The 71,480-nt window shown below is 46.5% G+C and overlaps 2 protein-coding genes across 2 annotated transcripts; one reads left to right on the top strand and one right to left on the bottom strand.

Moving 5' to 3' along the window:
* The first annotated feature begins 34,118 nt into the window (after nt 1-34,118).
* Oxtr (oxytocin receptor) lies at nt 34,119-46,743 on the top strand. The gene is made up of 2 exons (XM_051203645.1): nt 34,119-35,049; nt 46,375-46,743. The coding sequence occupies exons 1-2, from the start codon at nt 34,125-34,127 to the stop codon at nt 46,620-46,622; spliced, it is 1,173 nt and encodes a 390-aa protein (XP_051059602.1). The 5' UTR covers nt 34,119-34,124; the 3' UTR covers nt 46,623-46,743.
* Nucleotides 46,744-50,679: 3,936 nt separating this feature from the next.
* On the bottom strand, nt 50,680-65,312 carry Cav3 (caveolin 3). The gene is made up of 2 exons (XM_051203733.1): nt 64,776-65,312; nt 50,680-51,424 (listed from the first exon to the last, which is right to left on the bottom strand). Exons 1-2 carry the CDS (start codon nt 64,887-64,889, stop codon nt 51,083-51,085), a joined length of 456 nt encoding a protein of 151 aa, XP_051059690.1. The 5' UTR covers nt 64,890-65,312; the 3' UTR covers nt 50,680-51,082.
* Between the last annotated feature and the right edge of the window lie 6,168 nt (nt 65,313-71,480).

Raw genomic sequence — 71,480 nt, 5'->3', positions numbered from 1 at the left:
AACTTGTATCAGACAGTATGGAGCATAGTAACAGTGTGTGCTGTGTCAGACAGTGTAGAGCATAGTAATAGGATTTTTTAATATCAGATAGTATAGCATGGAGTAACAGGATGTGTTCTATCAGAAAGTATAGAGCTTAGTAACAGGATATATTATATCAGATAGTATAAAACGTAGCAACAGGGTTGTTGTGTCAGACAGGATAGAGCATAGCAATAGGACTTTTATATCAGATAGTATAGTGTGATATAGTAATGGTAACAGGATGTACTGAATCAGACTGTATAGAGCACAGAAACAGGATATATTGTATCAGATGGTATGGAGCATACTAACGGGACGTGTTGTGTCTGACAGTATAGGGCATAGCAGCAGGATGCTGCTACCGAACTTGATCTTGTTCAGTCCATTAGTACCACTTGTTCTTCCCTTCACTGCTGCAGCCTCTACAAGTGCTTTCCATATTCATTGTCTGGCACATAAAGAGAGGAAGCATCAAATGCTTGTACTTCAGTAGCAGAGAACAGTCTGGAGAGCTCTGGCTTTCCATGATAAAAAACCAAGCATTTGAGGCATAATTGGGGTTAAATCTTTTTAAGTCTAAAGGTTTCCCTTTTTAAGTATCAAGAACTAGGAAGACTCAGAAGATAGCATCACACTTCAAGCTTGTGGTTTTTCCTAACGTAAATGAGGAATTGGCCAGCCAGCTGGAAAGGAAGGATGGAGATTGGAAGATTTCTGCCTTCTGCCTCCCTGCAAATTGTAGACTGAATGGTTTTGAAAGCATTGATAGTCATTTTTCATCATTGTGACGAATATCTGAGAAAAATTATTTACAAGAGAAAATGCTCATTCTGACTCACAGCTTTAAGAGGTTTCTGTGCACTATTGGCTGGCTGTTTTATTTCTGGACTTTGGTGAGACAGAATGTCATGGAGGACAGAGTGTGTCAGAGCAGGGCTACTTACCCTAAGGTGGCAGAGGGCAGAGAGGAAAAACAAGAAGGCCCCAGGGGGAAGGCATATTTCCCCACTCCCCCTGACTAGGTTCCAGCACACAGTACCAGCACATTGAGGACTCATGGAGGGATTAATCCACTCACTGGGTCAAAGCCCCTAGGACCCCATCACTCACAAAGGCCCGTCAGCTGGCAGCCAGGCCCCAGCATGCACCTTTGGAGGATGTCAGATTCCAGTCTTAGCACGTTTACATGTTTTCTTGGTGTCTAGGGATTTAAGAACTTATTTCTGGTACTGAGGAGACAGCTCAGCTAGCAAAGTGAGCCACAAAGACCTTAGTTTGATCTACAGAACCCATATACAAAGTTGGGTGTGAAGGCACACACTTGTAATCACAAAGCCAGGGACACTGAGGCAGGCGGATCACTAAGACTCGCTGGACAAGCCTAGTCCTATCAGTGACTTCAAGCCAGTGAGAAGCACTGCCTCAAAACATAAGGTAAATGTCTCCCAAGGAATGAGACCCGAAGTTGACCTCTAGCCTGTACATGCACACATAAGCATGCATATCCTCTCCACATGTGTAAACACACACCAAGAAGTGTGTACAGGAATGGTAATCATATAGTTTATCAACTTAGTTATTGGCAATGGTTAATTCTTGATGCTTAATAGCACACACCACTGTGACAATAAATCTTAAGCTAAAAGCAGAACAGTAGACAACGAGAGACAGAAAGCAGAAAACTGGGGGCAAATGAAGCATTAGCTTCTGAACCAAAACCTCCATCGTTACAACGCCTTACATGGGCTAGCACTGCCCATTTCTCCAGCTCTTTCCTCTGCTGCCCCGCCCTGTCCTTCCTTATGCTTTCTGCTCCACTTACCCTGGCTTTCCGTCCTCTGGCTCACCAGCACCCTCATTTCCCTCTCTATTGCTGCATCATAAGCCCCCAGACATCAATCCTGTGTGTTGGCTGTCCTCAGCTGGGCGGCCCTTTTATCCTGCGTGATGTTTGTAGGATCGTAGCCATGCGAACGTTGCCCACATGGCTAGCAGCAAATAGCACAACTGAGGTAGGCTATCAGAGGATAAATTAGCCAGGGTTCTCCAGAGAAACAGAACCAAGAGGCTAGGTATAGAAAATATTTATAGTGAAGAATTGGCTCACAGGACTGTGAAGGCAGACAAGCCCCAAGATCAACAAAATACACTGGCGAGCTGAGACCCAGTAGATATTACTCGTTTAATGTGAGAACCTGAGAAAACAGGGGAGTTGAGGTAGTAGTTACCTCTAAAGGCTAGAAGACTCAAGAGCTAGGAAAAAAGAGACAATGTTTCAGGTGAATCTGAAGGTGGGGGCATAAAATCCATGTCCCTATCTCAATGTAGTGAGGGAGTAAGAGCTCTCTCTTACCCAGGAGAGAGTCAACTGTGTTAGATCTTTCAGGTTTTTGGCTGATTGAATAAGACCTACTCTCATTGAGGTGGGGGGGATTTTTCCCAACCCTTCTAATTTAAGAGTTAGTCCCATCCTAAAATACTCTTACAGACCCACCTAGAATTTTGTTGGATTAAATAGCTGGGCCTGTGACATAGTCAAGTTGGCTCATAAAAACGGGCTGTAATGGAGTACTCATCTTCTCTACTGGGTGACCGCCTCTCCTGGTTGAACTTCTCATAGCAAGTGCCTGGATGCTTAGAGGACTCTCCAAGCCTGTCAAAGCAGAAGCTTTGGCTCTGTTAATACTCCACCTTGGCAGTCACAAGACACCACTTCTACCATGTTTGTTGATCAAAGCAAGTGACAAGGCCAGCCTAGATTGGAGGAAGACAAATAGGCTTTACGTCTCCATGAGGAGGGTTGGCAAAGATTCAATGGCTATTCCTCAAGCCCTTTCATGTCTTGAGGCTTTTCTGCATACCATCTTCAGGGAAGCATTCCTGGCCCAATCTAGCTCATCTCCTAGGTCTTAGCTTCCCTCTTTCCTTCTGGATAGCCTTTCCTGAAGCCTGATTGTAAACATTAGGAAGAGGGGAGGTTACCAAGTTCTCTGCCCACTCGCATTGCTGTCATCACACTGTGTCACAACTGTTGGTTATTTTTGCAGAAATGTACTTCACCAATGCATCTAGTATACTGTGTTTATTGGCATTGGTGGTTAGGGTGGGGAGGTGCATTAGAAAGAGATCCTTAAAGGGGAAGGCCTATGCATAGGTTTTAGTTCTGCTTCTTATAATCCATGACACTCTGGACAGGTTGTAACTGTTCCCTGGGCTATGGAATCAGAAGAATAATAAAGTCCCTTTCCTGCCAGAATGAGTGGACCAGATTTGTTGATACAGTGCATGTAAGATGGTATTCCATCCCCCTTTCTCAACAGCAGAAAGCCAACAATACGTGCCTTCAAATTCCAGTACCTGTGGGACACATCAGTCTTAACTGTGATTCCTTTGTTGTGGAGATATAGCTTGGGGAGGGAGAGAGAGAGAGAGAGAGAGAGAGAGAGAGAGAGAGAGAGAGAGAGAGAGAGAGAGAGAGAGAGAGTCCCATGCACTTGCAGTCAGGGTGTAATATCTACAGATGTGTAGGTTCAGCTAACCACCTTCTGTGCCGATACGATGGGAAGCAGAGACCAGATGAGACTCCCAACTTGAGACTATCATGCTCCACTCTAGAGTCCTGTGGGGTTTCCCTTGGAAACAGTCACAGGGCCAGAGAGCACCAAGGAGAATGTGGGAGGATGTGGAGAAAATATGTTGGCTTCTAATCTGCTTAACCAAGGCTGACCTGTAGAATTGAAAATGTGTGTCCTAAAATGCCAAGTTTCATTACCTACCCTGAGAGGAATCAGACAAGGATGATGTCACCCCTGTCTTCAGACTATAGTCCAAATATAAACTCAGAAGATTTGGAAAAACAAAATATCTAAACAAAAATCTACAGGCAATATGACCAATTTCATATGAGCAGATGGAGGCTGGTTTAGAAAACCTTGTCATTTTAGATTAGCAGGCAAGCCATCAAAGAGCATTAAGGTTATAGCAGAAGGACCATAGCCTATTTGAACAGTCCAACTATGTGTTCAGCTGAGGTTAACAATGTGCTAAAGGCCAAAAGTTCACAATGAAACATAAAAGAAGAAAACAATTTATTCCCTTGAAAACTAGTCAGTAGAGTTGGGTGTCATGGCATATACCTATAATTCCAGCATTTGGAAGGCTGAGGCAGGATGATCATGGAATGATCCAGGCCATTCTGGGATAGTAGGACTCTGTCTCAGGTAGACCACCAATAACAAAAACAAAAACAAATTAACAACAAAAATTAAAAAAAATCTAAATTAAAGGGCAGAATCAGCATTTTAAATAAAAGAAAGGAACTAAGCATTTATCTTTTTTTTTTAATTTTCATAAGAACACTAGTTCTAGGTAACTAAAGAGTAGGTAAGAATAAGTTGCTGTTTGCAGAAGCATAATAACTAATAAATTAAGCAGGCAGGCTGAGTAAGAGTGTCACCATTTGACAACCCCTAATGGCTTAATGGATCTCCATTCTAAGCAGTAATAGCTGCTAACATTGCAAAAAAAAAAAAAAAAAAAAAAAAAAAAAAAAAAAAAAAAAGAAAAAAATAGAAGATAGCCAGTCATTACTCATTCTCCATGATGAAAGTCCATAAATGTCACCTGTGACGTAAGTTCAGGGGGTGATTAAAGCTGAATTTAATGAAGTGTTCAGATCAGTAATCAAAATGAATTTCTTCCACAAAAGCACTTAATAGCAGTACCTGGGTTATTGTGGATCACAAGTTCTATGGTATGAACACTTGGCTCTGTTACCATAGCTTGGAAGCAGCTACAGGCAACATGCAAATAAATAGGTGTGGTTGTGTCCCAGTAAAACTTTCTAAATAATAATATTAATAATAATAACAACAACAACACCTTTCTAAATAAAAACAGGCCATGGGTCAGATTTGACCTGGATCTGTCAGTCATGCTAATGTATAAGGGAAATGACAGGAGACAGAAGAAATAATAATAATAAATCTAGGATGTAGGAAGATATTTAAGAGAAGATCCAGTTTCACTAACAAATAAACTGTGAGAAAGGGGAAGGAGACAGAGACACAGAGAGACAGACCAGCTTTGAAATTGTAGGCTGGCCCCTTTACCAGGCAAATGTCAAAGAGGACTGTTGTGGAGAGCTAGGCCATCACAGGATCAAGGGACGCAGAAGCATTTTGTTGTTGTTATCTTGTTTTTGTTTTCTTGTAATTCTTGCTGATTTAAAGAGGACCTTTCCTGGTTGGCTCCAGAGAGAAAGAGAACAGCTTCCCTGGGAGCCAAGGAGGAAGACAACCCAGAGACCACCAAGACTAGGGCATGTTAGCAGGGAAAACTGAACACCAAATCACTATCGGAAGTTCACCTGAAATCATCCGAGTCGAAGCAAACCAACTAAAAGGTGCGCAAGGGGAGGCATGAGCTTTGCACCTCCAGTTTCTCATGAGAGCACAGTGGGTGGGAGCAGTCAGAGAAGTGAGAAAGAGATGCCTGGAGCCTTGCTTCCCAGTGAGCTATCTGTGTTCAGCCAGGAGTCCTTGTAACTCTGTGTTTCTGTGCTTAAGTTATGCATAGCCGTGCTGAGCTCCATCCCAGCTGAAGTCTGAATTTGTGTTAGGCGTATCCTAAGCCTTCCTTTCCTGTGATGTTACTATATTGCTTCACAGTAACTTTTACATCTGCATAATATTATTATATCATCTTAAATCTGCCATTGTTCATATAAGCATTTCCTTGCTTTCAGGTTTTCAGGCTGCTTCTAGTCTTACGTTGTTATGAAAATACTGCTATGACTATTTTCCCTCTTTTAGGCTATTGCCTCAGTTATTAATATTTGTTATTGTCACATAAAAGTAAATTTGCTGAAGCAAAGACATTAATATTTTTAAGGCTATTAAAACAGTGAAAATTTGCTTTTCATGAGAAAATTCCTGTTACCCGGCTCTAGCACAAATGCTGTGGTTTTTGCCCCTGCCTCTTCTACCTGTGTCCTGGGGCGGGCGGGGGGGGGGCGGTGTTGGGTTCCTTGCATCGTCAGACATTGGGCCTCCCCTGCATCTCTCTAGATTTGCTTGGTGTCTTCTCTTGGTGAACTCAGGGTCAGGAAACAGTCACTTCTCAAATTTAATCATTTTTGATGACTTTTCTGCTGTCTTTTCCTTTACAGCATTTGATGGATTTTCTGGGATTCAGTGTTGTGAGTGTAAATTATCTTTATTTTGTTGTGGAATTCTTCACCCCAGCCAAGCTCAGCATCAGAATTGTTTTTAAAAGTTTTGATAGCATTCAGTCAGTCAGTCAGTCATTGTGTGTAGTGGGGCACATGAGTGGAGGTCAGAAGACAACTTGCCATAGTCAGTCCTGTCCTTGCAGCCTGCTCTCTACCCTCAGCAGGCATGTCTCTGTGAGATGGAGCAACTTGTTCTTTTAACAGATACACACAGTGATGCTGACCACACAGTAACCACCCAGCCCCTCTACCCTCTTGTAACTCAGGACCCACGGTGACTCCAGCTTTTCTAATGTAGTCATATAGTGTAGTGTTGGTTACCTTTCTTTGGGTTTGTAGATTTACAAAAGAAGTTGAGCTAAGGTACTGAGGTGATAGGTGTGTGGCACCATGCCTGACCTGTGTTCTTAGATTTTAAATGTTGACCATCAAGTCCTCACTGTGAACCGGTTCTTCTCTGCTGTTAACAACAGAGAATAACACACTGGCTCCTGTGTGGAGAGTGTTTTCTGTGGACCAGGAACTTTGGGAAGGATGTTTTGTTTTCATGAGAATTCTGTGGAGCACTGCTGCTGTTGCTACCATCATCTCTCCTCTCGCTGTTGGGAAGACGGAGAAATAGAGGTCAGATGTGGAGAGTAATTTTGCCGAGAGCATAAGTGCACTCAGAACTTGAACCGGAGTTTTGACTTGAAACTAGACATTTTCATCTTGGTTCTATGTTTCGATGCACTCGGTTGAACAGGAAGCTCAGAGGAAAGACTTATCAGTCCCAGCCTGAGGCCAACCGCAGTGGGAGCATCTCCCAGGGGCAAAGGCAAGGCTCAGTGAAGATGAGTCCAGGGCACAGAGACCGGTGTCAAGCCCAGAAGGCAAGGACATTGATCTGGCATACTCTCTTGGGGCTATGAGGAGAGCAGCCTACGGGGAGGGGAGGTGAAGGACAGTCCCTATGAGACCAGAAGTCCAGGCAATGTGTCCTTTGGGGCTAGTGTCATTGTCTCCACTTTGCCTTCCCTGAGTTGTTATGAGGAACAGATGAGCCAGCGATATGACCAGAATATAACTCAACCATTTTACTTGTTGGCACTTATTATACAAAGTCTGGAAACTCTACACATCGGGCTATTTGATTTCCTACCACGTCAGCTTCTTTGCATCTCTATCTTCTGCTAGTACTCAAATCTCCCTCAAACGTTCCTTCTGCCTGGCCACTGGTCACTAGATGACCTCATCCAGTTCACCAAGGCAATGGGCAGCTGCTCACTTTCCTCCCTTGCCCCTATGCTCTATACAACCCACCTGTCCCTGCTCCCATCAGAGGCCAGTGTCAAGGTCCTGTCCTACTCAAAGCCTTCTCTCCTGCAGTCACCTCTCTCCATGTGGGAGTGTTTCATAGTCAAGTGTGCTATTCCGGAAAACTGCATCCTTGGAGAACCCCAAGTGATACCCTCCACTGACTGCCCTGCCTGTCCTCTTTTACAGAAACTGCCTCTAATGGACACTGCTGTTGCTGCCCCTCCTGCTGACTTCCTTTTTCTTTTGCTGGCACTGACAGTTTCTGTGCATCTTTTGGGGGATCTATCTCTGCGATTTGGTACAGCTAAGTGGTAAGGCTCAAAGACTCTGGGGCCTTCATCATTCACCTGCCTGCCTCCTTCTTCCTTCCCAGTAATTTACACAACCCCCTTTTTGATGACATCTCAGGTCCACACCTTCCTCCTGAGCTATAGAACCATTTTCCCGACTGACATCTCATCTCGCAGGGGATGTTACTCTTAAAATGCATGTCGAACCAGAACCCTCTTTTATTTATTTATTTTTGCCTCCCCTCATTGAACTTGTTTTCCATACCAGCTGCCCTGCAAAGTTTGGGTAGAAGGAGAGTGAGAAGAAGCCAAGTGCAGGAGAAGGGAGGTATCACTGATATTCTGTAAAATAGAAAAGAGCTGTCCCATTGGGTCCTGGTTATATCCTGACCTTCAGATGTCTAAAACAGCCCAGTGGGTGCTGTTTTAAGCCACCGGGAGAGATGTAAACCAGGCCCCAATTCTCCTGTGACTTCCCTCATTATGACTTCCTGTAGTTAGGATAAAATCTGAGTTACTCACTATGGCGTATAACCTGTCTTTATCCTTTGTTTCTGCTTTCCTTCCACATACGATGCTGAAGCCACGTACTCCTGTGTTCCTCAGACCTGTGACATACATGCTGCCCTCAGGGGCTTTGCAATGGCTGTTCTCTAGGCCTTTGCTATAGTTCGTGTGTGTGTGTGTGTGTGAGAGAGAGAGAGAGAGGGGGGGGGGAGAGGGAGAGAGAGAGAGACAGAGAGAGAGAGGGGGAGAGGGAGAAGGAGAGAGAGAGAGACAGAGAGAGGGGGGGAGAGGGAGAAGGAGAGAGAGAGAGAGAAAGAGAGAGAGAGACTATGTTCTTTCTATTCTTCAAGAACCATAACTGGCATCTCTCAGGGGGACTTTTTCATGACCACTTTTGTCACTCTAATATTCTAATATGCTACCATGTCTGTTTTTGGCTCAGTATCGCCCTATCTTATCTATAGAAATTTGGTCCTTGGTTGAATATAAATTCTATGAAAGCAGGATTTGGTTATGTTACAGCCATATTTGGGGAGCTTTGCATGCTTTTGTATCATAAAGCCTAAAAGGATTTTTAGTTTTAAAAAGTGGTTGGGCTAGGATGTAGCTCACTTGGTACAGTGCTTGCCTGCTATGCCTGAGGCCGTGGGTTCAATCCCCAGAACCATATAAGCAGAGTATGATGGTGCCCATCTCAGCATCCCAGCTACTCATGAAATAGAGACATGAGGATCAAAAGTTCAGGACCATCCTTAGTTGCAATAGAGGTCAAAGCCAATCTGTCTAAAAATAAGGTAATAGGTGTTCTTTGGAGACAGCTTTAATTCACAAAGGCGAGTGACTACATATCAATGCTTCTTAGCTTTAGTAAACATGCAGAGCACTGGAATCCTGGAAAAATGAGATTCTGGTTCTGTGCTCCTCAGAATACTGAGATGGACTGGGATTCTGCACGAGTGCCAGGTACCCTGGTGATACTGAGCAGCTGATACGGAGGCATATCAAACAGAAGTGTACACTTACAGCACCACTTAAGAACCACACAAGTCTTGTTTGTTTTGGTAGGAAAATGCCCAGAGGTAATCTTTATCCTTTACTCAAGTGCCTTTCCTTGTATGATAGTTGTATTGTATATAAGCCATTTTTTGGGTCTCTTATTCTTCAAGTGTGTATTTAGTCAAGACTAGTTCTCAAAATTCAGTCAACAATGGATTTCCACACCTCAAAACTGTAGCAGCTTCCACTTGTATACTTTGGTTTGCTATGACCCAGGGAATGGGTCCACCCGGGACATCTGATGTCCAAGAGTAACATTGGCCTGGAGAGGGGGGGAAGATCCTATTGCTGATTGCCTATAATCGTGTTCACAATTAGCTAATGTCTCTGAGACTTTGAGTCACCAGCTTCTGGTGAATCATAGACTATTGTGTCCATTGAGACTCCTCGGGAAGCTTTGCTCTCTGGCCTGTGTCTGGAGTCCTGCTCTGTCCCTTGTGCCAGCATCACCCATGTCTTTCACTTACGCAAAAGAAGCCATGCCCTGTATAGTCAGGGCATTAGCCTAAGATATGCCATCAGGCTCAATGGCTTTGACTGGAGAGGCTTCTTGTCTCCAAACCTTAACCGGAGGAATGTTCTGGAGCGCTTTGTCTCCCCAGTACAGCCCCCATCCCCAGCCCTTAGGTGCTGCTCCCATACATTCTCTCCATAGAAATTTGACATCCCTGTTAACAAAGCCTTTAAAACACTCAAAGAAATTGCAAGAAAGGAAGGGTGGGGGGAGTCCATAAGGTCTATAGGACAGTTGTCCCAGACCACAGCACAGCCCAAACCTGCTGTCAACTGCTGTTTTGTGATGAGTGCAGACCAGAGAGTCCTCTGGGAAAGAAGGTCTGATGAAGCCAGGCTGCTCAGGGTCTGGAGGGGGTATGGAGAGAATGGACAGCTACATGAGAGAGGAGGATTCTCTGGCATCATTCTGAGGGTGTGACTGGCTCCCTAGGCCAGCATGACTTCTCAGGACTGTCTGTGGCCAGCTTCTCCACAATTATCTGATGAGGCAGCCTTCTACTCTTGACCTTGTCCCCAGATCCACTCCAAAGCTCTTTTCTGTGGGCAGCAGTTTCTGTACCTGTCAGTCTCACTCACCTGAAGCATAGATGTGAATTTGACAGCATCCTGGTTGAACTGACCATCCCAATCTTGGAGCAGGCAACATTGGTCACTGTGGAGGATGGAAGGTGTAGGAAAAGGGCCATCATTCCTGATTGTCCATCCTTGAATATGAAGCCCAGTGTGGGGCAAGTGAGGAGGGAAGTTCACAGAAAGCAGCTGGAGGTTCACATCTGGGCAGGGGCCTAGCCCTTGCTTCACACTGAAACGGGAGATAATAGAATACAGTGGAGTCCTCTTGGCCTGCCTGGCACTGTGCTAAGAACCCCTCATCTCATCCACTCCTCACAGTGGAACAATGTTCAGGCTCAGGGAGGCTGGTGGATTTGGTGCCACTCCTAATGTCAGAGTGGGGCTTATGCTTGTTCAGAGCTTTGCTGCCTCCACCAGAAGGAAGCCAAGGAAGGGGGGGGCTCCAGTGAGGTGGGTGAGGACTCAAGCAGCCAATCCAGGCCACTGGAGATAAAGCTAGACCTTCACTGGACCTGGAACTCATGCTTTGCTGAGTACCCTCCCCACTCCCTCCCTCCTTTCCTGCTTCCCTCCTCTTTTCCATTCACTCATTCATGTAACCTAATGCCCATGTGCTTATCAGTTTAGACAGTGCTGAAATGTTTAAAACAGAACTGCAATCCCCTACCTAACACCAGTCTAGCCTTCATGCAACACCAGCCACTGCTAACAATTTGGTATCTTTTCTATGATCATTTCCATCAAACAAAATTTCCATTTCATTCTTCAACCTGCTTTTCTCTCTTCAGAGCATATGCAGTTGTTTTCAGAGAGCCCTCTGGTGTTGTAAGGGTAGACTCAGAAAAGCCTGGGTGGAACTGTACTATTGAAAGGTAGATCCCAGGAAAAGGCAAGGAAAGCAACAAGGAAGGAATGTTGGGTTGCCCAAGACTAGCTTTTATCCACCCAGCACAATGCCAGTGGCCTTGCCAGGTCAGTGTTGGTGGACAGTCACCCTGTGAGTTCCTCTGCTTGGGTTACCATGTCCAGTTTCCTTTTTAGAGATCACAGCAGACAGACAACCACAGACAGTCTGAGCCTCTCAGGTTCAGCCATTGAGTTATATACCAGTCACTGTGAATGTTAGAGGGTGGAGTTGAGGGAGGTGTTGCTTAGCAACAGCATCCATAGCAAGCTTGAGAGTTCGGTTGAAGTGAGTCCACACTCACTTCTATGGAAGCCAATTTGTTCTCCAGCCACATTAATGGAGGCATGGCATTTAGGGTAAAGGAGAGGACTGTCTACTAAGCTCTTGGCCTGTCAGATGTCATCAGTAGTAATGGATTCATCTGAAATATGTGATTTCTGAAGGGCCTAGCACTCAGGAGTATGGGCAGAGCAGAATGACCTTAGAAGAGAAGAAGGCTATCTGAAGGAACTATGTTACAGAGCCCAAATGGAGTGCCATTTGCAAAACCAGTAAAGTCACTGTGCCTAGTTCCAGTGGCCCTAGAGTCCGGAGAACTTACTGCTTATAACAATATAGTGTCAGACAAGTTATTCAACCACTGGGAGTCGCATTTCCTTTAGTTTTAAGTGTGGTTTCATGTGTGGTTTCTGAGGCCTCCCCTTGTGGGGGGGTGGAGAGGCTAACTTTCATCTACTCTTTCTTAACTCATTAACTAATTCAGATAAGAAACTGTGAACATAGCTTGACTCAGGGGAGCACTGTCTAATCTGCTCCCCCTTTAAAAAAGATTTGTTTTTATGTATATGAGCGTTTGCATTTGTGTATATATGTATACTACATGTATGTCTGTTGCCATCAGAGTCCAGGAGAAGGCATCAGATCCCCTGGAACTGGAGTTACAGATGATGTTAAGTCAACATATGGATGCTGGGAGGGAAACACAGGTCCTCCGCAAAGGCAGCAAGTGCTCCTAGCTGCTGGCCATCTCTCTCTCCTTTGGCTTTCTTTTTTATTGTGGTCTTCAAGTTGGGGAGAAGTCATGAGAAAGGGGTTGGAGACTGCACTGCCCTGAGGAGAGAGCCTTGGTTTCTGACACATTCAGAGGAGATATCTCTCAGCACTAAGATGAAATCTTTTTCTTTTCGATTACTGTGCTTTGTTAACTAGGAGAAATTTTAATATTTATTTTCATAGAATTTATGATTTTTTAAAGTAATTTAAAAATTTTTTGATAATATAATATAGTATCACATCACTTATCCCGTCCATGTACATACCTCCTTGCCTCCTTTCAAATTCATGGTCTCTTTTTCTTTAATTGTTGTTGCATAAATATATAAATATAACCTGCTTAGTCTGTATGTTACTTGCACTCCTAAGTTGCCTGTAGATTTTTGTGTAGGACTGACCTCTCCTGAGCCATCTAGGATAGTGTGCCTATTGGTGTCACCCTTGTTCCAAGGGAACAAGGCTGCTGTGTTGGTGAGACTTCAGTGTGCAGCTTCCAGCATTGAGACATAATCTCACAGAAAACTCCCTGGCAATCTTTCTGCCCTCTCTTCTTCAATGATGCCTGTGCCTTAGGTGCAGGTGTTGAGTTATAGATTAGATGTATCAGCCGGGCCTGGGCTCCACAACTCTGCATTTTGACGGGTTGTACTTTTTTTTTTTTTTTTTTTTTTTTTTTAGCAGTCTCCATCTGTTCCAAAAAGAGTGAGAACTATACTCTTCTGTGGGTATAATGCCAAATATTAGGGTGTAGTTAGGGATTATGCTGGTTTAGTGACACAGGGGTTGCGGTTTCTCCTCCAAGATCTATGACTTCATTAGCACTAGGTAGTTGTCTAGGGTTCCAGTGCCAATCATGATTCCCCTGTTGTTGAGTGGGTTTTAAATCTAATTAGAGAGCTGTTGGTGACTGCCAAGGTGTGTATGCCCCTGCTGCACACAGGGTTATTGTGCCGCTTGTTGCTGTAGTTCGTAATTCTCATAACTGGGTAGGACTATTGGTTGTTTCCATCAAAAGGACATTGCATGGTGCTTTTCTGGTTGAGCTGATACACGTAATGTACAGATTAGTCAGCCAGAACTATTACTATTAGTGCTTAGTAAATAATCAGAGCTTTATGAGTCTTTGATATAAGTAATCCTGGGAATTTTTGATAGAAAATAATCCTGAGAAGAATTATTATTGTGACCCTCACTCTGCAGAAGGAAACAACTAAGGCAAAGGGGTTAAGAAATCGCCTGAGATCACCTGGCCACCTTTGATGTGTTCTTCCTGCAGGTTGACCACTTCATAGAGAATCAAATTCACTCAATCCTTCTGAGAGAATATCTAAACTTAGTCCTTCTAAACGCCCCTCTCTCACCACTATCCATCCTCTCCCCTGCAACTCCCACCAAAGAGCAGCAGCAGAAGAGTGGCCTTTGGGAAGTGCCAGCAACTCTTTCCAAAATATAGAAGCACTTTGCACACTGAGCAAAATGATTAAAGTCCCTTTCTTTAAATGGCTTCGTCAGTTTAAGGGTCAAGGCACAGAGGTGAGTTCTAGCTCTTATTCCTTCAGCATTTTAAAGAATAGTGTTAACATGACTGGGTGCTGAGTTGTAAATCTCAGATCCTTTTAGAAAAATGACAGAATGCAAGTAATGAATTACTGGTGTGTGTTTTATGTTCTAGCCTCTGCTCTTATTTATTAGAAGTCTATAATATTCTTTATCTGCACTTTAGAGACAGAGAGCTTCATAGATCAGTGTTTATTAGGGGCCTAGCTTTGAGTAATTACCCAATTACAACTTCATTTTACAGCTAAGCAAATGGGCTTCAGGGGGAAGAATTGCTTTATCCAGTTCTTACTCAGATCCCAATTGCTTTTGCTCCTAACCATTGCCCTAACCATCTTCCTCTCTAGCTAGCTCTGGAACTTTGTGGGCTAATTTTGTTTTTGCTTTTGTTTTTGTTTTTGTTTTTGTTGTTGTTGTTGATGTTTGGTTGGTTTTTGTTTGTTTGTTTGTATGGCACAAGGTCTTTCTACGTAGCCTTGGCTGTCTGGAACTTGCTATGTAGACCAGGCTGGTCTGGACCCCACCTGCCTTGGTCTCCTACTATGCCTGGCTAAAAAGTATGGAACACTTCATGGATTTGTGTGTCATTCTTGCTCAAGGCCCATGTACCCTCTGGATTGTTGAATTTTGGTGTATGTGCTGCCGATGGGATCACTCCTGGCTAATTTTCTGTAACTTGACACAGTCTAGAGTTATCTGGGGAAAGGGACTGCAATTGAGAAGATGCCTGCATCAGACTGGCCTATAGAGAGGTCTGTGGGTGCTTTTCTTGATGGGTGATTTATGTGGGTGGTGCCACCCCTGGGCAGGTGACCCTGAGTTGTATAAGAAGCAGTGGGGAACAAGGCAGCAGGAGGCTTCCCCTACAGTCTCTGCTTTCTCTGCTCCAGTTCCTGCCTGCAGGTTCCTGCCCCACCTTCCTGGATGATAGACTACAAGCTGTAAGATGTAATAGACCCTTCCTCCCCAAGCTGCTCTTGGCCATGGTGTTTTAATCACAGCTAAAGAAAAATGTTATATAGCTGGTGAGTATTTTTCAATAGGAAGAAATGGAACCCAGTACATACTATGGCATAGGTGAGATCAAATAATATGCTAAGTTAAAAAACAAAAGCTCCCCCCCAAATAAATAAAAATAAACAAAAACCAACCCAACCAAACAAAAGCCCAGTTAAGCATTGAATCCAGTTTCAGAGAGGGAGGAGTGATGAATAAAAGAGTCAAGACCACACTGGGAAAACCCACAGCCACAGCTGACCTGAGCAAGTGGGAACTCATGGACCCCAGTCTGACAGCTGGGGAACCAGCACAGGACCAAACCAGGCCGCCTGAATGTGGGTGTCAGCTAGGAGGACTGGGCAGTCTATGGGGCCTCTGGCAGTGGAACCAAGATGTATCTCTAGTGCATGAATGGACTTCAGGAGCCCATTCCCCATGGAGGGATACTCCCTTAGCTTAGAGACACAAGGGAGGGCTAGGCCCTACCCCAAATGGCTTGACAGATTTTGATGATCACTCATGGAAGGCCTCACCCTCCCTGGGGAGTGGATGGGTGATGGGATGAGTGGGCAGTGGGGGATGTGGGAGGATGGGAGGGAGAGGGAAGTGGGATTGATATCTAAAATAAGATTGTTTCTAATTTAAATAAATAAAAAAAGAGGCCAGACACAAAAAGTCCACAGATTATGTGATCCCCTTTATAGATAGTATCTCTAACAGTAAACTCATAGGCAGAACGGGATTGGTTGCTCATGCCTGGGAGCTTTGGAGATGATGTATGGCTGACAACAGGATGAGGTTCACCATGGAATGATGCCAATGTTCTAAGGCTGTGCTGATAGTTGATATGTTGGTTTCATAAGGCTGATACAGTTAAGTACCACACGCTTGTCTATGGTTCTGGAGGTTGGGAATTAGCAATGGCTTCAGCAAGGCTGTTCTGGCTGCTTCTTCCTGTAGACTTCCTGCAGGTACGGGGCTCCCTGAATATTTTAACTTGACTCCTCCATCTTCAAAGCCAGCAGGGTGCTGTCTTCACCTGTCTGTGACATAGACAATGACTCGACATACTGTATCTTTCAATTTAAGGAGTCTTGTGCGGGACCAACCTCCCAATAATCTAGGGAAGTCTCTATCAGATGATCAGCCACATCCCCGGAACATGTCACCTAGAAGAGCATCCTCCTCCTCTTTCCCTGCTCCTGTGGCTGTGGAGTGGGAACCTCTGAGATGAACTGTTTCTGGGTGCTCTCAGTCATCTTGGCCCTTTGCATAACCACATGTGCAAAGACAGACCATGGAGCTTTGGAAAGTCCAGACAAGTAATCTCACTCTCCCCACACTCTTAACTTTTGAGCTGTGGCATGAAGACAGTAATAGACTTGCTTCCTGAAATGTAATTGAGATAATCCAAGTGAAGCTTGTTGCACACGGAAAACACTCAATAATGGCTTATCCTGTGCCTGACGATGGTTCCATCCTGAGTCACAGTTTCTTCTTCTGAGGAATGGTGCAACCACTCCTGCTTGTAGTCTCATGGGGTTATTTTTGACGTTCTAACAAGCTAATAGCCTGGAATGTGTTTTGAGTGGGAGCAAAAGTTGGGTAAGTGCAGGAGGTGATGGTGATTCTTTTCAAGGGATGTTTAGCTCCCTGCAGACTACAAATTATGCAGGCTCAGAGGAGCCAGCATTGCTACTGAGGACCAGCTCTCATTTAGCTGCCCCTCCCCTCTCTGGACACACTGGGCAGCTATTGGATAACTTAATGCCCTGTTGCCTCCAGACCAGACAACACTGCAAATCAAGCCCCATAGGGCAAGCTGAGTTAGACTAGATGCCAGAAACTCCAGTGCTTGTACTTCCGGTTCCTGGGGGGTGAGTTGGTGGGTGGGGGATAGTCTGGCATGGAGTGACAACTCTCCTATTGTTTAAAATGACTATGGCACTTAGTAATCTTTTGCACAAAGTCTCAGTGTGAAGCTTTTTAATGTCAAGAAAGATGAACAAAGCTTGAGGGGGCTGTGCAATGGACTGCGGTGTTTACCCAACTTCCATCAAAAGTTAGTCAAGGCAGATTAAAGTTAGAATACAGACTAAGTGTTATGAGAGGCTGAAGTTAATTCGTTTAAGTCAAGCATTTCCCCCAAAAGGCACACCAGTGTAGAAGAAGGCTTGAGTTTAATTGCAACTGGCTTTATATCACCTCTGCCTTCATCTACACATTCTTCCTGGCCGAGGAGGAGAAACATAGTCAGCCTAATATGACCTAGAAACAAATTAGCCTGAAGTTTCTCCTAAGAAGCCTTGATATCTACAGTATACAAGTTGTTTCTGGGGGCTATGGCATCCTAGCCCTTTGCATAACTACAAGCAACAAGGGCCCCCTTGGTATCACTCTGCTGCCATCATCATAGACTGTGTCCTCAAATTTAATAGCCTCTCCTGCACCAGGCTCTCTTCCAATGCACAGTCTTGTTTACTTCACACAGCCTGTTTTCAAAGCAGCTACTCTCATCCTCCTGTTATGGATGAGGGAACTCCTCTGTTTCTGCTGGATATGTTGTTAGTTCTGGGACTGGCTCATTGGTTAATTCACTCCAGATATATATTCCTATGTAAGGCACTAAGACACACATGAATAAAGTTGATCTGGCTCTTGGTGGTAGGCATTAATCAAAACCCCACAAAAGTATGCCAAACTACACCTTTGGAAGAACTAATGTTAGATGTAAGTTCCAGGTTGAATGAAAGAGACCACTCCAATAGACTTTGCTCTTGACCAATGGGCTGTGCTTGGACGATCCTGCACACAGAGGCAGGAAGTGCACTTGGTTTTTATTCTAACTCAGGTGATGACCATGCCATTTCCATTTGGCTGGGGTTTGACCTCACAGTCTATTTGGTTGGCTAGTCTTAAAAGAATTGGCACACAGGAAATGAACGAAGAAGGAAAAAGGGGTCACTGCACCAGGCTATCTATATTAGAACACAGCAGGGGGCCTTTATGTAAACAAAGGGTTTTACCCTCCCCCTGTGTGTGTGTGTGTGTGTGTGCGTGTGTAACATTTACTACACAAAGCACAGTGTCTGCATGTTCAGCCACCACTACTGCAGGTGGCAGGGTTTCCGAAGCTGGCTAGTATGTTTGTGTAGCACACTTGCTTTCTGTTACTGTGAACATGGGAGTGCAGGTCTCTCTCAGAGACGCTTGGAATGCATACTGGAGGTAGGATTGCTGGGTCATATGTTCTATTTTTAAATCTTTAAGGACCCTCCATATTGTTTCCATAATCAGTACTGTGCTGGCTAGATTTATGTCAACTTGACACAAGCTAGACTGAGAGAAGGGAGTCTTAATTGAGAAAATGCCTCCTTAAGACCGGGCTGCAGGCAAGTCTGTAGGGCATTTTTTAATTGGTCATTGATGGGGGTGGAGGCAGCCCACTGTGGATGGGGCTTCCTCTGGGCTGCTGGTCCTGGATTCTATAAGAAAGCAGGGAGAGACAGTGGGAGCAAGCACATCTCTACAACCTCTGCTTAGCTCCTGCCTCCGGGTTCGGGTTCCAGCCCTGTTAGAGTTCTTGTCCTGACTTATGTAGTGATGAACTGTGATGTGGAAGTGTAAACCAAATAAATCCTTTCCTCCCAACTTGCTTTTTTAAACTTTTGTTTTATTTAAATAACAGATCATAGTTTCCCCTCCCTCCTCTCCTCCTGGTCCCCTGCCGTCTGCTTCCCATCTACCCTTTCCTCCCCTTCCACTCCTTATCCATCTCCATTCAGAAAGGGGCAAGCCTCCCATGAGCTTTAACAAAGCATGGATATTAAGTTGATGAAGGACCAGGCTCAAGACTGGGCATGGGCAAAGAAATCCAGGGTGGGGAACAGGTTCCCAAAAGCCAGCTAAGCACCAGGGACAGGTCCTGATCTCACTGTTAGAAGCCTTACAAAGAGACCAAGCTATATGTAGTCTCACTCTTGCAAAGGGCCTAGTCAGTCCCATGCAAGCTCCCTAACTGTTGGTCCAGAGTCCATGAACTTAGGCCCACTTTCTCTGTGGGTTCCCCTATCAGGACCCCTGGCTCATACAATCCCTCCTCCCTTTCTTCATTCAGCAAGATTCTTGAAGCTCACAGTGCTTGCCTGTGGATCTCTGCCTCTGCTTCCATCAGTCACTGTATAGAGTGAGTATCTCGGATGACAATTAGGGTAATCACCAATCTGAATACAGTAGATGGCCAGTTCAGGCATCCTCTCCACTATTACTAGGGGTCTTAGCTGAGGTTATCTTTGTGGGTTCCTGGGGATTTCCCTGGCACCAGACTGTTTCCTAATCCCAAAATGCTCCCCCCCCCAATCAAGACATCACTTTCATTATTTTCTCCCTTTGTCCTACCCCAACCCACCTCCCACACCCAGCCTGCCCAACCCACTTCCTCAAATTCCTCATTCCTTCCCCTCCCTCCCCTACTCCCAGCTTACCCAGATCCCTTTTATTTTCCTTTCCCAGGGAAATCCATGCATCCCTCTTTGGGTCCTCCTTGTTATCTAGCCTCTCTAGATCTACCTGCGGATTATAGGTTCATTTTTCTATACTTTACTCCTAATATCCAATATCCACTTACGATTGAGTACATGCCTGTTTGTCTTTCTGGGTCTGGGTTACCTTACTCAGAATAACTTTTTCTAGTTTCATCCATTTGCCTGCAAATTTCACAAGTTCATTGTTTGTTTGTTTGTATTTTTAGGTGAGTAATACTCCGTTGTGTAAATGTACCACATTTTTCTTATCTATTCTTCAGTTGATGGACATCTAAATTGTTTCTAGGTTCTGACTATTATGAATAATGTTGTTATGAACATAGCTGAGCAAGAGTCCTTGTAGTATGATTGACATCCTTTGGGTATATGCCTGAGATTTGTATAGCTGTGTCTTGTGGTAGATTGATTCCCAATTTTCGAGAAACTGACATATTGATTTCCCCTGTACTCCACAAAATTGGGAAATCTAAAAGAAATGAACAATTTTCTTGATAGGTACCACATACCAAAATTAAATCAAGACAAGATGAACCATTTAAACATACCTATTGACCCTAAGGAAATAGAAACAGTCATTACAAGTCTCCCAATTCAAACACACCCAGGGCCAGATGGTTTCAGTGCAGAATTCTACCAGCGTTTCAAAGAAGAGCTACTACCAATACTCCTAAAATTGTTCTATACAATGAAAATAGAAGGGACATTGCCAGAATTATTTTTATGAGGCTCCAGTTACCCAACTTGCTTTTGGTTATGTGTTTCATTACAGCAATAGTAACTCTACCCAGGACACTAATTTTCACCCTATCAGCACTACATGAGGTTTCCCGTTTCTCCTTGCCCTTGCCACACTTGTTATCTTATTTTTAAAGGTTTATTTAAAAATTGTCTTTATCTGTATGTATATATATATATGTGTGTGTGTGTGTGTGTGTGTGTGTGTGTGTGTGTGAATATATACCCCATGTCTCTGAGTGCTCATGAAGGCTAGAAGAAGGCAGGCATCAGATCCCCTGGAGCTGGAGTTATAGGCATTCGTGAACCTGGCTTAGGTGCTGGAAACTGAACTCTGGTCCTCTGGAAGAACAGCAAGAGCTCTTCTTAACCCTGAGCATCTCTCCAGCCCTTTGTCTCCTTTTTAAACAACAGCCATCCTCGTAGGTGAGATTTCCATTTGCACTTCCCCAATGAGTGGTGATAGTTAGCGCTCTTGTATGAACCTTTCTTTGAAGAAAACTGTCTATTTGGGTCCATTTTTTTTTAAGTTGGGTTATTTGATGTTTACTTTTCTGTAGCTGGAGGAGTCCCCAACACCAATTCTTTATCAGCGATGCAGCTTGCACATGTTTTAGCCCACCTTTTCATTTTCTCCGTTATTTCCATTGCTGTACAAAGCTTTTTAACTTGTAGTCAGTTTCGTTTGGTTTTGATTTTCTCACCTATGTTTTTGGTCATCATCAAGGCTAATTTGGGCACTTCCTTTACTTTCTTCCTAGAGTTTTCAAGCTTCAAGTCTTGCATGTAAGTATGCAACCCATTCTTTATTAATTGTGGGCATCAGTGACAGGAAAAGTAGACTTGCCAGCAATAGTGGGGGCAAGCAGGCAGAACCCAGCTTTCTTCTTCCTTATCTTTTTATCCCTGCTGCCACCAGAAGGTGCCACCCAACTTCAGGATAGATCTCCATGCTTCACATAATCTGATCAAGACAGTCCCCCACAGGAGTGCCTGGTAGTTTGTGTTTTCATTGATTCTAGATGCAATCAAGCCTACAACCTAGTTTAGCTGTCACAATACGGTTGTAAAATTTAACAATCTGTGGGTTCCTTTATAGCTCCCTGTGCTGTTCAATTGTGCCATGTATCTATTTATGCCAGTTCCGGGCTATTGTGCCTTTTATTTCTATTTATTTTTGTCTTTGCAGGCTTTGTTTTGTTTGTTTTAAACAGACTCAGCTGGCTGCATTCCCTTGCCTCCACCCCTGAGTGCTGGGATTATAAGCTTGCGCCATCACACCCTGCTTTAAGCTTGATTTGATTGCTATCACTTTTTGACATTGTAATCAGAATGTGTGATGTCATAGCTTTCTTTTCACTCTAGATTGCTTTGGCTATTCAGAGTCCTTTCTGGTTCCCTATGAACTTTAGAAATGGTTTTCCTGGTCCTGTGATATGGATCACTTAGAAGTTATATGTTGTCTTTAGTAATATGGACATTTTAACAACATACATTCAGATCTTTCTCCTTCTTAATTAAATTTATTCCAAAATATTTTATTCCTTTGAATGTGATTAGGACTGTCATATTAATTTCTTTTTAGATGGTTTTTGTTGGTGTACAGAAAAGCAGCTGAGTCTTTCTTGAGTTAATGCGCTATAAGTGGGGTGTTTTCTATCTGTCAGGCTGCAGTTTTCTTCCTTCCTCTCTTACCTACCGCCATCCCTGCTTCCTTCTCTGTTTTCTTCTTTATTTCTTTGTATTCACCTGGATATGACAGGAAGATAATGCTAGCCTGGTCCCTCCTCTCGGAAGAGTCTTACTTCGTTCATGACTGTTTATCTAGCTGTTTTCTCTTGTTAGGATGGTTATTTTGAATTAGCTCAAAGTTTCCTCTTTCTGTGGGGTTGGTTCCTGGAACATTCTCAGTTTGCTTCTGTCGTGTTGTCTTTGCCACATATTTCATGATCTGTGTAGCCTTGTGCTGGTATTTGGGCCTCTGAGGAAGAAATGCCTCTCTAGTCTTTCAGGCTGGCTTCAGAAGCTGAAAACCATCCTCAGTCTGGCTCTAAGTTTAATAGCACTGCCTCTGGGAGTGTGGCTCTTGTAGCTGAAACTGGTAGAGCTGAGACACGGGTACTACTTGGTCTACAGCTGAAAAGTCTGTTATTAGTCTTCCATGGATGCCTGTCTGGTCCCTTCAAAACACTGAGTCAAAATAAACCTTACATTAGTTATTGTCTCTATTTTCTAATGGTGACATGGGGCTGACTGGTGTAATGTTTGGGTGAGAGTTCTGTATTTCCTTTTATTATGTCTTGTACAAAATATATAGCCATCCCTGTGCCGAGGCAAGAGCCAGCATTCTTAGTCCCCACCTGAAGTTCAGGCTGTTTCCCAACCAACTCCTCGAACAAATGGCCCAAGGCCCAGGAACAGGAGGAGTCACTGCCCAGGGCTTGCAAACTATAGACAGCCATTGAAACAGACCCGGGGAACCAAAGAAAACCAGGCCCAATTTCAATCACTTTCTGGATTTCACTTTTATTACCTGAGAAACAGAGGGATTATGATGTATGATTTCTGTCGTCCTCTCTGACCCCAGCATTTAACATCTTTATGATTCTCTCGCTGTCTTTGTTCCAGTTCCCATGGCTCCTATTGTGTTGGGCCAGGCTGGGGCACAATAGGCTGGCCTGGCCTGGACACTAAAAACTTCTGGGATGCGGAGATGCTGGATTGGAGCAGCTTAGATAGGCCTTTGCTTATCTTTCCTGTTATAAAGCTCATGAAGGGAAAATAGAGCCCCCCCATTCCTTCCAGTGGCAGTCTGTCCAAAGCCTGGCCACTCAGGCCTCCTGACTAGAAACACCAGGGACTGCCAGGGACTGTTCCTGCTGATCTAGAAGCTATCTGACCCTCTCTTTCCAGAGTTTGCCTCAAGGGACAGTTTAATGAACAGAATAAATGCAATTGTGTACAAACACTGCATTTAAACAATTAGTGTTTGTGTGTGATGTGGTAGGTGAGTGTGTGCACATGTGCCCGTGGGTACAAGTGTGAATGGGGGGGGTCAGGGGTTAATATCAGGTGTCTTTCTTCAATCTCTCTCCACCTTTGGTTTTTGAGATAGGGTCTCTCACTGAGCCCAAAGCTCATTGTTTAAGCCAGGCTGTGGTCAACGAGGATTTGCCTATCTTGACCTTGCAGCACTGAGGTCACAGATGTGTGCCAGCACACCTAGCCCTCAGTCCCCATGCTTGTCTCAAGGACTTGTTACCAATGGAGACATCTACGCCCTATAAGCACTGCACTTTGGGGTGGCTTGCTAAGCAGCCTTGGTGACTGAAAAACATAGCTATCATTATCCTGTCATTCATTAGTGAACTGAGACATAGTGATGCTGGTGTGTCGCTCAAGGTAATTTGTTAGTATGTGACAGCATTGGGACTTAGAACGTGCATGAACCTTCCATGAAACTGATTCCAAGAAAGTCCAGCCCCCATTTGAGAAAGCCTAGTCCTCAGAAAAGGGCTCCAATGCTAGGAGAGCTCAGAGATTTGGTGTGATACCATTTAACCTGGCAGTCTTAGGCAAGTTAGGAACTCCAGCTTCTCCATCTTTAAAGTAGGCGAGAGTTGATAGTTAAGGGAACTAATGATAGTTTATTCAGTAGGGGGAATGGAATTCATGGGTGTGTAACGAGTACGGTTTTTCTGCCCGCAGCTTGGTCTGTTCCCGCCGCCGCGCCAGCCCCAATTAACACACTGAGACTCTGTATTTGATATAATTCTGTTGGCCGGTTACTTGTTTCTTATTGGCTAGCTCTGTCTTAAGTATTAACCCATTTCTGTTAATCTAATATTTCCACGTGGTCTTCTTACCGGGGAAAGGAGCCAGTGTCTTGTCTCCCCAGTCTCTCCATCTTGACTCCTCCTTACTACTTCCTCTTTCCTCCTCATCTCCTAGTCCCTCCTATCTTCCTTTCCTATTAGCCAACAGTGCTTTATTCATTAACCAGTATGAGCAACATATATACATAATGGCATCTCCCATCATGGGTGGAGAACAGTTGACTTGGGGACACCTGCCTATGAAGCCAAGCCCCACACAGAATGGGAAGGCTGGCATTTCAGAGGACTACACAGTAGAATTAAGAGTCTACTGACTGGAATTGGGGGTGTGATGCAGCTTGGTCAGCAGTGTCTTAATCAGCATGTCTGGACTAAACTTGTGTGCATCTTTAATGAATGTGCAAAGATGCCAGGTGTTCTTGGAGGTCCTAACATTCTGCACTCCTGGTGTCCCTATCTTCTGGTCACATGGCATGGTGTACCTGGTGCTCTGGTGTCTTAGGCCAGCTCTCATTCTTAGTGCTTGTGAGAGAAGAATTTCTGAACTCTTGGTGACCCAGACATTTGGTCACAGAGGGCTATTCTGCCCTAATTTGGTGCAGATTTTCACAAGGACATGTCCCTAGAGCTGGACACCTTTAAGAAACCAAGAATGATGTATTATGAGCTGGGGGCAGGAAAACAGCTGTTCCCTTGGTAGTCATGGAGGAGGTGTCCCATTCTCAAAGCTGTGTCATCCCTTGGCTGAAAGCCACCTGCTGGCTGCCTGGCTACCTGGATATTGTCTGGTCCCTGTGAATGGAAATGCTGCTTGTAAACATCCAAGTCAAAGAAGGCTGAGAACCAGGCTTCTCCACCATCATGAGGGGACAGTACTTCCCACAACTAGGGCAGGGCAAGAACCGATAGCTGGAAACACCCTGGTCATCAATAGAACATTTTGGGAATAGACTCTAACTTCACTACATATAATGATCACCATTATGACAAATATTGCATACATTCTCACACATGTAGAGCCTAGATTTAAATGTGTGTGCATGTGTGTATCACATGGAAGTGGAAAGGGGACTATGAGAGGGGAAGAGGAAGAGTGAATAATGGAATATTTATGTTAGGAAAACAGAAGGGGGAACTGTCTTGAGCTTCAGCAAGAAAGAGAGAAGGACTAAGGGGAAGAGAGAGGGAGCATGGGAATGGGCACTCTGAATGTGGTGGTACCACCCCATGGGCTGGGGTCCTGAACAAAGTAAGAAGGGAAAGAGGAGAAAGCGTGGTAATCACCAGCGCTCGTGTCTCTGCTTCCTGGCTGTGATGTCAGCATGATCAGACTCTTGCTGGCTTCCCGGCTTCCTGCCATGCTGCACTGTGTGCCTTCTTAGAGTAGGGGACATCAACTGCCCTTCTTCCCTTAAGTTTCTTTTGTCAGATATTTTATTACAACAATGAGAAAAGTAACGGAAATATACATATACATATATAATGTCATCATAATAAAGTTCATTTTTGGTATGCTAACTGAAAGAAAAATAAATTCTTTTCCATTATAAAAGTAATCGATGTCTCTAGAAAGCAATGGGCATACACGGATAATACAAATATTTAATCTAAAGATAATTGGATTAATTTGTATGTAAAATCCTTTTATACCATTTCCATATGTAGTTAAGCAACTGCCTGTATCTAAATATCTCATTCTACAGCTCTCCTCCTCTCCTTTTCTTCTCCTCCCCTTTGCCCTACACACACACACACACACACACACACACACACACACACACACACACACACACACAGCTTCCATGGGTCTTCTTTCTATGAGGTCTACATAGCAGACACTCCACTTTCTGTACTTTCCTACTGTTACTGACAAATCTCAACCCTTCATATCTTTCTATTTTTGCCTGATAATTTTCAGTTCCATCATTAGAAGGATTCACTGCTGTAAAAACCACCACAGTGAGCTTCCAGTGTGCTCCCATCAGCAAGCATCGGTTCCTCAGCTCCTTCCCTCTCTCATTCTCACCAGGTTGGTGGGTGAAAAATGCTATTTCAGTCGTCTAAAATTTCTTCCCAGCAGAGAGCTTCTCTGCCTCTTCCCATTGTCTGTACTCAGTCGGCTGCTGTGTGCCCTGGGTTGTGCTTGGCACTGGGGAGTTTTCGTTTTTGTTTGCTGCTTCCATGGTGTGCACGCACAGATGTGTGTTTGCTGCCTGGTCCAGGAGAATTATATATATATATATATATATATATATATATATATATATATATGTGTGTGTGTGTGTGTGTGTGTGTGTGTGTGTGTGTGTGTGTGTGTACATAGCTGTACTGTATTGTCATTTAAAGGAGGGGAAACTGAGGCAAGGGAGATGTGCAGACACTTTCCCATAGTCACACAGGAGAGCACATTCCGGGTGGAATTACAACTCTGATTTGATGTTTGAGGTACTGGGGGACTCAATCCAGGGCCTTGTTCATACCAGGCAAGCATGGTGTCACTGAGCTACATCCCCATGTTTCTCACCTAGCTTCAGAGCACTGGTTAGCCAAGTTCAACTCCAATGAGTCTACCGCTTTCTGGTGCTGTAATTCAGGGGTAATTCTACTGAGTGTACAATAGTGTTTTTTTTAAACATGTTTGTAGAAGGAATATTTGTGCATCACAAATCAGAAGGGGGAAGAAGTACATCCTGTCAAAAAGTTCTCTGGAGTTTGGGAAGGCAGACTTCTGTCAGGTGCCTATTTGAGGAAAAATAGCTTTTTTAATTTTTGAAATTAACACAAGGAAGTTAATGGGCTGTTGAAGCTGATGGAACAGGGGAGCTAAGACTGCAGGGCTGAGACAAGCAAGTTTGGAACTGTCAGCCCCTGGGAATTCCCCAGGAGCTGTTGCCTCCTCCTTGAGATGGGCAGATAAACTGACTGGGAGGACAGATTTGTTTCTTTTGCATTCCTGCATGAACCAAGCCTGGCTGGGTCTCTAGTGGTTTCTAGGAAGCCTCTCATGCATAGCTGTGACTCTCTCAGTGCCCATCATCTTCCCGTTCCTTAGGCTCCAATGACCATTTACAGCTTTTATCTCCAGAAGAGTGTCAGTGCTTTGGGCCTGTCCTGACTCCATAAGTGGCTAGGTCAATGGAAGCCAGTCTATCCTGCCTTTGTCAATCAACCTAGCATCATTGTTGCCTGGATGCTAGCACACACACACACACACACACACACACACACACACACACACACACACGCACGCACGCACGCACGCACGCACGCGCACACACACACACACACACACACACATACACACACGCACATACACATGCGCAGGCCCAACATGGGTGCTTTGTGGAGCAAGCACTTTGACCATTGAACCATGTCATCAGCCTGCTGCTGCCTTGGATTCTTCTTTTGTTGCTTGTCCTCTCCCAATCTGTGCCCCATGCTGATGGAACATATCAACACATCACTTCTTTCCAACCCTTCTCCCCAGTGCTTCCCAGGACTCTCAGACAAGAGATCAAAGTTCCTTGCCACACTGGCAGGTCTCATGGCCTGGCACCTGGTTGTCTATGCTCCACTCCAGCCACGTTTGCTTTTCTGAGCCAGATGTGTGCCTTTGAGAAAGTGTCTTCCCATCTTCGAACCTCAGTTACCTCATCTGAAGAGCAGACTTCATAACCCCAAGCATCTTGTAACCAGTGAGACTCTCAGCCACTCTGTAGTTACTCTCCACTCTCCCAGGTTCTCCTTCTCCAAAGATGAACAAATTCTAAAGACCTTGATTCACAATAGCTCTTTCTTTTAGGAAAGAATAGCCTGATTTTACTCTAAGCTCCTCTCCGCATCTCCTGTGCTGTCTTAGCCAAGGTTGACAGTGTCTAGCTAGAGAGGATGCTCTCCTGAATCCTCTCATTATTGAACTTGTGCTGTCATATCCATTGCTGGTGGGCAATTGGGCTTCAGAATATGAAGCTTCTTGTCTTAGCTCATCCATCAATTCCCCCAGAGAAAAATAAGTACTATTTACAAGGAGCCCTCCTCCTTCGGCTCCATTCTAGGAATTGAGTTTCCAGGAAGCAAGGACCTGGCCCCAGTGGTTGATTTATTGAAGGATGTTCTCAGGAACCCATCAGTCATTTCCTGACCACATTTTCATTGATAGGCACAGATGACAGGAAAAGTAATGGGTGGATATACAAAGGACAGTGAGCTGGGACCAGATGGAGGAACTTGTCATCAGAATGGGAGCATTCATGTTGTAAGGGGAATCTGTGGCCACCTGCTGAGCCCCCAGAAATTGGCATCTTCTCTGAGGGCCCAGGTGGTCAGGAGGGGCCCCCTGAAGAGGTGAGGGCTTGGTGTACCCAGCATACCAATTAATTTAGAAGGAATTACGGGCATACTATACCTCCACCCCTATATACTTTGTCTCACTGAACTGAAAAGACACCTGAGCACCATTGGTGATGAAGATGGAGGCCAATTGCACGAATCTTTCCACAGGCACTCCAGGAGTGGGGATTGTTGGCATGGGAGAAAAGACTCAAGTCACACAGGACTTCGGCTGCTTGTAAAGCACGCTTCGTATACACTGACTCTTTTTGCTTGCACAGCCCCAGGAGGTCAACATTTGGAGAAACTGAGTTCTAGAGAGGTTCAGTGAGTTGGTCATTCAAGCAGAAGGTGGATAAACCTACACGGCAATGCTTACCATTGAGTTCAGAATTCTCTCCACTACAAAAGCATGTTTTCTTTCTTTTTCCACCCTCCAAAGGGGAACTCGGGAATGAAAACACAGAGTGAGGACTCCAAAATGATGCCAACTGGGAGAATAATTCAAGTCAGAGCTGCAAGCTGGCATCCAAACACAACCACCCCCTGAACTTCCCAGGCCAGGCCAGGCCAGGCCAGTCCACATGTCCTGCTGTCCTGGTCTCTTGCTGGCAGCAGCAAATACAGAAGGCCAAGGGCAAGGCTGTCAGCAGCAGGAAGATTACAGCAGTGTGTTCACCACCATCAGGCCTGAGCAAGTTATTGACCCCTCCTGGAGACGGGAGCCCAAGCAGAGATGATTTCAGGGAGGGAAGGGACTGGAGAGAGTGGCTACTCATTTCCTCACTGACATCAGAGAGGCTAAATGTTCCAGAACTGGAAAACTACCAAGCTACTAAACCTCATTCCAGGGGGTTGCCATTCTTTAGAATGTCTTCCCCAGGTGGTGATCCTGCCCCCAAGAGGGTAAAACAACCTTGGGAAGTGTTTATTTCTCTCTCATTTCCTCTATCATTCTATCAGTCCATATTTGATAAGCACACAGAGAGAACCCATCCTGCTGTGCCCTGGGCCTTTTGAGGCACTGATAAATGCAATACCACCGTGCTTAGCCACTGCAGTGGGGGAGATGTGCACAACAGTGATTGTGAGATATCCTATGTGACATTTCACTTCCAGTGTCAGTTGGGCTGGACTATGCTTTGTGGTCAGATGCTAGCCTGGATGTTTCTATGAGAGTGGGAGTATTTTGGGGGAGATAAGATCAACATATAAACTGAAGTTTTTTACTATGGGGCCTGATTGCCCCATAGTAAGAATGGGCCTCTTCTAACCCCTGGAAGGTCCTATACCTACCCTAGAATGGCCTTCTCAATCAAGAAGGAATTTGTAGCAAATGCCTTCTGACTTGCAATGCAGCAGCTTCTCTGCACCAGGATTCTGGATAAGCTGACCCTGGAGATGTGGGGCTTGCCAGCCTCAGTAGCACACAAGCCAATTATTTAACTAAATATATTCTTTTGTACACGTGGGTCTTACTGACTTTTTTTTTTGGTGCAGCGGGGGGTGGGGGTGGGGTGGGGTGGGGGTGGGGTAGGGTGGTGGTGGTAGTGATGGTGGTGGTGGTGGCGGTGAATAGGCTTTCACTATTTTGCTCTGGCTGTCCTGGAACTCATGTTGACTAGGCTGGCCTTGAACTCACAGAGATCCTCCCAAGTGCTGATTCAAGATGTGTGCCACCAAGCCTAGCTGATTTTATTTAATTTTTAAAAGAAAATTGTGTGTGTGTGTGTGTGTGTGTGTGTGTGTGTGTGTGTGTGTGTGTGTACAGGTACCCTTCTAGGCCAAAAGAGGGTGTTGGATCTCCTGAAACTGTAGTTATAGAAGGCTGTAAGCATCCCAGCATGGATGCAGGGATCTGAACCTGCACGAGTAACAAGTGCTCTTAACCACTGAACCACTTCTCCAGCCCTGGCTCTTTTTCTTTGGCAGACACTGGTTGATGTACTTTACAGTCTCATCCTACTATACACACACACTGACAGCGTCTGCTGGGACCACTAGAATCTCAATGCTAGTCTCTCCTGTTCATCTTCCATGTGGCTGTCACCTTCCATGTGGCCCCACCCTTGTTTCCCAGCCTCCTCTTCTCTTGTACCATTACCTTTGGGCTTTTATCATATAATCACCGCATAGCAACTGGCTTTGGACCTGGATCTCCTGACTTTAATTTTATCAGACTTTGTCCTTGGTGAATCAAAGGGAATAAGGCAGAAAGGAGAAAGAATCACACGTTCTGTCACTTTCAGTGTCACTCAAGGCTAAATTTATAAATTGAATACCATCACAAAACATTTCTTCCCAGACTAGGGGAACATGATTACTAAATAAATCCATTCTTCAAGAGGCCTTTGAGACTCTTCAGCACTTTGTCTATTCAGTGCTGGAGGTGAGCAGGCTTCAGCCCACTCATACGGAGTCATCAGTGTCACCCCCACCCCATGGCATTTCAGGGAAGGTGGTTGTCTTCTTTGATCCCAGGAGAGTGACCTCTGTCCAGCTGCCTCCTGAGAGCTCTTTAGGGCTTCAAGAACTTTGTCCCCTTTCTGTTAGAATCATCTTCAATACACTGAAAATAGACAAGGGCTTTTCTCTCTGGCTAGGGTTCAAGGATGCCTGTGCATGCCTTCCCCCTCTGGGGCCTTCAGAGGGGCCACCAGGCAGGACTGTCTCCTCTGCCTGCTTCCCACACAAACTGAGAAGTTAAACAAGGAGGCCGTGAGCATCTCCTTGATGCTTTTGTTCAGACGGAGGCCAACTTAGAGAACTTAGCTTTTGTCCTTAGTGAATCCAGGGAGATGGAATCGTTTGCTACACAAGACAGGGCATGTGGGGAAGAACAGCCATTGCTGGGGGATTGGCTGGCTGGTGTGTCCCCGAAAGCCACTCTCCTCCAGGGAAAGAAGCCCAACACTTTCTTCCCAGGTCTAGTCCTACAATCCTCATCCAGCCATGGGGTAGAGCAGGCTTATCTGACCTGCTGGGATAGCACTGCCCTCCCATTGTACTTTAGAAAGAAAGAAGAGTGGCCGAGGAGATGGCTTAGTGGGTAAAACACCTACTGCACAAGTGTGAGGATCTGAGTTCAAATCCCTGGCACCCATGGGAAAGCCAGGCATGTTAAAATGTTCCTGTCATTAAAATGTTCCTCCTGTGACAAGGAGGGAGGCAGAGACTGCTTAATCTCTGGAAGCTTCCAGGATACCTGGCCTGGAATATGTAGCAAACATCAAATAGGGGGGAAGATGAGCATTAACACTTGAGATTGTGGTCTGACCGACACCCGCCCTCCCATGTGAGTGTGAGCATGAGCTCCCACCCACCCACATGACATATACACAGCAAGCAAACCAGCGTGATGGTACTAGGCCCCACTTGTTACATACCAGACACCTGCGGGCTCAGGCTAGCCCCTTCTCACCTGAGTGTTCTGTAACCTTAGTCTGTCATTTCTGTGACAGATACTAGTGGTAAAATACTGTTCCGAATACAGTTCCAAAGCAAGAAGACGATGACAGTCTTTGCCTTCTGCCATTAGCCAATGCTCAGGGAACCCTCATGCCTCCTTGGCATGCTCTGGAGTAGAACCTGAGAGCAGGCCCTGGAAGACTCTGCCCCTAGGAAATCTTGGCACAGTACTGTAATTGTGGATTCAGGGAACACTGCTCTGGGCTCACTTAATTCTCTCCGCATAATTAATTAGAAGAGGGAGAAATGAAACGTCAGGAGGAAACATGCACTTAATTCACATTAAAGAGCGCCGTTCATTTCTAATCCTGACCCTTTCTGTTCCTGCCTCAGTCTTTAGTCACTGAAATCAATTCAAAAAATGGTTTCCAAATAGGAAAGAAGATGGTGGAGGAGCAGCGCTTCCCATTTAATCCTCCTCAGGTGCCAGTTAGAGTTTTTAATTTTGAAGCGTGGGAAGGAGGCAGAGGTGGCCTTTGGCCGACTGAGAAGTAGAATCATCTTAAATGGTGATGGACCTGGGGGATAGCAGGTGTGTGAGACTTGCATCACAAACTACCTCAAGAATGAAGATTTCTCTCAGGGCTGATGGGAGAACAGGCATTTCCAATTCCTTCTTAATGGGAACATGAACGAAGCCATTCCAGAGGTTTACATGATCTCTTCTAAAAAAAAAAAAAGAAAGAAAAGTAGAGAAAAAGAGAAAAGGAAGAAAGGAAGAAAGAAAAAGGAAGGCTCAGAAATGTGATTTCCTTAAAATTTACTCCAGGGGGGAAAACGTCACTCTCCAAGGCTCCTACATCTCTGAGAGCGTCAAGAGCAAAACCTAGAAAGGAAGAAACTAAGTGGGTTATTAGCGAGTCTTAAATTACTATGAAATAAATCAGAGGGGCTAACATCGGGTGAGGGGACCTGCCTCGCTGGGATCGCCGTGGCCGGCTTGATCTGCCCCCTAGCGGACATATGTGGTGCTGCAGCTCAGGACTCCTGCTGCGGCCACCTTCAGACAGCGCCGCGTGCTGACGCGGTCGGCTCACAGCTTGGCTACCGTTCTGCTCTTGCCTTAGGTCCTTAACCAGCTACCAGAAAAGCCGCTGGCTGGAAGATTGCAAAGACGCGGGGATCTACTCGTGGTGGCGCCGGCAGGCAGCCCTCCCATCCTGGGTGGAGAGCCCTCGCAAGTATCTCTGAGGCCGTCCTCTGCAGTGCAACTTGCCCGGTGGCTAGGCAACTTTGGGGGCTGACCTGCAGGCTCGCTTCAGGTGGCTGTGTCCTGCGTACTGTGGGCACAGGATGGCTAGGACCAGTGGGACCATCAGGTTCTGAGGGAAGGCTTTGGAGCCTCTGTTGCTTCTGGTTCCCGGAGGCGCTCAGGTTGCTCCGAGGGACTGAAAAGTGACAGCTCAGACGACCACGCAGAACCCTTGAGGCAGCTTTGAGGCTGCTGGGCTGGGAATTCCTGTGAGAGGCGTTTACCCCAGGAGTCTCCTAGCAGCAGCCTTGCGGACAGGGGTCTAGGCTCTCAGGCAGGAGTTCCTCAGGGAGCAAGCAGCTTCGGGAAGATTCAGGAGCTGGGCTGAGTGTCTTAAAATTGAAGGAGGTGAAGCAGGATGTGCGTGAGCTGGGCTTTTGGGGTACCTGGATGTATGTACCTGTAGTAAAGCTTACCAAGATGGGGGCTGCCTTGGGTGTCGATTAGGAGTAGCTGTGTTAAGTATCCTGAGGGGAGAGGTGTAGGGTTTGGGGGTTCACTGGTGTATGTGTGTGTGGGACTACTGAGGAGGGGTCCCTGTTCTCAGGAAAGCGGTTAAACGCGAGCCTCTTCTCTCAGCAGGCAGAGCGACTGAGCCCTTCCTGGGACCCACGCTCAAGGCTCAAGTGCATCTGCAGATGCTCAACGGAGGTACGGCAAACCGGGATTTCTGCGGTGGTGGCTGAGCAGCCCGGTCGGTGGCTGGGCTTGCGTCCTGAGACTCAGGTAACTTCAGATTCGCAGAAAGGGGACACACACGCCCCACGAGCGTCCCGACAGAAGCGCAAAGGTCTTCTCACTGGCCTCCCGCTTTGTTTCAGGGCGGGAACAGGGAGATCAGTGCCCGGGTGCTCGGGCAGACACCTGGACGGCGGCGCATCGGGCCCCGCCCCACGCGCCACGCTTTAAAGAGCAGCCAGGCCGGGCGCTCCCTCGCGGTCTCGGTCATGGAGGGCACAGCTGCAGCTAACTGGAGCATCGAGTTAGAGCTCGGGAGTGGAGTGCCGCCGGGGGCGGAGGGGAACCTCACCGCCGAGGCGCCCAGGCGCAACGAGGCCCTGGCGCGCGTGGAGGTGGCGGTGCTGTGCCTCATTCTGTTCCTGGCGTTGAGCGGCAACGCGTGCGTGCTGCTGGCGCTGCGCACCACGCGCCACAAGTACTCGCGCCTCTTCTTTTTCATGAAGCACCTGAGCATCGCCGACCTGGTGGTGGCTGTGTTCCAGGTGCTCCCGCAGCTGCTGTGGGACATCACCTTCCGTTTCTACGGGCCCGACCTGCTGTGTCGTCTGGTCAAATACCTGCAGGTGGTGGGCATGTTCGCCTCCACCTACCTGCTGCTGCTTATGTCGCTCGACCGCTGCCTGGCCATCTGCCAGCCGCTGCGCTCGCTGCGACGCCGAACCGACCGCCTGGCGGTGCTGGCGACGTGGCTCGGCTGCCTGGTGGCCAGCGCGCCGCAGGTGCACATTTTCTCGCTGCGCGAAGTGGCGGACGGCGTCTTTGATTGCTGGGCTGTCTTCATCCAGCCTTGGGGACCCAAGGCCTACGTCACGTGGATCACGCTCGCCGTCTACATTGTGCCGGTCATCGTGCTGGCCGCCTGTTATGGCCTCATCAGCTTCAAGATCTGGCAGAACCTGCGACTCAAGACGGCAGCAGCAGCAGCGGAAGCAGAGGGGACTGAAGCATCCGCAGCTCGTGGAGCTGGGCGCGCGGCTCTGGCTCGGGTCAGTAGTGTTAAACTCATCTCCAAGGCCAAGATCCGCACAGTGAAGATGACATTCATCATTGTACTGGCCTTCATCGTTTGCTGGACGCCTTTCTTCTTCGTGCAAATGTGGAGCGTCTGGGACGTCAATGCACCCAAGGAAGGTAGTATGGGTGGTAAGGGAGGGTGGTAGGGGTAGGCTCTAGTTCCGCTATCTCTGTAATTCTAAAGTTCTAGGGTCCTCCTGGGGCATGGCCTGGTTAGACAGCATCATTCCCCAGTTCATAAACTTTTAGGAGATAACTTATTCGAGTCTCCAGGACTTAAAGGTTTTGCAGCATAGAAATACCCATGAATATACCAACTCTTGGTAGAAACCCCAGCACAGGCCTTGGGCAACTTTCACTTCGAAAATCCTTAGTATGGAGGGGAAACTGAGGCAGGTGACTGGTTTTTTTTTCCTACAGAGAGACAGAATGGAGGTGGGTTTCCAACCTGAGCACAGGCTTAGGCTCCTACTTTGAGTTCACTTTAAATTGAACTCCTTTAAACTAAGTCAGCCTGGACCCATAAGGTCAGTGTTGGATAGGGTCATCCCCACGAAGGGACAGTTGGGCCTGTGAATGCTGAAGGGATGTCCCATGAAGGCTGAGTGGGTCTCCCAAGGGACCTCTATGGAGATCAAGACAAGTTCCAGAGCCTCTTATCCCATGGAGGTCATGGAGAAGTGAACACCGGAGAGGCCCTGGGTAGGGATGAGGCTGGGCTGCCCAGGACTGAGCCTTGTTTTTGGGAGAGAGGAAGGGAGCCAAGAGGGCAGTGCTCATCTTAGACTGGGAGGCTGTGTAGTTGCCAAGCAGAGGGGAGGAGCCTTCTGCCCTGGAGACCACTGAGATTACAGGATAGTGGCCTGCGTTTGTTAGGAGCATGGAGGGGGAGACTGGCACATCTGGAGGAGGGGGCTCAGAAACAGCAGTCTGTGGTTTGTGTTGGGCATCAAGTGCAGCACCAGACAGCCCCCCTCAATCCCACCACCCCAGTGACTTATTTGGAAACAGCAGGAACCATCCTTACAGGCAGCTCCGCCTTACACCTTTGCTTTGAAGATTAATACAGCCACATCTGGGAAGGCCTGGTCTCACTTCACAGACTTCTTAACCCCAGACAGTGCAAAATGGTATGGATATAATCACCTCTGCTGCCAACAACCAATCCCTCCTCATGGGAAGCTAGGCTCTCAGGACAGGTCCTACTCTCTGGAAAGCACAGATGCCTGGATTCACAGAGCATGTGTGCCTCTCCACAGTGGCCAGGACACACATCACTCAGCATTTACTGATGGCCTGTGGTATTCAGGGCAAAGATTGCTATGTGGATTCTCTCCATCATCTGGCCTCTGGTCACACCTTCCAAGGGTCCCCAAAAGGGAAGGCCTTTTTTTCTGGGTCACACAGAAAGTTTGGGTAGAGCATCAGCTTGAGCGGGAGTTTCCTGACCCAGAGTTCTTAGGGAGGGCCAGGGAGCTGAGTGAGGTGTAAGACTGAAGTGGGAGTTCCTAAATAAGGCCCCAGGCCTAGCGGCTCCCTCTACAGAATGGGAGGATCTTAGCCCATGTGGCACAGAGGGAACTCCAATACCAATAGCTGCAGATACTAGACAGGCACCCTTTAGTTGGGCAAGCCTAGGGGACACTGGCTATATTGGTAATTTTCCTCGTCTCTGTGACAAAAGCAGTTTAAGGAAGAAGGGTTGATTTAGGCTCACAGTGTGAGAGGACAGTCCTCTGTCATGGTGGGAATGTGTAGCAGCAGGTGTGAAGTGTCTGGTCACATTGTATCCACTGTGTAAACCTGGAAACATCGCCCTCACAGATGTGTCCAGAAGTGTATCTCCCAAGTGACTAAGGACCCTCAAGATGGTCAGGTTGACCATCACACTTGACATCTGGCCCTGCCTCGCACTAACTGGCTCTGAGATGCTGGGTCCCTTGATCCTCCATGTCTACCTCTAAGGATGAAGCCACTCCACTGCCTGTAGTGTGGTGGAAACACCTTGGAGGTCCTGGCTTTTCAGTGACCCAGCTCTGTGGAAAGTCATGGGGAAGGTGGACACAGGGACACTGGGCAGCTTTTTCCTGCTTGGCCCCAGAACACCCTCCAGCTCGATTCTTCAGGTTATACATTGCAGTCTGATGGATAGTTCTCAGCTGTCTTGGCTCCTATAGGAGGGTGGCTGTGAGCACTTTTGCATCATGCTATTTTCCTGGGTTCTGCTGCAAGCGACTGCAGCCCTCCACCTCCCAAGGGTTTGATTAATGGTGGAAAGAGAACATGTGAGTGAGGCTTGCCACTCAGCCTTTCCCATTTGTCAGGTATCTGAGTGGGCTAGGAGCAGTGAGGAGGTAAAGGCAGTATGGAGAACTTGGATCTGTAAGCTTAACCTGCAGTTTGGGAGACCTTTGGTTTGAGGAGCTAAGCCTACAGCCTGAGCCACAGCATACTCTCTGCAGAGCCTTGGTTGGGGCTGGGCCTGCAGCCTGTTTTCTTTTACCCTACCATCTTGCCCTGGCAAGTTAGAAGCCAAGAGCACCCAAGGGCTCTTCCTAGTGCCAGGCTGTAAGGTGGTCTCCTAGACTTCATTAGGCCCTGCTGGCAGAAGTCCTTATGCATGGGAAGGAGTGAATTCCTGTCAGAGACTTGATGGCACCTGTAGGACTGGGACTTCTCAATAGCACCAGGGCCATTCCTGTCTAAGCAACAGGAATAACAGCCATAGTGGAGCAAGACTCCCTTTTTGGGTATCAGTTAGGTTAAGTGAGGAGTTAGATGAATGCTCACCTGTGTGTCACCCATGGGTGCCTGGATCATCTCCAGTTCTCATCAAACTCAGCATGTAGATATGCCCAGTCCGAACAAGAGGAGACTATTGCTCAGAGTGGTGATCCTTTAAGATTATGCTGAGTCAATAGGAGGGCCAGGATCTGACCCAGTGGCATCTCCCACTGGAGATGGACGGGCTGAATTGCCCCCACTGCACCCCACTGCACCCACTGGGGGAAATGTCAGCATCAGGATTTCCTGGGCCCTTGACAAAAGGCTGATTCATGGATCCCATTGAAGACCTACAGAAACAGAGGAGACACGGCCTTTCTGGTCCCATCATCCTGACATCCAGGGTCGTCCTGGCCCATCATGACCATGACATAGTGCTGTCAGTATCAGGTCCACCCCCTGCTCTATTGCTGGGACCCCTAAAGCTGCCTTAATCCCAGACCTCATCATCTGTGTTCCCTTTTCTCTTCACATCTTTGCCTTCTTGGCTCTCATCTCACCACTCTCGGTAGTTTGGAACAAATCACCGTGTGTGTGTGTGTGTGTGTGTGTGTGTGTGTGTGTGTGTGTGTGTTGGTGCATGTCTGTGTGCATGCACATGTTTTCATGAGGGTATGAGTGCATAAGTGAAGGTGTGTTTGTGTGTGTGTGTTCATGTTGGTGTCTGTGTATTTTTTGTGGGTAGGTGTGGGTTTGTGGGTGAACCTCTGTATATGTGTATTCATGCTGGCATGTGTTTATATGTGCATGTGCTTTGTGTTCATATGGGTGTTGTGCAATTGTATTTGTCTTTGTGCATGCATGTGTGTTCATGTTGGTGTGGGTGCATGCATGTGTATGCATTGTGTGTTTGCTTATGTGGGTATTGGTTCATTTGAATTGGTTCATGTGTGTATGTACATGCTTTGTATGTTTGCTTGTGTGGATGTTGGTTCATTTGCATGCACACATTCACATGTGCATGTGTGACTGTGGCTGCATATGTATGAGTGGTTATGCATGTGTGTGTAGGTTCTCATACACTTGTATACATGTGCTGATGGAAGCCAGAGGTCAACCTCATGCAGTAGTTCAGGTGCCTTCTCTTTGTGTTTTGAGACATTGTTTCTCACTGGTCTGGAACCCACTAATTCAGCTAGGCTGCTTGGCGGGTGAGATTCCCTGTCTCTAATTCCATCTCCTCAGCAGTGTGGTGCAAGTATTTTCCACTGCACTGGCTTTTCAGCATGGGTGCCGGCAATCTAACTAAGATCCTCAGCTGGTAAGGCAAGCGCTGAGCCATCTCTTCAGCCTAACATGGTGTCTGCTTTTGAAAATTAAGAAGCAAATTTTAATAAGTACCAGGACTTTAGGGAGCCAGTGAGAGTCGGGGATGGTTTTGAGAGCAGGAGTAGCATGGTGGGCTGCAGTAGTGGCTGCAGTGGCATGGTGGGCTGCGGCAGTGGCTGCAGTAGCATGGTGGGCTGCGGCAGTGGCTGCAGTAGCATGGTGGACTGCAGCAGTGGATGCAGTAGCATGGTGAGCTGTGACAGTGAGTGGCAGCTGGCTGCTCTGGCTTGCTGAGAAGCAGAGTAAAGATGGAGGAGTGAATGTCTTGCTTCTCCTTGGTGGTGAAGGCCTAGCTCTGGTCTTCGAATTGTCCCAGCTAGACCCTTGGTAAGGGAGAGAGGAAGAGACCAGGTGTCCCCAGTGTCCTCTTCCTGGGCTGCTTGCTCCTGGGTCCTTGCCACAGGGAGCAGTTTCTGCTTGCCCTTTCAAGCCATGCATGGCCAGGAGATGGCGCTTCTGTGCCAAGCATCTGTCCCCTTGGCCACACCTCACCCCTGAACAATCCCTCTTGCTTGTTCTCTCTCCCTGTTCACCTCACACTCGAGTATGAACTTAATTTTCCCAGAGGGAATTACATTTGAGTCCAGTCACCTTGTTATCAGGCCATGTCCTGTCATCTAACAGGGAGATTGTCTTTTTGCCTTTCCAATGTGCTGATTTATCAAGATTTCCTGTCTGCTAATTTCATGCTTCAATTCAGGTCAGTCCCTTATCGACCTCTTCTTATTTTCCAGTCTCTGCTTGCAGCCAGGGGCATGGCCTCAAATGGTACAGAGTCCCCAGCCAAGCAGTATAAGAGACTAATGAGAACATGATGGGGTGATTCCACACTAGAAGCATTCATTTACCATGTAAAGTAGATGTTCCTAGGAAGCAGTGGCTGCTTCTGTTTCACCGAGGGAGAAATCAGGAGGGTTTCAGAGAGGAAGCGGTGTTTGAAAAGGTTTCTGAGGGCTGAATAGGAGTTTTCTGTACGAAGAAGCAGGTTCACATTTCATAGCTGAAAGCACAGTTACTTTATTATTTTTCCCCGTTCATATGAGTTGAGCCATTTGGAAAGAATTGCAGTTGTACAAAAATCACTGAGATCCTGGTTGAAAGGCTGATCTGACTGGGAATACTAGGGCTGGGGCCCCAGAGCCTGCATCTTTGGTCCATATACAGGTGATGCTAAGTGGTACATATGAAGCTGGCCACCAACTACACTCTGAGTAGTGGGACTTAAAGACATAGTCTGTGACCTAAGCTTGCCACGTGCCTCCCATATGCTTCCATATGAACTGTCCCGTGGGAACGGGGTGACATGGGCTATGCAGGAAGATTTGGCTTTTCTTTTCCAGCCTGGTCCACCAACCTCACGTGTCGGCCAGATGTGACCAGAGCCCAAGCAAAGTCCATTTTAACCTCAGTAATCCAGATGCCCTTCACAGCCCTGAAATGCCTGGGGCCACTATACCACAGAGAGTTCTAGAAGAATCATGGTTGTAAATGCTCAGTCTTTGCAAAGATGCATCCTGTGACATACCCTGGGACTCTATCTTTATGTAAACATACATTTAGAAGGAATATTTTGAAAGGCCTGCCAGAGTCCTCCCGCTGCACCCTGTAGTAATAGGGGCTTCCCCCCAACATCTGGTTCTACATATTCTGGGGGAGGCTTTGCCTAGGAGTCTGGCTTCCTGAGTGGGAATTTTAGGAAGTGGCTGGTAGATGTGAGTCAGAGGAGAAGAGCCATAAGCCTTTGTTTGCACTGTGTGTGAATGTCTGGGTTGCCTCAGGAACAACACAGCCTGTACAGGCTGTGGCCAGCTGCCTACCAGCTGTCCTGGGCTAATTTGGGCCCTCAATGCAGGGTATAGTGAGTGCCTGGAAGTCCAAAAGGGGGAGTAATAGGGGTGTGAGTAAAGCTGGTCTGGTGGAGATGGAATGCCTGGTGCTGTCCCTTCACAACCTTCTGCCTCCTGCCCCTCAATGAATCACAACTATGGGGCAAATACCCAGGCAATTCTCCAGTCAAGTACATGGTGCCCAGCTCCAGACTTTGGCTAATGATGTGCGGTTGCTTCTGCTCATGCCTCTCCCTCGAGGTTGGAGCCCCACTCTCCAGTGTCCCCAGACCCCAGCCCATCCAGCCTCTTCCCCAAATTTCACCCCGTGTGTTAATCCATGTGCCCAGGGACTTGTTGAGTCTACATGGGTCCCCAAGTGCCCACTTGGCTCTGGCATGGGTAAATGAATTGGATTCGGAGGATAGAGAGATATGTTTGACCTCTTCCTCCCCCAGGTAGCTCCTGGACAAGTGAATGGCCCACACTCCCTCTCATTGTCTCTTTCTGGCAGGGACCAGCCATATCAGGTTGATAGCCTGAACACTTGCCAGGACCTCTGCTTGTGGGAAGAATGTGATTTTAATTTCAGGAGAGAGGAAGACAGGATTGTATAGCTGGCTTTTCTGGAGAGTTCCCTAAAGGCTTGCTCATCCTGTTTGCAGAAACCTATCCTGCCGGGCTAATTACTTTCCTGGTAGTGTAAGTTTTCCCAAGTGAATTCTCTTGAGTTTCTCTCATGTATACATCCAACCCCAGCTCTGCTTTTCCTATTTTCTTTTAATTTCTGAGAAGTGTTAGAGAAAAGGAACTAAGTTTCTTTAACTGATCTCTGATTAGAATTCCTGACCTCTCCATTTTTCCTCTTTTTCTGTGGGGTCTTCAGTGTCCAGATAAGGGGGAAAACACTCAGAGGGCAGACATGGCTCAGAGAAGAACCAGGAAAGGGGTGGACCTAAGATCTGGGAGTTTTGTGAGGGGTCCTGTATTCCAGACACCTCCCTCCGTAGGTTTCTCCAGGGTCAGGTCTCCTTCTATGGAGTGTGTCTCTTTCCAGGTGACTTTTTGCCTCCATCCTCGCCTCTGAATCTCTCCTGTCTCTCTCCTCACTCCATGGTAGCCCTGTCTTCTGGGAAATGCCTCTGTCTTCTGGGACAGAAGAATAGGTTTACAAGGATTTTACAATCTGGGATATCCCTGCAACAAAGATAAATAAAGACTGGGTTCCCGGCCTTGGAACATTTCACTGAGCATCCTCTTGAATGGGTGGACCCACAGCAACCTTTCCTTGAATAAGTGGGACCACAGCATATTCTTTTTGTGGGGTGGGACCACAGCATCTCATAGCCTACTAGACTTGCCAAAAAGCAGAGATAGGTCAGTCAACACCCTTAGACTGATGATGTGTTCAACATTCTGGCTTCTGTGGGCAACACTGAACAAAGAAAAACATTGTCTTGGGTTATATGTTTAGATTTCAAGGATGTCCAATTCACAGCCTGTAGGTTTTAAGAACATACATATGTTTATTTTAGGGACAGTGAGACATGGTGTTGTCATTGATAGAGTTTGTAATTTAGTAGTACATAGTCAACCTTCAAAAAACAAAACAAAATAAAAACCGTGAGTTGTCTACATTTATAGCTTTCATGGGCTGCATATAACCTGCGGGCTGTAGGCTGGCTGTCCCTGCAAGCTTTATGCAACCAGTCTGTGTGCCAGGAAAGATAAACACTGGCAGGATTTCAGTGCGGGAGAGCACCAAGGGATGATGTGTTTTCAAGGCTGGTAAGCGGAAGGCAGAAGGGACAGTTGCACATATGCCCAGAGCAGGAGAGTCCTGGCTTATGCCCCAGCTGAAGAAAGTCTTGGCATCTTTCAGCCATGTAGGTTCCTCAAATCCTCAGTACAAGGCTAGATATTTCCAGGGTGCTGAGAAAGACAGCAAGAGCCTGGGATGGTTGTATCCACTGTGAGTTATTGTTCTGTGGTGGGGCTGATATCCCATCTCAAAGTGCTTAAACCTATCAGAAATCATCAGAAATTGACAAGCTGGTAGAGCTGGACAGTTTCACCATGTAGGCTTCAGGGCATGGGTCTTTTAAGCCAGCACAAGTGTCTACATGGCCTCCTTGGCCCAAGAGCCACACTCTGCAACCAGTTAGTGACAAACACAGCCATATGGCTGGGAAGCTTCCAGAAGCTCAGCCATGGGATCCTGCATCTTTGTCCCACCCAGGATGCCTCACATTCCTAGATACACCCAGCGCAGGGAATACAAGCGTGCCTGCTTCCCATGAAGGAGTCTAGCTCTGTGGGGAATTATAACAGCAACACGTGTATGAAGTGCATCCCCATGATTGCAGCAGGGATGGTGACAATGTGGAGGCTGTGCTTGCTGTTCAGGAATTTGAATTCTGTCAGCCAAATCAGCCTCACTACATTCCTGTGAGGAGGGCTTTGGCATCCCATCTCATGAGGAAACTGAGGTACAGAGATGTTGAGTAACTTCCTTAAGAACACACAGCTCTAAAATATGGAGCCAGCTCTTTGCCCAGATCTGTGTGACTCAGAAGCAAAGGGACAATTTAACTCTGTTAACTGCAATGTGGGGAGGGGCTTCTTTCTGTGGCCCACACTGTGCTAAGTGCACTTGCTCTGGGATCTGCATCCTCCTCTGGGGTCCACAGCATCTACCCTTTAACACTTGCCCCTCCTGTAGGCAATCCATTAAGGACTGCCTCAGTTTTTCTTTTTTCCATACGGGGTTAGATGACAAATTCTTTAGGTTTTGGGGCCAAAGGTCTTGTTCACAATTGTTCAACTCTGCCCCTGAAAGCACCCATAGAAAGCCTGTGAATGGATGGCCATGGATACATTCTAATAAAACTTCATTGTTGCAAACAGAGTGCAGGCAGACTTTAGCCCATGAGCCATAGTTTGATGACTCTGGGTCTATGCTTGGGGACACATCTGTCACTGGTGAGAAGGATAATGATCCCATTGGGGGTACTGAAGTCCTCTTCAGGCACTTATCTCTAGGAACTCTGTTTGTCCTAGGGACAGGGCTATTTTCTCTGTGGTCAAACTGCCTGGGTACACTCACTCAGCCAGCCTGTGCCTTGGCTTAAGTGCTTAGATCTGCTAACACACACACACACACACACACACACACACACACACACACACACACACACACACACACACACACACACACACACACGGGGAGAGAGAGAGAGAGAGAGAGAGAGAGAGAGAGAGAGAGAGAGAGAGAGAGAGAGAGAGAGATCTGTTATTCACTGTTATTCAGACTACAAGAATGAGAATCTGCTTTCAAAAGGAACCAGGTTCGTTACTTTTGGGTGGAAAGGTGGTGTGTGTGTGTGCCCTCAAGGGGTCACCTTCCTTCTCTGACACCATTCCCCTCGTCTGTATACCAGGGTGCAGAACCCTCTGAAAACAGTACCTTTCTGGGAAGCCTTGGACAGAGAGAGGTGCTGCCTGCATGGTCTTGCCCCACTGGAAAAACACCATGACATGGGATGGCAATGTTTCCATGCTTCTGTCATTTAAATGCAAAACCATGATGTCAGTCACTTCAGGTGACCCACCAAGATTATGCAGGGAGATGATCCATATCCAAAATACCCAGGACCAGAGGTGTTTCTCTGGATTTTGAAATATTTGCATGTGTGCAATGATCTTTCTTGGGGGTAGGACCTGAGTCTAACCATGAAATTCATACATGCTACATGTACACTGTTCACATGCAACCCAAAGGGAATTTTACACAGGGATTTTAGTGCTTTTGGGTTTTGACTGACTTATCACATGAGGTTAGGTGTGGCACTTTCCAACTGGGGAGTTGTGTCAACACAAAACACTTTCTAACTTGGGAGCACTTTGAAGTGCTGGGTTTCCTCACCAGGCCTGCGTAGCCTATACTTTGTAATGATACACAGCAGGGTACAAGCTGATGCCTTTGGGTCTGGCTATGAGATTCCCTGTGTCATTTCACCTCCATCTTCTCTGGGGCTGATGGTTTGTTTCAGTGTGTGTGGCCTTTATTGATTTTTGCCTCCTTTATGATTTGACCATAGTTTATTTTTAGTTTTGTGCGCGTGATTTTGACCTCATGGCATTCTACCACTGTTTTTCTTCATCCTCTTTTACCCAGCCAAACAGAAGCATAGAGAAAACCCTCTTTCATAAAGATAGGTGGTCTGATCGTATTGGCGTTTCTCCCTCTGCTGTTCTCTGTTACTGTTCTCATTTTAGGGATTAGATGTCCCGATTTGAATTTCTGAAAGCACTTCTTGCAAGGGTCACTTGTTCTCTTTTTGTCTGTGGTAGCTTGCTTCTGTGCCAATCGGCACACTAATGAACTGGATCAGTTGCTCTTAAATTTGGCTGCCATTCAGAACCCCGAGGGCCTGTTCCACCATTGCCGAGTGCCTCCCAAGGGCCTGAGAACTTACATTTCACCCAGGTTTTCAGGAGCTGCCATGCCCTGGGGTTGCCACTCTGAGAGCCACCCAGGCCCCCCAGCCACTCCCCTTCCATGGCTGCTTGGGACTTCACTGGCAAGCCTCTGTTCTCTATACCCAGGTGCCCCTGCTCCTGCCTCCCAGGGGAGATCTCTTTACTGGGTTGAGATCTTGACCTCTGAGGACTGAGTTTTGGAAGTATTTTCAAAAGATGGAAAACCAAGGGGGTTGCCCAGCCCCCTCCAGAATCTTCCCTCAAAAGTGGTAGCCAGGCAGATTCTTGTCCCATTGTTTATTCTTGCCCCTGGGTTTCTAGAGAAGCCACCTAGACTTAGCTCTTGTTATAAGGTCTCAACTCTTTAGACCTAAGGCCAGTGAAGGAAACCTAGGTTTTGTTTTTATTCCTTCTGCTTGAAATTACCTAGGAGTAAGTTTGTCTCTTCATTCTGGTGTCTACAGAGTCTAGTGGGTGCCTGGCATGTGTTGACAGCTGCCACCTCTTACTGGGCACTCCTGTATACCTGGCACTTTTTGGTCCTCGCTGACTTCCAGGCAGATTGTCAATTCTCATTGTCCCACATGAAGGAACTGAAGCCCCGGGAAGATCCTGGGATTATAGTGACTGGTACTGGCTGGGCTATGCAAAAGAGACATGGCATCTCCTAATCACCCCTGTGTTCTTTGGTGTCAGAATAGCAGGCACTCAAACATTTGCTGGGTGAAGGATGAAGGAGCAAGTGTCTGTGACGCAAACAGCACCAGCTGAAGGAAGGAGACCTTGGTGCCTGGGGAAACTGGAGTTAAAAGCAAGGCTGACGTAACTTTAGGGCCATGCTGAGTCCTACTTAAATAGGGAAATGACTCCTGAGCAAGGCTGTGGGAGAACCTTGTTTTGTGGTTCAGCCTGTGGCACCTGAGATGGCTGTTGCCTGGTCGACCATGGCTGAATCAGGCAGGTCTGGGATGGTCCCAGAGTGACCCCTTGTTCTCTCCTTTCCTCCCGACCCACACTGCAGCTTCTGCCTTCATCATTGCCATGCTCCTGGCCAGCCTCAACAGCTGCTGCAACCCTTGGATCTATATGCTCTTCACGGGCCACCTCTTCCACGAACTTGTGCAGCGCTTTCTCTGCTGCTCCGCCCGGTACTTTAAGGGCAATCGGCCTGGAGAGACAAGCATCAGCAAGAAGAGCAACTCATCCACCTTTGTCCTGAGTCGCCGCAGCTCCAGTCAGAAGAGCTGCTCCCAGCCATCTTCAGCATGAGCCACCTGCCTGGCCCACCGCTCCTGAGGCAGGGGTTACGTGGACTCCAGTCTGCCCCCTGGTGGCGGTGCATGGAGCTGTATAAGGTGCCTATTGGCGTGTGTCCCTCCACTCCTTGGAGTGGCGGGACCGTGGGAACATAGTCTGACTTGGGGTTGGGGAAATGTCTCTATTAGAGATGGGAGATGATAGTCACTCAGCCATCAGAGGGTCACCTGGGCTCCCACCTGTGCTTCTACTACCCAAGCTGGAGTGCTCCTGAGTGGTGGGTGGGCTCTCCTGAACCTGGCTTTCATTCTATTTTTTGTTTTTTCTTGTTTATTCTGGGATCTTGTGAAAGGCAGTAAGCCTCAGATTGGTGACCAGTTATGTGAGGAAACCAAGTGGGCCGGGACAAGGAGTGGGAAATGAGGCCACAGATGCAGAGCGGTGCTGATTTCCTTGTGACCCAAGGTGTGTGGACAGATCCTAGCATCCTCAGGGACCAGCCTGACCCAAGAAAACTCTGGGAACTGGAGTGTGGACCATGAGGCCACCTGGCTCAGGAAGGCAATGAGCTGAAGTGTTGAAGAAGCTGATGCTTGATAAACATTTGGGAAAGAAAAGGAAATGAGAACCACCCAGGACAGACAGGACTGGGGATAACTGTTTGTACATGACACTGACCCATGCCTATGAGATCCTAAGGAACACACACATGCATATGTATACATGTACACACATGCAAGTAGCACCCCCGCCCCCCCCACCTGACAGGTGAATAGCAAGGTTGCAGAATGCCAGACCAGATCAATGTACACAAATCATTCACATTTCCCTACACTCCTGTGAACAATGGGAAAGTGAACTAAGAGAGTCCACTCATCAACATGCCAGAATGACTAAGGGAGGGCCAGGGTTAACAGAGGAAATGTATGCCGTGTGCCCTGAAAGCTGCAAACACCACAGAAGGAAATTAAAGGTGACTAAACAAATGGGGACACCTTGTGCTTATGGATCAGAGATGTAATATTGTTGGACAGATTTTATGTAATCCTCATCAAAATCCTAGCTGGCTTCTGCAGAAATTGATAAGCTGATCCTAAAATTCCCAAGGAGATGGGAACTTGGTTAAAATGCTTTGGAATGTGTGGTGGGTGCACGATTTTGAGACCATATTAAAAATCACTGAACCAGGGCCTGAGGAGACGGCTCACTTTGAGAAGTCTCTGCTGAGCAAGTATGAGATGCCCATCATCCACGCAGAAGTCAGGCTTGGTGGTATGTGTTTAAAACCTCAGCCCTGGGCATGAAGACAGGTGGATGCCAGAGACTGGCTGGCCAGCCAGCCTTGGAGATTGATTGGCTTCAGGTCAGTGAAAGACTCTCTCTCAAAGTAAATAAGTAAATAAAAAATAAGGCAGAGAATGATGGAGGAAAACACCTGAAGTCGACCTTTGGTCTCCACATGTACATGTGGATGTACAACATACACACACTCACATGTAAGCAACAGACAGACAGACAGACACACAGACACACACACACACACACATACACACACACACCGAACTATATACACTTAAAAATGCAAGAAAAAATAAGTTCAAGAGCTGAGTTCTGGGAAAACCAAAATGATGGATGCATTTCTTGGTCTCTCTTCCTCGAGTGCTGTTCCTCCTGTGACTCACCACCTCCAAGTGTCTGAAGGAGAGGCTGGCTCTATTCTGGCTGGCAAAAGTGGTGATCACCCCCATCTGGCTTTAACAAAGACCTGGGGGATGCTCTGCAGCTGCAGTGTCCTGTCTTCTTTAGAACAGCAATTCCCCAGGAGTTTCAAAGGTTTTGTTTATCCAGTAAGTATGATTTCAAATGTCCTCTCAGCCTTGAGGGTAGGATATGACTCTGTCTCAGAAATACCTTCAGTTATTAACACAAGACACAATTGACTAGTGGCTTTCTGCCTGTGGCTGGTCCCTGTGCACCGTGGAGCACCTTTGAAATACCCAGACTTGATTCCGGACTTCCTGAGATATAGCAAGGGTACTTCCAAAAAGCCTCAATTATGCAGATCCACTTTATACCCTCCCCCCCCATTTCTGGACACATTTTTTTCTCCTGCCACACTGCAGTACTTGCCCAAACTCATACACATACCCATACACACACATGCACACATGAGTGTGGGCCAGCACAGTCTGGTGTTCGGGGTGGAGGGGGCCATGTGCTGCAGTGCCCAACCATGTCCAACATTTTAGGGCAAGCTCATTGTCACTAGCTGGGGACAGGAGGCAATGTCATTTTCCTTTGGACTCAAGAGCATTGTACAGTGGTCCACCTCATGCGTGCAGTGTCACCACCAGCTAGTTCTTTGACCAGCTAGCAGGATTCTGCTTTGGGGCACCTGTGCCTATGTTCTAGACCCCCCAGGGGGCCTGGGTACACACGTCAGTAGGGTGGGGGTCAGGTAGCATCTGTATCTTGAAGATGTCCTTTGCCTCTGCTGTTCAATGAGAAGCCAACAGGTGTCACCAGGGGTCATGGGGGCAGTAACTCAGATATTCTGACAGGGGCACCATGTTCTTGAGAGCCCCAGAGGTGTAAGGTCTTGGACATTGAAACCTACTGGGGTGCTGTGTCATTCTGTGTGAAAGCTTAGGTACCTTGGGTCTTGTTACAGTCCTAACACTTGTGTATAGCATAAATGACAATTGACTTCATCAGCAACATTGGATTGGCACCTTCATTCTCATAAGAGAATATTTTCACCATTTCTTGTTATTTCTCCGCCCAAAGCCTAGAATTTCCAGGGGTCTAAAACAATGCCCTCAGTCCTGTGACCTATATCCTCCTTCCTCAGACCCCACACTCGAAATCCCCAACGTCCCTTCCTATTTTCCAACCTGTTTACAATTCATGTTCAGGGCTTGAGGTTGTATTAAATTGGAACATGCTGAATGTTCTGGAATGTTTCATTGTTCTGACCATGAGAAGTCAGTGTGCAAAATGTGAGAGTTATTTAGGCCCTGCAAAAAAGAGAAAATCTACATTTAAAAATCTGTGGTCTCCTTTTGGTATAAACCAGAGTCACACAAGGGGACGTCTGTGCAGCTTGGACGATGACCCTGGCTTCAGTGTGTAATGAGATGCCACTTTGCACACAGCATGAATCCCTTGGTATTGTTCTTCCATGGGCTTTGCGTGGTGTCTCCATGTCCCCGCATCTGGTGAGTGATGTGGCCAATCCTGCTTTACCAGCTGCTTCATAAAAGGTGCACTTAATAAAACTTTTTTTTTTCTGTCTTTGCCTTCTCCTCCCTTCCAGAACAGTGACCTCTCATATTAATTCTCCAGCAGGCTCCAGGGTCTTGTGTCTGTTGGTGATGTCTGAGTGGGCTGTGGCAGGAGTCAGAAGGGGGATTTGGTGTTATTCTCTGGAGTTCTAGGTGTGCTCATTTGTCTGTGATAAGATGCAAGGATCTTGAACCAAATCCCCCGTGAGATTTGTCAACCCCAATTGTGTGCTGTGGTCTAACTGGAGATTTGGGATTCTTTGGTGTCACCTTGAAGGGACCAAGTTCCCAATGGGGCATGTGTAGAAAGCAATCCGGAAACTAGATTGCTAAGGTTTGGTGTGTTTATTCTCTGGGGAAGACAAAGAGGTGTTGGGAGTTTACTCTATTATTTTTACAGCTAGTCCAGGTTTGTACACTCTGGGCCTCAGATACTCATGTTGGCGTCTATTAGGACTGAGGGCACACACATGTTACATAGCAGAGCCAGGTATGCTCTGGGCTCAGTGTCTTCTGAGCCAGAGGAGAGATTCTAACAGGTTTGAGATTGGGCCTGTCTGGGCATGCTCACATTCACCTGCCCTAAGTACTCATTAGCAGCTTCAGGGGTAGCAGAAGTCATGTGAAAAAAAAATCTCTTCATATGGGAGACCCCATGCCCAGCAAACAAGCAGAACCCTAAAGAAAACAAAACTTGGTGATGGCTTTCAATTTGCCCAGAGTTCCAACTGAGTTTTCTAGGTTTCAGAACCAGAAAAGGACACACAACCAACTCATGGACGAAGTATGATGTTCCCTGGTGCAGCCGAAACCCTTTATTGCAGCACCCTCCTCATGCCCGCAGTCACTGCTTGCTCTCTCTTGCATGAGGAGCCAGGTCACCCCTCTAGAGGACTGGGCTGGTTTGTGGTATTACAGTACATGTGAACGCAAAGCCTTGCGGTAGCTGCCTCTTAAACCGTCTGCCCTCAGGCAGGCTCACTGGGGATCGTGGTGGGCCGAGCAGAGCAAGGGTGCCTGTGTTTCCACATGGGAACTAGCTCCCCTGTCTGGTGTGTTCCTATCTTGAGGAGAAATTGAAAGGACCCTCAAAAGCATGAGCTCTCTGGCAGCTCACGTGGAGCAGAGCTGTGGTGCTCACGTGGCCTGATTCCCTCTGCCCAGCCTTCCCCTCACACCAGCCCGGATTTAGCCTTCCCTCCGCAGCACCACCTTGATGTTGCTGCAGACCTGGCCCAGTGCAGCAAAGAGCGGGTTGCAGAAGGTGCGGATACACAGTGAGTAGATGTGGCTGATGCACTGGATCTCGATCAGGTAGCTCTTAATGCAGGGTACCACAGCCCAGATGTGGCAGAAGGAGATGCAGGCGAACAGGAAGCCCCAGATCAGGGCCAGTGGCACACCCAGCAGTGTAGACAGCAGGCGGTAGCACCAGTACTTGGAGACGGTGAAAGTGGTGTAGCTCACCTTCCACACACCATCGAAGCTGTAGGTACCCTCAGGCTCTGCAATTACATCTTCAAAATCTACCTGCAGGGGTCAGAAGGGGACAGCTCAACTCACAGCATATGTGGGCTTTTCTGGTGTTTGCATGCCTGTATCAGAAACCCTGGGAGTGAAGTCAGAGAGATGGTTTAGCCTCTAAGAGCATCTGTTGCTCTTGCAGAAGATCTGGGTTTGGTTGCCAGCATCCACATAGTTTCTTACAATCACTCATAACTCCAGTTCTAGGGGATCTAACACCCTCTTTTGAATTTCATGTGCCCTAGGCATACACATAGTGCGTGTACTCATACACAAAGGGGAAACATTCATTTGCATAAGTAAAATAAAGCTAAACAAAATACTGAAGAAAGGAAGAAAGAAAGAAACTGGGGTGTCCATTAAACTTCAGTGGGTTTTGGTGGGGTCTGGAACTATATCTCTAATGATTGTCCAATATGGATGATAATGTCAGTCTCCAGTCCTGCTGACTTGCTACATACTATAAATACAAGGCACTCTGAAGCCTGTCCAGCCTCCTCATTCCATGCTTGGGTAAAAGGATTCCCAAAAGTTGAGTAGCTTGTTTAATACGGCAGTGCCAGAGCTGTAGTGTCTGCTGCAGTTTGGATCTGCAATGTTCCCCAAAGGTTTGGTCCCCAAGATGGTACCCCTGGCAGATGTAGAACCTTTAAGATATGGGACCTAAAGGGAGGAAACATTCGGAATGTGTGCTGGAGGTATACTCCACTCTTACTCCCTGGCCATCAGGAACTGTTTGACTCCATCACGTACTCCTGGCATGATGTACCTGTCTTACCACTGGACTGAAAGCAACCAATTGACTGTGGACTGTACCACTACAGCTGTGAGTACAGTAAACCTTTCTATACATTGCTTATTTCAGGTCTTTGTTACAGGGATGGGAAGATGACACCACCAGTTTTTTGTTAGCTTGACACAACCTATAGTCATTTGGGAAGAGGGAACCTCTGTTGAAAAAACGTCCCCACCAGATTGGCCTGTGGGCAAGCCTGTGGTTCATTTTCTTAATTTGTGATAGCTGTGGGAAGACCCTGCCCATAGTGGGTGGTGCCATCCCTGGGCAGGTGGTACTGGGGTGTATAAGAAAGCAGCTGAGCAAGCCATGGGAAATGATGCGGGATAATGCTTTTGTATACTCTAAAGATTTGTCACTCTTATTGGTTTAATGAAATGCTGATTGGTCAGCAGTCAGGCAGGAAGTATAGGCGGGACTATCAGACTAGGAGAATTCTGGAAAGAGGAAAGGCAGAGAAGCAGTTACTAGCCAGATGCAGAGGAAGCAAGAATGCCATACTGAGAAAAGCTACCAAGTCACATGGCTAAACATAGATAAGAATTATGGGTTAATTTAAGTTGTAAGAGTTTGTTAGTAATAATCCGGAGCAATAGGCCAAACAGTATTTAATAAATATAAGCCTCTGTGTTTATTTGGTACTGAACTGATGCAGGACCAGGCAGACAGAAACTTTCATCCTCAGGGAAACAAACTGGTAAAGTGTTTCTCCTAGTTAGGGTTCCAATTGCTGTGAAGAGACACCATGACCACAGCAACTCTTATAAAGGAAAGCATTTGATTGGGTGGCTTACAGTTTCAGACGTTTAGTCCATTATCATCATGATGGGAAACGGCAACATGCAGGCCGACATGGTGCTGGAGAAGGAACTAACAGTGGGAAAGGAGCTACATCTTGATCCCGTAGGCAGCAAGAAGTGAACCGAGACACTGGGCATGGCTTGAGCATAGGAGGCCTTAAATCCCACCTCCACAATGACCTACTTCCTCCAACAAGGTCATCCCACTCCAACAAAAACCACACCTCCTGATAATGCCACTCCCTGTGAGCTTATGGGGGCCCATGACATTCAAGCCACTAGTGATCCTCCATGGCATCTGCTTCAGTTCCTGCCTCCAGGTTCCTATGCTTGAGTTCCTGTCCTGACTTCCCTAAGCGATGAAGCGTGACTGAGAACTGCAAGCTGAAATAAGTCCTATCTTCCAGAAGTTGATTTGACCATGGTGTTTAATTACAGCAATGTAAATCCTAAGACATACAGACATCCTATTATTTAATGATCCTAAAACAGTTTGACAGCCAGGAGCTCGAAAACCATGTAATTTCAGAGCTTGAGAGGCGGTTTGTGTGTGTGTGTGTGTGTGTGTGTGTGTGTGTGTGTAAGAGGATCAGGAGTTCAAGGTCACCTTCAACTATACAGGGTGTTATAGGGCAGCTTGGGTTATATGAGTCCCTGTTTCAAAACAAAAAGACAAAAAAGGAGTTGGATGGTCATTTATCAGGCAGAGATTTGTGGATCATTTGTGGGCATGTCATAAGCGTCCTCATGGAGCTAATGTGGGCGGTAAGTGCTGCTGTGTTAAGCTAGGGGCAGGGAGTATTTCTAAGGAACATTTAACTCAGACTATGGAGCTTCCTGGAGGAAGCTGGTGTCTGATGGCTACCAGGTGGGCAGAGAGAGGTGTTGTGGGCTGGAAACGAGCATCTGGGATGAAAGAACCAAAGCTACTAGAAGCCAGTGGGCTATACAGTGTGACTTTCAGGAGATAACAGGTGCTTCCTGAAGAGTAATGCAAGCAAGGAACAGCAGCGTGGTGCTGGAGAGGGGATATGGGGAGACTTCACTACCATGGGCCCTTCGACGGCCATGGGCAGTGCTTAGCTGAATCTGGGTTCTGAGAAGATCGTTTGGTTATTGCAGCTAGGCAATAGGAGTGCTGAGGGTGAGAATGGATGTGGGCGTCCATGAGAACTTGGGGATACCCATCTTGGAGGAGTAGCTGTGAGCTGGAAAGAAGCACAGGCATTGGAGCCATTGTTATATACTCCCGGCCTAGAACTGGCATCTTCACCTCTTGTTTATGTGGAGCAAAAATGGAGAGTTTCCATGTCTCCAGGGATCTCCCAAAGTTTAGAATCCTAGAAGCCAGGATGGAGGGCCCTTCTAACTTAACCTGGATTCATTCCCCACCCCTGCCTCTCAGGGAGAGACTCTGTCTATGGAAAGGTTCTGACCTTAGAGACCTTTCCAACCTCCATGGTGGCAAACAACCTTCCTGGGAAGATCTGGGATAGCTTGCAGAGAGGCCCACATGGCCTCAGGAATTCTGTCAGCAAAATGGCATTCGGGCAGAGATTTGCTTCTCGGCCTTTGTCTCATCTGGCTCCTCTCCACTCGCCTCCTTGCCCGACCTATCCTGGCCTCACCTCCCTTTCAGTGGAGGGCTCCAGCTGACAGGCTTCCCATTCCTCATCACTTTACTGGAGTAGCATAGAGGCCCAGAAGTGGGGGATCTAGCCCAGACCAGGATCAGGCTCAGTCCAGGTATCCTGACTAATCCAATGTCTTCCCACTACCACAGTTGAGGGTAGATCCCAAGGGACATGCTGGCTGTGCTGCAGCATTTGGGGAGGGTGACCAGTCCCATTGAGATCAGGTCCGTGGTAGGCAGAGAAACCTATTTCAAGACAGATCCACGGTTCTTTATCTTTACCATCCACCTAGATCTAAGGGTTATCAATTACCATAGCCTAGCCTGCCCTTTATTTCAGCAACTTCCTCCATTTGACACACTTTTCCTGTTTGTGTCTGGCTCTAAAGTAGCTGCTGTGCCTTGGACCCTGTGTAGCTGCTTATTGATTTGATGACCCAATCAAGTTATTGAGTTTTTCTGGGTTGCCTTTCCCTTGCCATGTTTTATAGGAGTTGTCAGAGGATTAAGTGAATTGAGACATCTAAAAACTCAGAACACTGGCTGGCACTGAGTGACAGGGTTAGGAATGGCTAGCTGTCCTGGAGATGGGATCTGAAATGTCCTTTAATGGAATGTGTGTTAGAATCCTGGTCCCAGGGTAGCACTGCTGAGAGACCAAAGAACCTTTGTGTTGGTGTCTAGCAGAAGGTTGTTAGACCACAGATGGTATGACTTTGAATGGAACTTTGTCCCTTCCTCTTCATCTTTCATTTCCCTACCATGTAGTGAATGGCTTGCTCCAACATGTGTTTTGGCCATCTCATGATGGATTGTCTCATCATAGACTCAAAGCAATACAGCCCTGTCATGGACTGAGGTCTCTAAAACTATGAGCCAAAACCAACCTTCACTCCTCCTAAGTTGGACATTTTGGGTATTTGATACACAGAAACTGACTGAAAAGCTCTTGCTGGAGGTGGAGGGTGTAGTAGAGTGTGTTCCTCAATAAAGAGCTAGCCATACCTGTAATCCAAACCCCAGGGAGGCTGAAACAGGAGCATTGTAAGTTTGCTGAAAGCCTGGACTGCATAATGAGTTGCAAGTCAGTCTGTCTATGGTGTGAGATTCTGTCTCAAACAAACAAACAAACACCAATAAAGAACCAAAAAACCTAGCAATCTAGGGTCCAAAGGTAGGCTTGCATGTCACTGTAGCTGCTGACTGAATGGGTGGGTTTGACATGGCTATTTGTCTCTATCTATCTATCTATCTATCTATCTATCTATCTATCTATCTATCTATCCATCCATCATCTATCTGCCCATCTATCTACTATTTATTCTCCCAACCATATTGTACCCACCCACCTATCTACTCACTTCTCTATCTCTGTCCATTCATTCATCTTCCTATTTGTCTATCCACATATCCACCTGTCTATCCATCCTCCTTTCTTCATATCTATCCATTGTCCATCTGTTCATCCACAGAAACAAATACTTACTGAACACCCAGGACTCAATATCTACCACATGGTAGGTGCTCATTAATGATAAGTACTTGTTCAAATGCTCTTAAGTGCCTATAAAATATGTCTCATGTTCTGCTGATGTTATTCCAGATCATTAATAGAAGAATTCTCTAGCTGATCCCATCATACTATGTGTACCTCTCATGGACAACTAATAAAGAATGGAATTCTTTCTCTCTTTTTCTGCTTGTCCCTTCCATGAAGATCTCTCTGTTGTGTCTTTTAATTACCATTTCTTCCCAGAAAACACTGGCACCGACACTTGAGTTATTTCCTGGATGTGTGGGCTGGATGTGTGACAACTGGTCTCTTTTCTTTGAAACAGCAACATGCTATTGGAGGGCTGTGCTGGAAGGAGGCAGCTGCTCCCCTAAATTGAATCTAAGACCTGAGAGTGCTCTGGTCATAAATGCTGGTTTGGTGAGCCATTCATAAAAGCCATTCATAAGAGTCACTCGGCAGGTCTAGATGGCCATGCCAGTGCATCAAGCACACTGTAATTTCATTTCCTATTTCTTTCCTAGCAGCAGAAGGAAGAAGGATTTTTCTTGCAGGGTTGATGCTGAGGAAGCCTCACAGCCACCTATGTAGGGTGGGAAGGGAATATGGGTGCTCTTTCAGCCTGTGTCTGCTTCTCTGACATAGTTATTTTTGGAGCATCAAGAAAGCCAATTGGCCAATTGGCACAGGCCTGCACAACCCCTGCAGTCACTGAGAGGGTTAGGGAAATGTAGGACCACTGGGCTGCCTCAGGATGATTGGGGGGTGGGTGGAGGAGGACAGCATCTACTCCTGTCCAGAATTCCACATGACTCAGTCCTTGGCCATCTAGGGTCAGGACAATTTAGATAAGATATATAGGAGTAAGGGAGGTAGTGCTGGGGTTCCAGCTTCTACTTGGCTGTTGGGTTACTATGTGATTGAAGGTGCCATGATTTTCCTCTCTGGGAGTCTAGTAATTTGCTGTGTTGAATTCTATAGGAGAAGACAGACATAGTCCTTGGCATAGCATCAGCTTGAGAGTCAGAATATCGGAACAAGTAGCTTAGCTTACCTGGGTCCTGGTTTGCTGGCCTACTGTCCTGCTATGTAAGGGGTTGCCATTCAGTCCCAGAAGGTCAGTACAGAAGCTGAGCTCATGTTAGAAATAGAGTCATAGAGATTTGATGCAGCCATTTTATGACTACTGAATGATGTTAATGAGGATTTATACTACATAGTCACTTTTCATTTCATCTCTCTGATCATTAATTTTTACTATGTCTTACAAAAGCATTGTTGTACAATAGACTGGGATGATTACTGCAGGACTGACCTCCTCCCCACACAGTCTGAAAAGTACTGATGTTATAAAATTACAAGGTAAAATGAGATGATATCTTAAAAAAAAACAGTTTTAAAAGATGGATGAGAGTTATTTCTTTTGTTAGAAATTACATTAGCAGATTTCTATGTGATCTGGCGTGACCATGACAATAACACCCATAATACATTTGGGCCCTATAGATCATCTCTGCCCATGCATCTTATACTAGTCATTTCATAGTGTGTTTAAGGGCCAAGCAGAAGGAGACCTAAGGCAGGCAGGCAGCCAGCCAAGCTTGTGCCTGAATCTGTCCAGGATCATAACATGGGCTGGACCTGACTGGAGTGATAAGGGAATGAAGAAAACACAAATACAGCTAGACAGTAGACAGAACACTGGGGTCAGGTGGACTGGGCTCTCCGGAAGCTCAGCATGTTTTTTTTATAAAGAGTTGAACAGAGAGGTGGGGTTATTGCACACAGCAGAACAAAGAGGCAGGGTTTATGGTACAGAGTTAGATCAAGGAGGTTGGTTTAACTAATCTTTGTAGGAGCAGTCTCTATGGAAGAGCGGCTTTTAGGCTGTAAGTATCTGGGAGAACAAAGCTATGTGAACACTTCCTGCACACATTGTCAACATCCACACAGACCCAAAAAGGAAAGGTTTTGCCATTCACCTCTGACCCTCACCCTGGGGAGACTTTGCCATTACTCCACGGATCTGAGGCTATGAGGCCTTGGACATGACTGTTCCTGTGTGAACAGCACACATTCACTCAGGACTTCACTCACTCTAGGCTTTCTTCACTCCCTACATTTGGGTACCCCGACAGGAACTGAAGCTCAGAACATAACACAGAGGTGACCAGGTATTACCAGTAGTTTGTGCTGAGAGCATCCTACAGGGCTACCCAAGGGAAACCTTGCTGGAGTACAAAGACTTGGTTTTGTGTAAAGTAGCAGGGAAGAGACCAAAATGGTCACAGGATTTGAGAATGGGACCTGCTAGCAGGGTCTCACTGTCTTCCCAGTGTGAGTTGGCCTCTAGCTTCTTCCTTCCTGGCATCTCTCTTTCCCTCTCAGCTAGTGCCTTATTGAGGGTGGTACAGGTGGAGTGGGGAGCTAGGGAAATGCTTTGGCTGGAGTCCTAGACTGTGTACTAGCTTTTGGCTACAGGCTAGCAAGTCTCCTCAAATAACCTCCAATGAGTCACAACTCTTTGTATCTATGTCTGTGGGTGGTCATGTCCCATCTCAAGTCAGAGTTTTTTATGTGACTCATTCTAACCACCAGAATGTGACAGAGAGAGGGCTGGGTCCGCTCCAGACTGAACACCAGGAAATCCTGGCACTATCTGCTTTGGGGACTCCTGAGTTATCATTTGTTTTTCTTTCTTTCTCCCTTTCTCCCTTTCTCCCCCCCCCCAGGTTTACTTTTATACCTTGCTGTAGAGGCCAGTGGTGCTAAGTGCATGTTACAAACTGCACTCCTAAAAATAGTCCTAAAACCCTGAGGTAGAGGCTCTCCTAGCATCCACACTGAGTCCTATGTTGTCTCTGATATATCCTAGAATAACAGAGAAGCTTCTTGAAGGTTCAGTTTGATGGTTCAGCTCAAAAGAGTCCCCAACTGGTGTTAACTCTTGGCTACCATTTGACTAAGCTGTGAGGGATGTCCCCAGAGAGAGTAGAACTGACAGCCAGTTCCACAAAGCCAGAGAACTGGTAGGGTGACGGGTTGCATGGCAGTTGATTAGTGATAAAAGTGTTCCTGAGGAAAGTACCCTGGATCTCAGGTTCATTTTCTAGAAGTTGTGGGGAGTGGGCTTGTTTGCTGGTATTCAAAAATGAAGGCATAAGACATTCACTACCTTGGTTGCATAAAGACATCTGTTGGTAGAACACAAGGAACCATGTTTTAGCAAGCTAACCCCCACACCAAAGGAGATGATATTTTGAAAGGTCTAGACAAGGTGTTCTCGGATTGAGAACATGGGCCATGAACCCTGAGGAGTTGAACAACCCTTCACAGGGGTTGCCTAAGATAATTGGAAAATACAGATACTTACATTACAAGTCATAGCAGTAGCAAAATTATACTTATGAAGTAGCAACGAAATAATTTTATGGTTGGGGTCACCACAACACTAGGAACTATATTAAAGGGGTCACAGCATTAGGAGGGTTGAAAACCACAGGTCTAGACCAGCATAGTCTCTGTCTCACCAAGTAAGAATACTTCTATATTAGCTTCATGTAGCCTTGTGTATGTTCATACGTATGCATATATACCTGTGTGTGTGTTTGTGTGTGTGTGTGTGTGTGTGTGTGTGTGTATGTGTGTGTGTGTGTATCTGTGCATGGAGGCCAGAGACCAACACTAAATCTTCCTCAGTTGCTTCTTTTCCTCATTTACCTGAGACAGTCTCTCACCTGGAACTCATGCATTCAGCTAGCCTGGCTAGCTTGCAAGGTTCAAGGATGTTTCATCTCCCTGGGCCCTAGTGCTGGGGTTATAGGCATGTACCAGCCCTGCCTGACTTTTGATGTGGGTCCTGGGGGACTAAACTCAGGTACTCATGCTTGTACAGGGAGAGCTCTTCTGATAGCCATCTCGCCAGGGCCAATGGAGACATTTTGGGAGGAAATTTATAGAGGGCAAGTCACAGGAGGGAACTGCCAGGGAGGATTGAGCGAACAATGAACCAGCCTCAACATGCCCTTTCTGTTTTCTCACCCACAAATTCAATTCTCTTTTGGGTGCTCTGGGCTTTCCTCATTGGATGGTTCAATATCACCAACAGCCAGAATAGTAAAAAGGTTCTATTTGCGGTACCAACTCTGACTCCATGGGCTTTGCTTCCTGGAAAAGTACTGTGATCCATTAGTAATGTCTGCCATGCACACAGGAAGGAAGGGGTGGTGACAACAGCTGCCTCTCACACTCACGGACTCCATCAATATTCTTCCTAGAATTGTGAAAAGCCTCCTTACCATTGCTCGTTCCATTTCCTCTTCTTAGAATGCCTTCTCCTCATTTAAAATTTTACTCATTTTAAAATGCCCACCTTGGGTATCATCTTACCATGAAGATAATGGATCCTGATTTTCCCAGACACAAATAACTTTTTTTTCCCCTCCGCTAACCTTCCGGGTCTTCATCTGACACCAGTTTATGGCATTTGACACCTTCCCCTATACCGACTGGTTCCTTATTCTAGTCTCATCAGAAAGGCCTGGATTCTTCCCAAGGAGAAGCATCAGTTTTATTATTGCACAGCAGTGTGTCCTAGCTCCACCAAAGCTAGATGTGGGACTTTGGGGAAGCGGTAGACTGCTGGCTCCCCTCAGTGCTTCTTGGCCCGACAAGCAGATGGTGCCATTACGAGGAGGGTGTTTTGTGGCAGGTGTGGATTGGAAATGGATGAAGAATTCATGTACTGAGAAGAGTTCCAACACATCTATCTGCTTTTCTTTCTTCAGGGCTGACTTGAGGCATCCAAGGAGGGAGAGATAAAGTTGCTGGTTCAGGATGCAGAGCCCACGTGTGACTCAGCGAGGAAGGGACTTGGAATCAGCCATGAACCTTCTCAGAAATGACTTCAGTGACTGGGGTAGCCTGGGGTTTCTAGGCATGCATGGGGGAGGCTTCTAGCATTTCTAAAGCCAGAGTCTTAAGGGGGTGGCATCACATGGGGCACCTGTACTAGTGAGCTTAGTGTCCCAAAACCTGGTATGTGGGATGCATATAGCTCCAAACCTATCCTCAGGGACATGTTCTCAGGGACATGTGGGATTCACACTAGTGCAAGGATGGGTGGGGAAGGGAATGAAGTGCCCTCTTTCCAGGTCCTCAGCCATCATCGCTCATGACTTCCACTCAGCCAGGGCCCTGACCCCAGTACGAGAGATTACTTCAAGTCTAGCGGGTGTGCAGGTTCCATGACTCATTTTGCAGCCTGGGTTCCAGGGCAGCACTACTAGGAAGTGCCTCCCAGTGCTGGGGCTCTGCAGGTGGCTCCGTCTCCTTCCTCTCTTGGGTTTTACTGTGTGAAATCTGGCAGCTGATTGCAGAGAGGACTATATGTCCCTCTTCTCTACCCAGAAGGATTTTTCAAGATACTCAGCAAGCTTAGTGTCTTAGCTGGTGCCAGAAATGGGGGGCCACAGCTGCTGCTTCCTGGATTCTGTCCTTGCCATTCATCCTAGCCTACAAGGACCCTGCTGATATGCGAGAACACCCCAGCAGAGGCTCTTATCATGCTGCTGTGGGCGTCTGTGTCTTCATCTTGGCCTCTGTCTTATCTCTCAGCTCTCTCCTCTCACCTGCCACCCATCCTTCTATCACATTTTTCAGCCCAGGTGATGACAGAAATCCAGACAGTAAGAGGCTGTCCTGTTCCCACAGCTGCCCCTACCCCAGCTAGTCAACGCTCTCCTTTTTTAAATTTTAAACAGATAAACAGTCCTGAAGTCTCAGAGTCTGTGTGTGTGTGTGTGTGTGTGTGTGTGTGTGTGTGTGTGTGTGGTGTGGTGTGGTATTTATCTCCCGATATTATCCCTGTTCTGTGTTTCTAAATGTTTCATTTCTGGCTCATTAAAAACATGAAGAAAAGGAAATGCCAGACAACTTCCCAAAGCAGCCAGTGACCAAACAATGTCAGTTAATTTCCTCTGGACAAAACCTTTTGTGCATCTGTTATTTAGTCTCCAGGAACTATTTGCATGGGGACCAGGAATGCCAGAGAGGATCCCCCTCTGTCCCAAAAAAAGCTGAAGAAAGCATGGCATCTAGTCTGCTGTCTCTGCCTCTTTCTTTGGATTGTAGTGTGGGATTAGGGCTTGATGCTGCCCCCTTCTTGCCTCAGTAGAAGCTCAGTCCCCTCCGCTTTCCCATACTTCTCATCCCCATCACCCAGAGGGTTCCCTTCTCCAGCCTTCTGGACTGGAAGATGCTTGAGGACTCTTTTCAGAGCTATACACTTCCTGGGAGAGGAGCCATGTTATAGATCTTCAAATCTCTCATGTCATTCATCCCTCATATGCCATTTCAGCTGCTCACAGCGGTCTGAGGTTCGTTTACCTGATGGAGGTAAATGGTACTGTTGCAGTGTCACAGGAGCTTCAGAAACTTAGGTCACATGCCCAGTGTCTTCACTTTTGGGGAGGAGTCTGAGTTGAAACTAGGCAGTTCAGCTGGACCACTCTATGGAAACCATGACATCCACACTTCTCTAGTATGTTGAAGTTGGAAAGATTTGCTTTGTTAAGTATTCTAAGGATTTCCATCTCCATCATTAGTGACTTGTGTCAATAAAACACACAACAGTGACAGCTGTTAGAGAGGTCAGTCCCAGTGAAAGGGCACAGAGATGTGGAACAGTTGGCTACCTGCGGGAGTCAGGGAAGTCTTTCTGGAGGAGGTGACATTTGGTGGCATTAACATTTGAGTGGGTGGACTGAAGGCAAGCACTTTTGCCCAAGATCCAGGAGCATGCTCTGGATCCAGGGGCTGGCATGGGAGTCACCTGGCAGAGCAAACGGGGCCATAGCTTGTGTTTGGTGTGGGCAGGCACACCCGAAGATGGTTTTTGGTCATGTAGAAGGAGCTGTCCTGAAGGAGGCCAGCTCTGGCCTGTGCCTTTGAATAAACCCATGGTTGTGTTACCAAAATCTATGGCTCATATGACTCCAGGGTTCTAAATTCTGTGTCATCATAGTTACAATATAAAAAGAGAGATTCATTGTTGGGCAGTGGTGGCTCATACATTTGATCCCAGCACTCAGGAGGCAGAGGCAGGAGGATCTGTGAGTTCAAGGCCAACTTGATCTATAAAGTGAGTTTCAGGACAGCTAGATAGCTAATGCTACACAGAGAAACCTGTCTCAAAAACAAACAAACAAACAAACAAAAACAAAAACAAACAAACAAAAAACCAAAAATCCAAAAGAAAGAGTAGCCGGAAGGCAGCTTCACTGTTGAAAAACTTAAGAATGTCTGGCACAATTTGGGCATGTAAATCAGTTTTCAACATTGTATTTTATGAACCAAATGCAAAGCATGTATTTCTGAGAAAAATCTGGAGTCCACACTGAGCTGTGTCCTTGGTACATGACATATACAAGGTTCTAAAAACACATATTATCCTTTCATGCATCTTAGATGCTACAATTCTGGGTATAGAGATAAGTAAACACATAAAAACAATTAAAATTAATAAACTAATTACATGTGTATGTGTATATAGGCATGCAGCATGGTGTGTGTGTGTGTGTGTGTGTGTGTGTGTGTGTGTGTGTGTATAAGTCAGGGGGCTTGCAGAGTCTGTTCTCTCCTACTACATAGGTTCTGGGGATTGAACTCACGACATAAAGTTTGGTAGGGGGCATCTTTATCTACTGAGCCATCTTGTCAGCCTAATAAAAATCAATTTCAACTGTTAGAATTTTCTTTTCTGAAAGTGACCTGTCAACCTGGCATGATGCTTGTCTATTCTCATAAAGTTTTATGTAAAACTAAACCATAGTGACTGCCATGTCCAGACAGCACAGTCCCTACAATTATGTACATAGCAGCTGGAATGGCTGCAGTACTGTTGATGGGTTTCCAGTTTTCAGGGCGAGGTAAAAGGGTCACACTGCACTGTCTGTAATTCCACAGGCAGCTCAGGCCTGTGATTCTCAATACTCAGTCCAGATGAGCAGCCCCTTTGGGGACTCTGAGGCTGGTGGCTGGAACTTCACTCAGAGGGATCCTTCTGGCTTTTAAGGGGAGATTGAATTGTGGGGACTCAAGGCTGGTGACTTGAGGGTTCCCTTCCAAGTGCCTGCTGAGAAGAGGCCTTTGCCTGGTCCTGGCCACCAGACCTGCCCTGAGGCAGGGAACTAGAATGATGGCCTGAAGGGCCCAGTGTGCCAGAGGGACAAATACCAGGCACTGTCTAACAGCAACTAGCGCCTCTTGGAGGGGCCACTGGTGAAGCTGCCCTCAGATTAATCCCAAACCCACTATGGAGACAGCCTAAGTGGCCCTGGCATGGTAGGACAATCGGCTTGGCCCAGGTTCTGAATCTTCCCAGCGATTTCTTCTGGGCCCAGAGCCCAGGGCAGGCAGTTGGACCTACTTGTAAGAAGGTATTTTTGGTGTCTTCCCCTGAGCCCCATCATGTAACTAGTTTTCTTCTTGCCTTCTAAGGCCTGTACAGATTTGCCTGTTTACTGGGGTTCAAAGAAGACAGTATCCAGGGGCTTTGGGGAGGCTGACCTCAAGTGTGTGAGGACTGTGATGTCCTGGCTGGGCACAGAGCCTACCTTCACAATGTCCTCATTGATGTTCTTGGGGTCGCGGTTCACCAGGTCTATCTCCTTGCAGTGGATGTCCTTGATGATCCGGGCCTCCAGATCAGAGTGCTCTTCAGTCATCATGGTGGGGCTGCGGCACCTTCAGGAGGAGATCCGAGCCTTGTAGTCTGTGCCGTTGACAGTCCTGGGACAGAAGGACCAAGCGTGGGGTCTCCAGACTGGTGCCCCTGCTGGCTAAATAGGCCCCACCCAGCATGCCGCCTGACAGCTGTCCTGCATAACTTCAGCAGGCCTCTGGTTAAAGCTGCCGGTGGCACGCCTCCAAGCTAAAATTAAGACTGGATGGCAGAGCGCTCCTTAAAGGGGGCTGTGCTGGCCACTGGCCTCACGAGAGAGGAGACCTGGCATCCCCTGCCAGCCACCAGGCACGGCCTTCCTGGTACTCTCTGGAGGCGTGCTGAGCAACTCCCATGGAGTCCCTGGAATTTGCTCCTGAGTACTCAGGCTCCTCCCAGGATGAGCTGCCCAAGAAGGGAGTTGGACTGTCCCAGCTCCGCCTCTTGCTAACTGCTAAGTGACCTTGGCACATGCCCCCCTCTGGGCCACCAGGACCCTAACTGTGAACAGGGATATTATAAGGAGTTGGTAATACCATCAAGACTCCTCCCACCCTGGAGGGGAAGAGACTGGCTTTGTGGGGGACTCTACTGGGGGAACTGGAAATGTCTGGTAGAGTTTCCTTAGATTAGTGACTGGCTTCAGTGGTCAAAACTGTGTATAAAGATGTAAATGCCTGTAGGGTTGAGACATAACGAGAGAAAGGACATCCATGCCTGTCACATGCTCCTCAGGTGAGGTGCTCAACACTGGCTGGAACCTTGCCTTAGGCGGGCCTTTGTTTTCTCTGGGCCTTTCTTTCCTCTTCTTTAGTTAGCTTGGCTATTGACCCTCTTCTCCAGTGTTCCTGCTCTGGCCATTGTGGCAGGCATTTCCACTCTAACATTTGTTCTAAGTGTAACAGCAAGCTAAGCTTGTAAGACCCTCAGAATGAGGAGTCTTCCAGGTTCGGTCGATACCCCAAGAACTCAGTGTCCAGTCCAGTTGCTGCAAAACGCAAGAGGTTTTAATGAACAGGAAATGTTTGTGCAAACGGGCTCCTCTAGCATGCAGGCTAGAGAGAAGCCCCCTCCCCTGGGCCCACGTGTTTTTAAAGGCAAACTGACAAGCTTAGGGAGGGGGTGGGACCCTCTGTCGATTGAGTATGTGATCCTTGGAGGCCAGATGGTCTGCTATTAGGGTCAACAGACCTTAGGGCCTCAGGTGTGCTAATTAATCTTGTCTGGGCAAACCAGAGTTACAGCTATCTCTTTGTTTCCTAAGGACCCTATTTACCACCTGTTGACTCATGGAAAGGAGGGGCAATGTGAATTCTTATCTCAGGGCCTTGTGAGAGAAAGTTAGCAAATTCCAAGGAACAGATATTGGTTTCCAGGTCAGTCCATCATTAACATTACTTTTTTGGTCTTTCAAGCTAACATTCATCTTTCCTACCCAAAGCTGTCTTTGTTCACAGTGACACAGAAGAGACTAACATCTTGGCCCCGATCTTCCTGCCTTGGGGCAGGCCTGTGGTTTTCCTCTGAAAGGGTAATCAACGGACTAGACTGCAGGGTGAGTGGACCTGGGGATGAGACAGGAAGATGAGAACTCTGGGTGGGGGTGTTGTTCAATTCTCTATGTGCCAGGGCTGCCACCTTCATGTGGCCCTGGTTCCAGTCTCCATGCAGTCCATCCACCAGTGGGGTGGCCCTTTTAGACACTTTTCAAGCCCTCTTGCAATTTAGCTGTCTCAAAACTCTGCCATATGGAGGATGACAATTTTGAAGCCTGGAGGCCAAGGGCTATGGGTTTGTTTATCCAGTCATCTACACATTCATTCAGGATTTTAGAGCTGGGGATAAAGTGGTAGATCAAGCTCTGACCCTGCCTCAAGGGCCCAGGCTAGGACACAATGATGGAAAGCTGATGAACTCCTCGGCAGTGTGGCAAGTGATATGTTAGATATGGTTTATAGACAAGTCTATGGGAAGTGGTGTTTTCTCTGATGCCCTTAGGAAAGTTTTCCTGGCAGGTAGTTGTAGAGTTAGGCAGGTAGCTGTAGAGTTAGGCATTGGAGGATGAGTAGGAGCCCATCACAGGAAATCCTTTAAACAGAACAATCATGGCCTCAGAGGGGTATGAAGTGGCACACAGAAAAGCTTGAAATGACTAGATAACAGGATATTTGGGGCCTGGGGTGGGTAGGGGATAGGGGATAGGGACAGGATCACAGGTGTCACACTTTTATCTAGAGGTGGATTATGGGTTGGATTTGAGTCAGTCCCTGTGAAAGCCCATATGTAGAGGTCTGGTCTCCATCTGGAGATTCTATTGAGAGACATTAGATCATGAGAGTTCTAGCTCCATCAAATGGATTCATCCCTTGATGAATTCATAAGCTACTAGTAGGTGGGGCTTGGTGGGAGGAAGTAGGCTACTGGGGCAGGGGCATGCTTTTGAAACGTACATCTTGTCCCAAGAGCTAATCTCCCACTCTTTCTGCTTCCTGGCTGCCAGAGTGAGCAGTGCTGTTGCACAGAGCTCTTCCACCCTGATGATTTGTCTTATATGCAGGCGCAGAAGCAATGCAGTCAGGTGGCCATGGGTTGAAACTAAATGAGCTGAAATAAATCTTCCCTCCCTTAAAATGTTCCCCTTGGGCATTTTTCTCATAGCATTGAAAACTGACTAACATGAAGTGTAGGAAAACCACTAACAGCATTGTGGTGGCAGAGAAATTTTATCTGGCTTGTGTGTGAGGAAGGTCACTGGTGCCCACATATAGGATAGGGTAGCTGGGAACTGGGTGAAGTTTGAGGTAAGAAGGCTGATCAGAAAGCTGGAATGGGGAGTGAACTGAGGGTAAAGCTTAATTGTTAGAAACCCTGGGCTCCATCCCTATCACTGCAAAAAACTGGACATGATGACTCAACCTGCAATTACAGCACTGGGGAGTAGGCAGGTAGAGTGTCAGGAGTTCAAGGTCATTTTTGCTACACAGAAAAAAACTGAGGTCAGCCTGGATTACATGAGACTCTGTTTCAAAAAAATAAAGAAAATAGTAAAATTGGAGACAAGCAAGGCTCTATCTACTGCAAGTAATGAAGATGCAAAAACCACGTGGCTTCAATAATTTAGGGATAGCTCTCTCCTTTACTACTACAATACGTAGTTTAAGACTGCTTTGGCTGCCTCATGAATGAGATATTTGAATTGTCACTATTCTGTTCTGCTAATCTCAAAGATACCTCAGAGGTAAGGTGGATGCTCTTCCTCCAGCCATCACATCTGGGTCTAGATAAGAAAGGGCTAGGAGGATGGGAAGTTGTCATTGGAGTTAACTTGACTAGAAACCCAACTCAACAGTTTTAATTTATATTTTATGTCTGCCATTGGTGATCTTTCTTGTATACACAAGATGGGATTGTAGACTTGTAGCTTAACACATTGTTACTTCCCTAAAGACAAATATTAGGTAATTAGAACAACTCTGTCTATGTCCCTTAGCAGTTACTTGGGTCTTTTTCATGTCCCTGCATAAGTCCCTAAGATCTCCAGTCCCAGGAATGTACAGTTCATTCTGCAAAGGGATTGGGAGAAAGAGAATGCTATAGCTTAGCTACATGTGGACTATGGCAGCCATCTGAGCCTAGCTTGGGCTATACCCACTGTATCACTGGTGAAAGTAACAGGCTCTACCAGCTGTGGACTGAAACCTCTAAGACTGTGAGCTAAAACAAGTCTTTCCTCTTTTCAAGTCAACAACCTCAGGTAGTTTGCTGTAGTAGTGTAAAGCTAACTGACACAGACATAGAAAAATGATGATAGAGAGGGTGGAGCTTGCCTTTCCCAAGAATGATTGTATCTGTTCTCTTTCAATGGGATAGGTAGTCCTACTAGGAAGTGGCTGTTTCAAGGCCTATGAGGCTGGAATTATTTGCAGGGAAGAAAGGCTTTTGTCTTTCATAGGATCACTAGAATGAGGCAAAGATCTTCTGATGTCTTCCCTACCTGGCTTTGAGGTCTGTATTCCTCGAAGAGAAACCACTTTCTCTTCAAAGAGACCCAGCTTTCCTATTATGTAGATAAAGAGACTGATGTTCTTAAAAGTCTTAGCTGGTAGAGAGAACAGGGGATTTGGAGACAGAACTTCCATGTGCTTATGAGCAGTTCCCAAATTCACTGGTGTCATGATTACTGAATATCCTACCCTCCTACCAAAAGAAAGACTGAAAACACTTGAATCGTTTTCCAAATAAGACAGTGAAGTCCCTAGAGGCATCAACAGGAATCTACTGCTGAGACATGTGGTAGAAGTGATTGGGTTAGACTAGGCTTGGAGCTTTGTTCAAGTTCCACAGTTGACTGTTACCTTGGGTAATAACAGCATATCTAAGGAGAGTGAGTACAGGGAAGATGAGGCTTGAAACATGTCTTGGGAGATACAGGACAGTTTGGGACAGGAAAAGAGATAGCTAAGCAGGAGGGACCAAAGAGCGTTTGTCAAGTTACTGAAAGTTTACAAGTGTGTCCAACCTATGATCCACAGGTCACATGTGGCTGAAGAAAGGTATGAATGTGGAAAAAATATCTACACTTAAGACATTGTGAGATTGTTTTGTGGTGTTTTCTTTTTATAAACTGATTGTACAGTTCCTAATTATGAGCTTTCCAGAGGACAATGTCATGTCACAGTGTCCAAAGGTTGGACAGAACTGGAAAATGCGATTTATTGAGTGATAGATTTTGAATTGACAAAGCCCAGTGACTGGCTCCCAACAGGATGCTGGATGATGACAGCTGGAAGGCCCATTGTCAAGATACCAGGAAAAACCACATCCAGATATGTAGCAGACTGCTTGGGGAAGGGGGAGCTTGCCTTGGCTGGAGGCATGGAGGCAGTGAACTGAGGGAGAGCCAGGGGCAAGAAAAGAAGAGGGATAAATGAGCTGTCAGGCCAGTTAGAAAATACTTCAGGAAAACTGATTACATACTTTTCCAAGTCCATATCACAACAGGAAAGAAGAGCCCTTTGGAAAGAATACTCAAAAACACGAAGACAGTGAAATGAACTCATACTGCTTGTGACTTGGCATGTGGGCTGCAGAAGGAAAGCAGGTGTCTTAGGTGGGAAGTGGGCTGGGCCAAAGACTCCTAGGCTAACATTACCAGGAAGACTTCATGTCCCAAAGGTCCCATAACCTTCCAAACAGTGCCACCAGCTAGGGGATCAAGTGTCCCAACACTTGAGTCTGTAGAGGATATACTTCATCCCATGCCATGATAAGGCATGATAAGGCCCACTTAGGAATCTGGCTCTCATGAGGTTCTGCTGGCCCATGGTCTAACAGAAGCTGGTATTAAAATCAGCTTTATTAGTGTCAGCCTATTCTGGTTACTTGTGTTATTAACCACAAAAAATGCTCATAGGTTTCTCTGCCTCCCACATAGGAAAAGGCCACTCTCTGGATCATTCCTTTTTCGTATTGCTATGACAAAATAGCTCCCAAGAAATTCCTTAAGGAAGGAAGGGCTTATTTTGGCTCACAGTGTGAAAATGCAGTCCATCATGGCAGGGAAGGCATGATAGCTGGAGAGGGAGGTAGCTGGCCACATTGTGTCCACAGTCAGGATGCAGAGGAAGATGGATGCTGGTGCTCAGCTCACTTTCTCCTTTTTACCCAAAGCTAGACCCTAACTCATGAGACTGAGTCACTCACATTTAGGATGGGTCTTCCCAACTTAAGCAATCAAATCTATCATCTATCCTATCTTTGTGAGTCTGAAGCCTATATGTAACATCTCTTTAATCCTAACTAAAGAAAACTATAACAATAACTATCTGTCTTCAACTCCTTCAAAGACCACAGAAGGATAATACATAAACTCTAGAAATGACAGAGACAATGCGCCACCTGGTCAGTCACCTGAAGTTCTTCGGTAATGTTACATCTTCAGCCTATAGGCCTTAGTGTGTCTGGTAGACTCCTCAGCAAAGCAGGAAACTTTAAACTGTCCATCTGTATTGGCAGTTTGTCAGTCACTTCTCTCTGTGTCCTGCAGACTGTCTGGCAGACTCTTTTATGAAGCAGGAACCCTGTAGCAATGTTCATCTTGAATGAGCAGTCACTTTCCTGTGGGTCCTGCATGTCCAGTTTATACAGCATAAAGTCAAACAGTCCAGACAAGAGCAGCCATACTGAAAGCAAATTCTATAACATGTTTCTTCAAGGTCCATCTTCCTTTCTGATGCAGGTGGTGTTGCCAGGAGCAGTTGTGCCTCACTGTTAAGAAAAACCCTAAACCATTTTAAATGCCATATTCTGTAGGTCTTTGAAAGGTTTGAAGAATGCCCATCCATCTCAAATACATCTCTATGTATCTTGAAAATCTAACCAACTTAACTATAAGTTTTGACTATCATAGGTGACTATCTATAATCTGTATTAAATTATACATTACTTTTCTAAATGAGCTATATAAACACAATACCTAAACAAGAGAAGAAATATACACATCACAAAATTGACCTTAAATTCTATCAATAAATGAAAATGCATTTTAAAACAAAGTATTCATCTCTATACCATAATCCCCCTTTTACCTTTAAAAGAA

The sequence above is a fragment of the Phodopus roborovskii genome, unplaced genomic scaffold, assembly GCF_943737965.1.
Source record: "Phodopus roborovskii unplaced genomic scaffold, PHOROB, whole genome shotgun sequence".
NCBI lineage: Eukaryota > Metazoa > Chordata > Mammalia > Rodentia > Cricetidae > Phodopus > Phodopus roborovskii.
Note: the sequence above shows the minus strand (reverse complement) of the source record. Positions and strands in the feature narration are given on the sequence as shown.

Bases quoted from the DNA above. Each gene is read 5' to 3' on its own strand.
- Oxtr (XM_051203645.1), top strand. From the start codon at position 34,125: ATGGAGGGCACAGCTGCAGCTAACTGGAGCATCGAGTTAGAGCTCGGG. The intron at 35,050-46,374 runs GTAGTATGGGTG...CCCACACTGCAG, and splicing joins CGTCAATGCACCCAAGGAAG to CTTCTGCCTTCATCATTGCC.
- Cav3 (XM_051203733.1), bottom strand. From the start codon at position 64,889: ATGATGACTGAAGAGCACTCTGATCTGGAGGCCCGGATCATCAAGGAC. The intron at 51,425-64,775 runs GTAGGCTCTGTG...TGACCCCTGCAG, and splicing joins TCAATGAGGACATTGTGAAG to GTAGATTTTGAAGATGTAAT.